This window comes from Rosa chinensis, chromosome 4, assembly GCF_002994745.2.
Source record: "Rosa chinensis cultivar Old Blush chromosome 4, RchiOBHm-V2, whole genome shotgun sequence".
NCBI classification, from domain to species: domain Eukaryota; kingdom Viridiplantae; phylum Streptophyta; class Magnoliopsida; order Rosales; family Rosaceae; genus Rosa; species Rosa chinensis.
This window is the reverse complement of record NC_037091.1, coordinates 38,588,319-38,660,407: the sequence shown is the minus strand read 5'-3', so window position 1 is coordinate 38,660,407 and position 72,089 is coordinate 38,588,319. Positions and strand designations below refer to the sequence as shown.

The 72,089-nt window shown below is 39.9% G+C and overlaps 4 protein-coding genes and 1 long non-coding RNA gene across 21 annotated transcripts; 2 read left to right on the top strand and 3 right to left on the bottom strand.

Annotated features, from left to right (window-relative positions):
• The first annotated feature begins 14,890 nt into the window (after nucleotides 1-14,890).
• Nucleotides 14,891-34,221, top strand: LOC121052844. The gene is made up of 3 exons (XM_040518743.1): nucleotides 14,891-14,931; nucleotides 33,089-33,567; nucleotides 34,094-34,221. The coding sequence occupies exons 2-3, from the start codon at nucleotides 33,096-33,098 to the stop codon at nucleotides 34,219-34,221; spliced, it is 600 nt and encodes a 199-aa protein (XP_040374677.1). The 5' UTR covers nucleotides 14,891-14,931; nucleotides 33,089-33,095.
• Nucleotides 34,222-38,712: 4,491 nt separating this feature from the next.
• LOC112196302 lies at nucleotides 38,713-43,447 on the bottom strand. Of its 15 annotated transcripts, none has more exons than XR_005810254.1 (8): nucleotides 43,152-43,447; nucleotides 42,418-42,476; nucleotides 41,996-42,115; nucleotides 41,464-41,505; nucleotides 40,785-40,857; nucleotides 39,528-40,674; nucleotides 39,340-39,412; nucleotides 38,713-39,081 (listed from the first exon to the last, which is right to left on the bottom strand). It is a non-coding gene; the product is annotated as an uncharacterized LOC112196302 (long non-coding RNA). The 15 variants fall into 15 exon arrangements; XR_005810255.1 differs by having other exon boundaries at nucleotides 38,713-39,045; XR_005810249.1 differs by having other exon boundaries at nucleotides 38,713-39,412; nucleotides 39,528-39,600; nucleotides 40,619-40,674.
• A 7,520-nt stretch (nucleotides 43,448-50,967) lies between these two features.
• Nucleotides 50,968-52,926, bottom strand: LOC112199248. The gene has a single exon (XM_024340289.1). It carries the CDS (start codon nucleotides 52,924-52,926, stop codon nucleotides 50,968-50,970), a length of 1,959 nt encoding a protein of 652 aa, XP_024196057.1.
• A 5,258-nt stretch (nucleotides 52,927-58,184) lies between these two features.
• On the top strand, nucleotides 58,185-58,931 carry LOC112199247 (dr1-associated corepressor homolog). The gene has a single exon (XM_024340287.1). The coding sequence runs from the start codon at nucleotides 58,185-58,187 to the stop codon at nucleotides 58,929-58,931; it is 747 nt and encodes a 248-aa protein (XP_024196055.1).
• A 3,615-nt stretch (nucleotides 58,932-62,546) lies between these two features.
• Nucleotides 62,547-68,637, bottom strand: LOC112195844 (putative disease resistance protein RGA3). 3 transcript variants are annotated; one of them, XM_040519124.1, is made up of 3 exons: nucleotides 67,312-68,634; nucleotides 64,716-66,650; nucleotides 62,547-64,439 (listed from the first exon to the last, which is right to left on the bottom strand). In XM_040519124.1, the coding sequence occupies exons 1-3, from the start codon at nucleotides 68,443-68,445 to the stop codon at nucleotides 63,291-63,293; spliced, it is 4,218 nt and encodes a 1,405-aa protein (XP_040375058.1). In that variant the 5' UTR covers nucleotides 68,446-68,634; the 3' UTR covers nucleotides 62,547-63,290. The 3 variants fall into 3 exon arrangements, with proteins under 3 accessions (XP_040375058.1, XP_024191830.1, XP_024191829.1); XM_024336062.2 differs by having other exon boundaries at nucleotides 62,547-66,650; nucleotides 67,312-67,694; nucleotides 68,146-68,280; XM_024336061.2 differs by having other exon boundaries at nucleotides 62,547-66,650; nucleotides 67,312-68,637.
• Between the last annotated feature and the right edge of the window lie 3,452 nt (nucleotides 68,638-72,089).

Below are 72,089 nucleotides of genomic sequence, written 5' to 3'. Positions count from 1 at the left end.
AGGCCATCTTTCCTCCGTGAACCAACCTTGTAGGTTCTGTTTTATCAAGACAAATCGGACAAGCATTGTAGCCTTTAACTATACTCCCTGAAAGGTTACCATATGCTGGAAAGTCATTGATTGTCCATAATAGTAAAGCCTTAAGAGTAAAAGTTTCATTCCTAATAGCATCATAAACTCCACTCACTCCTTCCCACAACAACTTCAGATCATCTATTAACGGTTCGAGGTAAACGTCAATGTCGTTTCCCGGTTGTTTAGGCCCTGATATCAATAAGGTAAGCATCATGTGTTTTCTTTTCATTACCAGCCATGGAGGCAGATTGTAGGTTACCAAAATTACGGGCCAACAACTGTACTTGCTGCTCAATGAACTGTGGGGATTGAATCCATCTGACGACAATGCAAGTCGTAGGTTTCGTGGTTCTTTACCAAAGGCTGGCCATTTTTCATCCACTAACTTCCAAGAAGCTGAATCTGCAGGATGACGAATTAAGCCATCCTTGTTTCTCTCTGCAGCATGCCAAATTAAATTCTTTGATGTTTCAATTGATTGAAACATTCTTTTGAATCTGGGAATAGGAGGAAAGTACCACAACACTTTTGCAGGCACTCCCTCTTTTTCTTGACCGTTTTTGCAAACTTTCCACCTAGAAAGACCACAAGTAGGACAGATAATGTCATCGGAAAACTGTTTTCTATAGAGAATACAGTCATTAGGGCAGGCATGTATTTTGGTGTAATCCATTCCTAATGCACTCAAAGTCTTCTTTGCTTCATAGACAGAAGCAGGTATCTCATTTCCTACGGGAAGATATTCAGAAAAGGCAATCAGCCAGTCCGAGTAAGCCGCGTCACTCATACCATGCTTTGCTTTCAAGTTGTAGAGCCTCACAAGCACATTCATCTTGGTGTGCCTAGTGCAACCAGGGAACAAGGGTTTGTTGGCATCATCAACAAACTTCCTGAACTCATTGCACTCACTTGAAAGCTGCTCATCCTCATCGCCTTCCAAGTCCACATCACTATCCAATTGTACTTCATAATCTGCCCCATGTTGCCCTGAACAGTGTCAGACTCACTAGACTCTGTTTCATCAATGCTTTCACTATCTGTATCTGATCCTGACTCTACTACAACCTCCCCATGTTCTGTCCATTTCTCATATCCCGTGTCAATCCCATTTACAAACAAATGATCCCTTATCACTTGAGCAGAAAAATCTTTCACATTTCCACACTTTGTGCAAGGACAACAAATACGATTAGGGTCTCTAGCATTTCCCAAAGCAAACTCACAAAACTCTGCCACCCCTAACTTATATTCGTAAGACCTCCTATCAGCATGCATCCATGACCTATTCATCTACATTAAAATAAAAACATAGACCAAAACTAAGTCATCTATCAACAAAACCCCAATAACATATCCTACATGCAATCATTAAGTTCCATAATCCTAACAAAAACAAAAAAAGCTGCTCAATTTGAAAAACAGAAATCAATCAAAACATACTTTAATCAGAACCCCTTTTAAAAAAAAGATTAATAATAATAAAACAGAAACCAATCAAAACATACTTATATTAGAGTCAAAGAGAAACACTTTATATCACAATATATCACAATCATGTTATCCTTAATTTTTTCAGTAATGGTATATCCCCACTCCCCCAACTGATCGATTATCCCATGCAAGCTTAACTCAACTCAACCCTATATATATATATATATATATATATATATATATAGTAATTGAACAGAGAACAGAGAATAATTTATGTATTGTAATTGCATATATTGGCACATATATGACAATGCATTTGATGTAGATTATTTTTAATCCAGACCACGATAATATTGAAAATCAAACCAACTACTTGATGCATAAAACCATCACAGCACAGAACATTAATGCCTTCCAGCTTCAACATATATAACAACTCATAATACCAGCAAATGCATTCCAGCTTCAACAAATGCATTCAACAAAACAAAGGCAAAGAGTAGCAGTCAAGCGACACTCACCAGTCAAGCTACCTCCTTACAACTCCAGCAATAGTAGCACAACCAACAATAACAACTCTCCAACAAGAAAACTCTTTCTAACAATAGTCAGCTCCTTTAATATGTACTCCTAAACACAAGCCCATAAAGGTAATTAGAATTTAATATAGGAAAATTTACCTATATGTACATATCCATCAGGACCATCACCAGATTCGTTCAATCCACAAAAGAAAAACAAATACCAAACCGACCAGTAATTAATTTTGGGAACAAGCGAGGTGCTTGGGACTAATTTTTTATTTCTTTGGGAGATATATATATATATATAGATGTGTCCCAGACCTGCCATACTTGTTTCCCACTGCATGAAAAGCACCAAAGCTATAACCTAAATTTATATTATTCCAAATTTGAGTTTATTAATTGGTGAATGAAACTGCTAAAAGCTTAAGAATTAAGGTTCTATAATTTTGGTGGAAAAACTTGCCTAGTAAAGGCAGAGATCTGTAATACTGAGCAGAAGTTTCTCTTATCAATTCCAAGTGACTATCAAACTTATAATGGCTAGAAAACCTGTTATCCCTAATAAGAGCTCTTCTCCAACATTCCATGAGACAACATGATGGTACATGTAGCATTGAAAACATATAAATCGGTAACATAAACCAAAGTCTATCATCAAACAAAACAGAAACCAAAGTCAAAAGCATATTTTGTTTATAAAGCTGCATCCATACCAAAGAATCCTTCACAAGTAAAGCTATGTTTTCTGCATTTCACAAATTATGGTTGCAAAACATAGAAGAAAGTCTTAACAGAGAAACTGAAAAGCAAAGTACATTTATAGAATACAATAAGACACTAAAACAGAATAGAAATGTAGGCCTTAGAAGAAAGAACAAATGAGTTCTTACATCATCTGCTTTTAATTTCAATCCTTAGATTTTTTGCTCAGCTACCCTTGCTTGGGCTTCCAGTTGGTCTTTTTCTTATTCTACAATATGATTTCCTCAACAACCTGCTAGGAAACAGAAACATTACACATGCAACAAGACAGAATATATAATTAACACAATTGACAATCTATAAAAGCAATGTGATCAAACATAGAATCCAAACTCCAATGCTCAAATGTTTATCTCTTTTACTTAAACACCCAATAACTGCCCACCCAACAAAAGTGTGAATACTCTCCCCAAAGTTCTAGTACAATCATCATGAGTTCCCAAGGAAATAGATTACCATTACAAAAGTACAACAATACATCAACTTAAACCCAAAATCATATTTTATAAATGCATCAGATTTCATGGCACATATATTCAGCGAATTATGCATTTAGTTGAAAGCAACTTTAATCAAAGAATAGCATATGTAGCATCACCAACAATGAACATAGAAGGGTTTCGGTTCTATTACATATGCATTGTTTATGAACCCAAATAAGAAGCAAAACCAAAATAGAGAAAGAAATTCTTCACCTCCTTTGCAAAAGCTCAGCTCGTCCAAGCACCAAAGAGCATTAATAGAACACTACAAAAATCACAAAGAGGGTCAATTTCTTATAACAATGTAACCTAGTTTCATCAAAAACAAAAACCCAAAAACCAACTTAATTACTATATCATTTATGGACTGATGAAATCACAAACGGTTTCAGTTCTTCTTCTCACCTTCCGAACAACTGACGAAATCTATTATCAAACCTAATAACTGAAAGGTATCCCAAGATATAAACTACAAATAACTGAAGAAGGTGAAAACCAACATAACAAATCGATTGCTTCGAGAAAGCCCTAAATCGAGTTGCTCAGAAATCCCCAAAATGAAGAACCCTAGCCTAATCAAAACCCCTTTCTCCTCCACCTTCTTCCCAATACAAACTGAGTTGAACTCTAATCAAACTAAAGACAATCGAACCCAAATCGAACCCAAACCTATGAGTACAATCGAACCGACATCGATGGATAGAATCGAACTATCCATACGCAAATTGAGGAGAGGTTGGATGATTCGGTGATGGTGTTTTGATGAGAGATTACGGTGGTGAGTTGAAATTGGTGACAGTTTACTGTGAGAGGTTGCGGGGCTATTGAGAGATCGTGAGTTTTTGGTTTTGGTTTTGCGGGACTATGAGTTTTTGGTTTTGCGGTAGAGATTGTGAGGTTTCTGTTTTGGTAGAAGTTATTTCTATGTCAGAAAATTGGTTTGTCTAAGTCAAAACCCAACACTCTTTTTATTTTTTATTAATGCATCACACAACAAACACATCCCATTATGTTGTCTGATTGTCTACAACTTAAATTTCAGCTTAGGTTCCAAGGAGGGAAACTTCCCGCCCAGCCGCGCTATGTACAATGATTTTGGTGGTACAATAAACAAGTTTCATTCAGACAACAGAAATAAGGTTTTACGTTGTAGGATCCTCAAATCATGACCTATAAGTTCTCCAAAATTGTACGTTTTGGGGTAGAAGGAGTAGCATTTGGGGCACATCCAGAATTGTAATTTTATCATACAACACAAGTCTAAAACTGTTGTATGATAAATTGCAACCTAGTATCACACAACTGGTATAACCATGATGTTGTGCAATGTAGTACATATTTGGACCCAAATTTGTGTCAACCTAGGCGGGAAATCTGCCACTCTTTTTTTAATCATTCACACAACAAAATATTCTTGCCAGTGTTGTGCAATCACCTTCTTAATGAAAACATCAAAATTTTTATGGCCTTATACAACGTATGTTTCGTAGTCATGTTGTGTGATTGACTTTCCATCATCACACAACACTTTTTTTTTTTTCGTTGTGTAAAAAGTGTTGTATATTAAGGTTATTGGCCTAGTGCCTCTATCATTTAACTTCAGAATTCCCCAGGTAAAAAAGAATTAAATGGTGAACAAATTTAAGAGGAATAGTTACCAGAAACAATGAATGAGACGACGAGTGTGATTGCGAAGAGAGGACGAAGAGCCGTGAAACCCCCAAATCGAGTAGCCCACACATCCCCAAATCGTCGTTGTAAACCTCAAGATCGAAGAACCCTAATCTAATCCAGTAGCCCAGAAGAACCCCATTTTCGTTCTCCTCATCTTCAACTTGAATCGAGTGTTTTGAGAAGATGGTGATGGCTAAGATGGGTTTTGTAAAGATGGTGATGGTGTTTTGTGAAGACAGATTTTGAGAAGAAGATGGCTAAGATGGTGTTTTGCAAAGATGGTGATGGTGTTTTGCGAAGACCGAGAAGATGAGTTTTGTTGGAGAAATGAGTTTTGAGAATAAGATGGGTTCAATTCTTCACGAGAAGAAGACGGGTTCTGCTTTGAGAAGAAGAAGATGAGTTTTGTTGTTTTTCTCAAAGACTATGTAAGTGTCGAAAACGGCTAAGTGGGAGATAATGTGCATTAAGTCTAGTTTTTTATTTTGTATAATCAATTCAGACAACGGATAAATAATTTTGGTTGTCTGATAGTCTACACTTGAAACTTCAACTTCTGAACCCAGCAAGCAAATCTCCCGCCTAGTGTAAATCACAAACTCATTTCTCCCGCCTAGTGCTAATCACAAACTCACAAACTCAATTCACACAACTAAAATAGGTCATTCCGTTGTAGGATCTTACAATCATGTACATGCATTGCACCTAAAACTTGGTTGTTTTGGCGCTAAAGACTCATTTTAGGAACATCTAATTTTCTTCCAAACTTGCACAACACAAACAAAAAAATGTGTTGTATGATATTTTGCTCATACAACATATACAACTATACTGTTGTACAAGGTGAGTCAAAATTTCGACCCAAATTTGAGCAAGGTGGGGGGGAAATTTTTTTTCATTCAGACAACAGACAAATCCTTATAACTGTTGTACAATAATCTTGCACCAAAAAAATTCTGATTGTAGACATCCTTATACAACTGAATCTCACTAAACCTATTGTTTGAAGCAGTTTCAATCAACACACAACGGCAAATTTTTTTTCTTTGTCTAAAAAGTGTAGTCTGATGTAGATTTTGGCATAGTGCGAAACCACATCCGAGACCTCCCAAAGTCTCCGGAATACTTCCACGATCGATATGTCCAAACCACAAATCGATCGAACGCTTGAATCCTCACAGATCGAATAAATCAAACGGTCCGAAACCGTAAAAATCATAACAAATTCATGCGAACTCCAAAAATTGCATATTATATATCAAAACGCTCGTATCAACATGTAGAAGATATATAATACCAAAAACAGTCCCTTACATGGCCAGAACGCCGCCACAGGGGGTGGCACACTGCCGCCGGCCAAAACTCAATATTTCACAAAACTTCCAACATCAAAATGTTCATCTCAGCATGCTTATCAATTTTCATAACTAGCACGAACTCATAAACTAAGTGTAAAGGGTCGAAATCTACCTCGCAAGCCGTGAATTAATGTTCAATCCGAGTTGGACCAAGTTTGACGTGAATCGATCCAAACAACCACCAAGGATCGACTAAGGAGGCTGTTGCGAGCTCCCCAAGACTAGTTTGAAGCTTCGTCGACGACGGAGATAGGAGAACCGATCGGGTCCGACTGCACTTGAAAATTGTCGCCTTGCAGCGCCGTCGTGGTTGAGAATATCTGCTAGAGGATACCACAGGGAGGAGCGCATGGAGAAGAGCTGATCTAGAAAGTTTCACCGCTGGAGCTAGCCGGAAAAGCCTGGTCGGGTCTGGTCAGCTGGGTTTCTTTGATACTGAAGGTATCAGTCGAGAAAGAAGAGAGAGAGAGAGGATTTTCCGGAAATGGTAAATGGGATTTATGAAATGATTTTCAGAATTTCTCTATTTATACCAAAATGAAAACTTATTCTGAAAGCCATAACTTCCTCATATGAACTCCGATTTACCCGTTCTGCATGCCCACGAACTCGTATCGACGTGCTCTACAAATTTCGTAAAGGAAATTTTCTGAGAATCTCAACGTATAAAAAAGTCAATCTTCACACGACCCCTAAACTGTGAAATTCAAATAATTATACGTACGAAAACCATTCCACTTCACATACAACTTACGAATAAAGCACAATAACAATAATTCTTATAACTGGTCCATTATTAATTACCAAAATTAAATAACGAAAATCTAGGTCATCACAGCATTAAAGGCTTAAAGCCCAGAAAAAGGGAAAAAAAAAGTATCTTTATTCAGCCAAAGTTAATGGAGGCATTAAAAAGGCTTAATGGATTTGTATTTGAACTTTGAATATGTTAAAATCTGGAAATATATAGAAAATAGGTATTTGGGCCCGAAAACCCGGAAGCCCGGCCCGAAATGAAACGGGTCGGTCCTTGATGGTTGCAAAACGGGCTTTGGGCCCGAACTGTTAAAAAGGGGCCGGTTCCGGGCCAAGCAAAGTTTTAATTGGACCCAGCCGTGCCCAGCCTTAATTTCTAAAGAAAAGAAAAAAGAGAAAATACAAAAATTAGAATTTTAGCTAAAAGTAGCCAAAAGAAAAAGGAAAAAAAAATGAAGGAAAAGGCCATTTAAGCCTATATCACATTATATTAATACTACTTTTATGCCTTTACATATGTATGGCAACAATCTCATAGATCTCGTCTCTGGTCCGAGCCGTCCAGTTTTGGTCATGTCATATCATATTCGTGTCTTGTTAAAATAATAAACTTGTCATAGTAGACAAACACAAATTTAAACTATCTAATAAATTAGGTTGAAAATGTAACTTATTTATTAAACAAGTGACTCGTGCTGAGCTGCCTAACTTGTCGATCAATAAACAGGTCATGAGTACATAACTCACTAGGTGGCCGTGGCACATCTAAGATTGTAAAGACACTTAAAATTACTTATTTTTAATGGCTTGTGTGTGCTATAGTTATATGCATGTAGCCCAATCTAAAGCTCTATAATCAGTTTTGGTGGGTTGACATACAAATAATCCGTTTGTTAAATGAGTTTTGTACTAAAAATGAGCTTCTGAATTCTTTTTGAGTAAAAGCATCATAGAGATTTTCATTAATATAAAGGTAAGGCCAGAATGACCATCATATATCCTTCCACAACTATTTTCACTTTTACTATTGTTTCGGTACTTTTAGTGGCCCTAAAAGTTGACTTTTTGTTCGGGTCAAAATTTGAGAAAATTTCCTTCATGAAAATTGTAGAGGACGTTAAACCGAGCGCGTGCATATGTGGTACGTAAAAATCGGAGTTTGTATTTGAAAGTTATAGCCTAAATACTAAAGTTACTGCTTACGGTAACTTTCTATATATATAGAAAGTTACAGGGTAAGTTTCCATTTCGGGAAACCTACCCCCGAGATTTTCTCTCTGCTTCCCTCTTCCCCCTCGTCGCTCACCATTCTTCTTTTTCCGATTTCTTCACCGTCCGGCGTCTGATTGACGTGATTCCAGTTGTCCTTGGACCGTCTCTTCCTCCTCTATACGATGGTATCCGTGGGTATCAGTGATTTGGCAGGAAAACCCCGAATTTATGCAATCATTGTCACTGTAGCAATTTGCTTCTCTGGTGAAATTCTCCAGTTTTCGGCTATCTCCGGCGGCGAAATTGTTCTATTAGGAGCCCTCGAGTCACTGATCATCTTCCCTCAAGACTTCTAGCTGAAATTTCCATGTTTGGAAGGTGAATTTGAAGGATTTCCAAATTGGTGGGTTTGGAGATTTCCGGGTTTGTGTTCATCGGCAAAATTGGAGCACTTCATGGTATTTTCTCACTTGGTCACAGTTATAAAAAAAATGCTTAGAATGTTGAGATGATTATGTGGTTGAAATTTGGTGGCCGGAGGAGGAGTTGGCCGCCGCATGAACAGTGTCACACGTGAACAGTGCGGTGCATGAACAATGGTGGCGTTTAAACAGTAATTTAAATTCTATTTTTTTTAGCTAGTTAAATCCTATAATTTTTGTAGAGGTTGAATATGTGAATTTGGTTCGAATTGGAGAAGTTTTTAATTGATTATGAATTTCTGGAAATTTAGGATTTCGATTATCGATTTACGAGAATCCGACCGTCGGATATCTCTCGGTTCTGACTTGGAACCTTTGAGATAACGAATCGGTATTAGTGGTAGAATGTGGGTTGAATCTGAGAAGAATTAGAGAGATGATTTATGAGGATTCGATTTTGAGAATTGTATTTAATTAGAATAGTTATTCACGGAATATATTTGTGTACAGGGCGACATACTGAGCTATTGCTCGACGAAGGAACTCGTACGCGTGAACGCCTAAATAGTATTGTGAGTGGACTTTTGTTTTAAATAATGATGCATGCATTTATTTTGAAATTATTGATTTATTTAATTATCATTTTATTTATTGAGCATGATATTTTGTCTTGGATTATAGTTTGACATTGATTTTTCATGAGTTTCGGATATGAACTTATTATGCTCGGAGTTGGATTTATGATTTATTTTTAAGAATATGAATTGATATTGTTTTACCTTGATTATGATTTGGCAAATTGATTTAGTGATTTAAATTATTGTTTTAATTTATCGAGAATAATAATTAGATTTGAATATTTATCATCATATTATTTGGACTTTCGAATCAAAATTTATTATGCTCGATTTGGAGAATATGATTATTATATGGTTTCCAGCGATTCGTTTTCCGAAAAAATTTCCTGGATTAAATATATTTTTAATTGTTGACTTTGGATTTCTAAAAGATTTTCGAGATGAGATACTTTTGAGGTGTGGGACACGTTGATGATACTTTCGGCTTACTGTGAGAAGTTGGGGAAGCTTTATGGATTTACTTGGTTTTCGGATTTCTTTTGCCATACTTTGGGTGATTATTTATCATGCTAGCATTGATATGTCCGCCTTTGTGGCGAGGTGATGGGATCACTGAAGCCCGTCAACCTTTGTGGCGCTGCTTACTGTCTTTGTGACAGTGATGCTGAAGCCCAGTATCCTAATCGCTACACTTAGTGGTGTGTGGGTATATAACGGGAGTATATGGGAGTACTTTAGCCTGGGAGGCTATCACTCGAGCCTGGGAGGCTTATTCGTATGGCTATCTTCTTCCCCTACTTTTATATTATTTTTGGGCTAGCGGGGTCTAGTCTAATGATACGATACACAGCAGGTTTGATTTACAGTTTCCAGTTTCCAGTCGCTTGATTTTAAGAAATAAAGTTTTATAAACGTTGCATGCATCGAAGTTTTATAAATTTAAATAAGTGGGAAAAGTATTTATGTTTGCTTCATTTAAATCATCTTATTTATTTATTTTTGTCCACTCACATTGACATGTTTTCAATACTTTTTCCCTGGGCCCTTCGGTTTCAAATGCCCAGTTTGCAGGCGAAGTTAGTTGAGGTCGGGCGTACATGGAGTTGAGGCATAGTCAACAGCATGGCTTCTGCGGTTTCCTTTGAATTAGGTTTTCCTTGTTTACCATTTTTATTAAAATTGCTCTGATTACCTGTGGGATTAATGTTATTAAGTTGAGATTTGTGTAATGTGAATTAGAAGATGTTGTGATTTGGGGAGCAGGGTGGTTCCAGGAGAATAAGGATGGGTAATTTAGAAGTGTAAATTTCATTTATCCAGGTTTTGGGTAGTCCATTTTAGGGGAAGTTCTGCCAAATTTTTGGAAAAATTTCTTCTAAGATGGACCCCGCAGGGCCACTTCAGATTTCAGGGTGAAATCCGGGGGCGGGTCCTGTCAACTACCATATGCAAATAGACAAGAAATTGTAGTGAAAAAAAACACCACAGCGATACATAAGATATGACCATTCATTCGACAAGTCATGCTCACTTATTCAAAGCAAGCCTATTCAACTATGACCAAGTAACCATAGTAATAGGCTAGCTGAAAATCTAAATGTAAATTGACTGACACATAGTAATAGCCTATTCAAAGAATGAAATTAACAATTTGGGTAGCAAGATTTGATATCAGAAGCCGAACCCCAAAAAAGGAGAGCACAAGGGACTAAAAATGAATTAATCAAAATCCACATAAATCCAGTAGCCTATTGGCAGTAGGAAATCAAGTGCATTCTAATAATGTATGCACCACCACAGTAGGGATGACCAAAATCCCTAGTGGGGCAGAGCTTCATTGGATACTCGCCCCTAATGGGGGGAGGATTTGGGGACAAATGGGGAATGGGGATGGGGGGATCCCCAATCCCCTCTATCTAAGATTGGGGATGGGGTGGGGATGATATTGTAATCTCCATCCCCATCCCCAAACCCGCCCCAATAATATATACATATACTTAATTTATACATTTTTTAATTATATATATATATTAATTTATTTATTTTATAATATAAATCACAAATATATACATTTATTACTTTACTTTAATGGTTACACTTTTACAATATAAAAGGCACCCTAACTTCACTACAACCCAATCGTTCATATTGTTCTCTCTAACCCTACCTGAATTATGAATTATAAATTTAATCATGTTTTAATTTTATTTGTTGTGGATTTTGATTTTAGAAAAGACAATATGAGAAAAAATTATTTTATTTATTAAATTCTTATTGGAGATTTGGGGCGGGTTTGGAGACCTAGTCCCCAGTGGGGATGGGGATGAGGAATCCCCAATATATTTTTTATTGGGGATTGGGGCGGGGATGGGGATGAAGAATGAACCCGAGGATGGGGATGGTATTGTGATCTCCATCCCCAACCGGCCCCATTGCCATCCCTACACAGAAACACATATATCGCTCAAATCTCTATAGATCCAAACCAACACCCCATCAACTAAGCGAGAGCCAGCAACTCAAACCCTGAGAGCACATCCGACCCCATCCCTATATATCCCTTATAAGTTTTGAATTGTATTATTGAATTATTATCGGTATGAACAATTCTAGTACGTTGAAAATCTAAGAGTGTGTTTGGATGAGGGAAAAAATGATGGAATTTAATTGAAAGTGAGGATTTCATAATTTCTAAAAACCAATTCCCTCATTTGGCATTATCAGATTGGAAATTTTAAATTTCTCTGTGGAAAAAAAAGAAGGAATTCGCTATTTAAATTCCTCACTTCAATTTCTACCAAAATAGGTGTCATTTACTAATTCCTTTGCAGTATTCAATTTTTATTTCTAAAACAACACTTTTTTCTATTTTATCTTTTTATTTGTTTTAAATTTTCTTAATTTATTACACATTTCAAATCCTAAATAGATGCAACCAAACAATAAAAATTGCAATTAATGAAATTTTAGATTGATGGAATTAAAGATTCCATCATTTATAAATTCTTACGGATTTTATAATTTTCTCTTCCAAACGTACCGTAAATGTAAATTGACTATCCTACCAAAAATTTTACAGCTCTAATCAAAACTCTGAATGCAAGTTGTCTTTTTTAAACCATTTAGGTAAATATACATTCTCCAATAAATCTGTTCCTTTTATTTCTCAAACTTTTTTTTAGGGAAAAATTTGGTAAGTGGTCCTGAACTATCGACCACTACGAATTTCAGTACAACAATTTTCAAAACATAAATTTTGGTACATGAAGTTTAAAAACCGATGCAATAAACATACACGACGTCAATGACGCCGTTAGTTTCATGCCAGCTGTTGTATTTTAAGGGATAATTTGGTCTCTTCAAATTTTTTACTCTGAGCACTCAGCCCTCTCTATTCTCTTACTGTGGGCACCCAGCTCTCAATCTCTCTTACTCTGGGCACAATCTCTGCGCTGTGCAAGCACCACCACCACCCTTGCATCATCATTTTCTCCAGCCCCTAACATAACTCAACCCACACCTTTAACCGTTGACCACTGCTCCACCTTCACAACCGACCTCGGACATGACCGCCGGCCAATCAGTCTCCAATCATCACCCATCACGTATACTTCGAATCCAAACACTACAATTCCGATCAAAACAACGCAAACAAATCAAAAAACCCATATAGTCATTCTTTTTAATAATTGATGATTTTACCGTATATACAGCTGGCTCCAATCCCTCTCCACGCAGAGTGCAAAAGCTACCGACTGAATCGATCCCATCACTGACAATAAAGCTGTGCTCAAGTAAGGGCATGGATATCTCTCACTCATTTTTGCCTGAAACTCCATCCAAGTTGTGCAAAACCGTTATTTCGAAAACGCACAGCAGAATTGACCTGGGATTCTTCAAAATTGGGTTCGGATTTCAATTGGGTTTCTTTGGATTTCTGGAGTTGGTTGATTTTGGATTGAATGGAGTTGGTTCATATGTATTCGAGTTGTGGTGATTTGATTTGTGCCCAGAAAGTGATTGATGAAATGCGTGAGATAGATTTGGTTTGGTGGAATCTTTGATATGTGAGTGTAGTAAGTGTAGTAGGTGTAAGGAGGTTTTGGGTCTTTTTGAGGGGATGAAAGTAACGGAGAATGTGAAGGTTGATGCGGTGACAATGGTGAAGGTTGTTTTAGCATGTATTCACTTGGGTCAATGGAAAATTTCTGATTCTATGGTGAAGTATGTGGAAGAAAATCATGTTGGTGTTGATGTTTACTTGGGAATAGAACGATAGATATGTATGGACGGCGTGGTCTCCAGCCTCTTGAACCCGTACTTCTCATCGTCAGTGGCGGCGAACACGGTGTAGAGGTCATCGGAGCCCATTGTTAGGGTTTGTTGTAGTCGGGTCGATGAGCGAGGTTTAGAGAGAGAGAGAGAGAGAGAGAGAGAGAGAGAGAGAGAGAGAGAGAGAGAGAGAGAGAGAGAGAGAGAGAGAGAGAGAGTGCCAAAGAGAGGAAGCCCGTTGATAAATGAAAAACCAATTTTGCCCTTCATTATGTGTGTAATGGCATGCAGACTGACGGAGTCATTAACGTCGTGTACGTATATTGGGTCGTGATTCATATTTGATGTACCAGAGTTTATGTTTTGGAACTTTCTGTACTGAAATTCGGAGTGGATCTTACTTCAGGTACTAACCGTGAATTTTTCCCTTTTTTTTATCACGGATAGTCCCACAAATATTTGTCGCATTCAATGACTGTGTGTGCCAGATATTATTGACCATAGGAGGAACATCCCTGTCCTTTTTCTGTGATTTCAATAATTTTGACAAGACTCCCTGATTCTACCGTTTTAATTAACTTTCTAATTACCAGTTAACTACTACATTTTACTACTCAAATTCACTTCGCCGAACAAAGAATGATAATCAAAGCCTTCGTCCCACAAAAAAACAGTACTACAAATTCTCATGTTTGAAACAGAGTCATCAAGAAGAACACCCGGTTGGCTTTGCTCTGCTTCCAATGCCTGAAGATTTCTCTCCACCTAGTAAGTTTCTTTCTTTACTCCTTCGATGCTTCCTTCCCAGAAAACCAAAAACACCCACATTTTCAGAGTTCCATTAATGCTCTGTTCTCTCTCTCTCTCTCTCTCTCTCTCTCAAACCCATTTGGGTTTCCTTCATTCTTATTAATTTATAGTTACAGAGCTTGATTGTGTCCCACTAGATCCTTGATTCTCACCAGAGCCAGACCTGACATGAGGCCGGTGAGTCGGCCTTCTCAGACCCAGTGTCTCATCAAGCCTAATTTTTTTCTGGGGTATTTAAAAAAAATTATTAATTAAATAAATTGTAAGTTTTTCACTAAACAATAAGATTGGATTAGTTGGCAAGTTACATTCCTTTCTTTTATGTTACTCGTGGCCTAATTTGAATCCTTTTTCTGTTGTATATTTAATTTTTATTCAATATATTTTTTTTTTGTAAATATTCTTTCTGCTTTTTTCTTTCTTTTTTATAATATAGGCCCATTTTATTTTTCGCCTCAAGCCTCAAAATATCAAGTCCGAGCCTGATTCTCACTACTACTTGCTTCAAGAAAAAAGGGGACCATTTAGATAGAGAGGACTATAGAATTGAAACCATTAGTGAGACCCACATGGTAAAAAACCCTAGAATCTTTAATCTCATTCTTTGTCTGCTCTCAGTTTTCACTTTTCTCTGTACTTCATTCTTCTTTAATCAATCCCTGCATTTTTCATTTTCCAATGTTATGTTTGTGTTTACTGTAATTCTTTTGGTAGATTTTGTTTTTTGATTTTCTAAAGGAATAGTTTTCATTTATGGGTGTTCTTAATTTTTTTAGTTTTTATTTTAGCTGAGTGGTGATTATTGCTTGTGTATATTGTGCTGGGATTTTTTTTTTATTGGATTGACTTTTATAAAGTGTGATATGTTTATTGTTTTTTCAGACCATTGAGATGGGTGAGTCATTTTTTTTTTTTTTTCGTTTTTCTCATTACAATATGTGATGGGTGCATTGGAGTAATTTGATTATTACCACGTTGAATTTTTAATATATGTTTCTGCAAAATGGATAAGCTTACAGCCTTTACACTAGCAGATAAGTAAAGGAAAAGTAGAAAGGTGTTGATTCTGTTTGGTACCCTTGAGTTTAAGAACTACATCAGGGTACAAACTACCAAGTTGATTAGATTGTTTTACTTGCGTAGTTGTATTATATGCTCTTAAGAACCTGTGCCTTTGTTTCTAGTGACAAATTTGTCCAATTTTATTTCCACTGCCACTTATTTACTTCTTTCTTTTTAGGGTTTTTTACTTCAACAGTGTCTGAACTCTTCGAGGACTTTTAAAATGATACCTGAACTTTCAAAGTTGTCAATGTGATACCTGGACTCAAGTTTTCTTATCAACGGCATACCTGCGTCCAAATTTCGTTACGGCTCCGTTAAATATGAGCACGTGACGCTCATGTGACTGGAGTTTGAAGGATAAAATTGTCATTTGACTCTAACTTATTATTAAAAATAAAATAAAAAGAAAATTTGAAAATTTTCTCAGCCTCTCCTCCAACAAAAAAATAAAAATAAAAAAATCTAAATGCAGACTCGCCTCCTCCTCGACTACACGAAGAAGATGACGACGAATCCTCAAGCTCTCAGCCCCACCTCCTCCATCACCGCCACCACCCAAACCCTAGATGACTACTCCTCCTCCAACTACACCACCATATCCCCGGAATCAACCTAAACCCGATGATTGGATATTATTTTCGGCGAGGCTGCTCATCCTTTTGGTATCGAACTCCTGAAACAACCGGCCACAATTAGCGTCAATGGCTCATCATTCTAACTGCAACCTCCGCCCTCCTCCTCCTCGCTCTCATGGCCCTAACCATAACCAACTCCAAGTACTCCTCCTCCGCCGGCCCCGACTTCCCCTATGACCACCGCCGATTCCCTAATCCCGACCAGTATTTCGTCAACAGCGACGACGAGAACTACAGTCTAGGGCTCCGGAGACTCCCGAGATTCGCTACCTGATTACCGATTCTAAAGGTGACGGCCCTCAGCTGACGCGGCTGCTTCAGGCGGCGTACCACTCGAGAAATTACTACTTGCTCCACCTCTATCTGGAAGCTTCCGACGCCGAGAGGCTCGAGCGCGCCAAGTACGTCAAGTCGGAGAGTGTGATGAACGCGTTTCGGAAGGCGATGGTGGTTGGAACCGCTGATTTGGTGACCGAATTCTGATTTCTGGAGAAGCTCAAAGCCGGAAGAGTCATCCGGATTCAAAGATTGGGAATCGGAAATCGGGGATTTTGGGAACGAGTTTGATTTTGATTTCAAATTTGATCGAATCGGTAGAAACCGTCCAAGATGGATTCCGAGTTCTGGACCTCCCGCCTCGCCGTCGCGAAACTTCAGTACACATTGCAGCACCATCACCAGAACCTGCATCTCCGATTAAATTAGTTAGGTTCCCTTAGATCAGCTGGAGATCAAACTTAGGCTTCTTGGGTTTGAGGCCAGGTTCTCACCAGAACCTGCAGGGTGAGGTCTTGATGATTCAGATTAGGAGGAAGAAGAAGTCGAAAATGAAGAAGAAGAAAGAAAGGCAAAAAAAATGTCATAAAAAAAAAGAAAGGCAAAAAAAAAAAAAGCTTTTGAGGGTAAATTAGTATTTTTATCCTCATTAAGTGACTCACGTGCGTCACACGTGCAAAATTTAACGGAGCCGTAACGAAATTTGGACGCAGGTATGCCGTTGATAAGAAAACTTGAGTCCAGGTATCACATTGACAACTTTGAAAGTTCAGGTATCATTTTAAAAGTCCTCGAAGAGTTCAGACACTGTTGAAGTAAAAAACCCTTCTTTTTATTTAGATGTTTATGGTAGTAATCTCGTGATTATCATTCGCAAAAGACCTATTTATGGAAATTAGTGAGACGACTATTGCTGTGTAATTTTTGAATTTTATGTTTTCCACTACTAAATGCTCTTGCCACTACCACAATGCCCAGAAGTGTTCATTCGGAAGGTGGAACAATTAGCAATTAGTAATTGAGAGTTATTCAGGGCTCTTGGGGGGGGGGGGGGCGATATGATTTTGTCAATATGCAAGTACTAACATGGTAAACTCCATATATATAGACGAACATGAATGTGACTTAAAAGACAGAAATAAAAGAAAACAAAGGTGATGTCCGTGTCTTTGGTTGCTCAATGTAGTATGAGAAAGCTCATGTTAAACTTTAACCATGCTTTACAATTCTGGATATCACAGGGTTTTTTCTGAAAAGGACAGTCATACGACTTGTTTGAGCCCAAAAGTAATTTTGGCAAGATCCTTTAGTGAATTTAGCACAGCGGGCCGATACATGAGGCCAAAAAATAAGCCTGCTTGGGTTTGGGTTATAGCTTCGCCCATTCCGTAATCCATAGGGAAAACGAAACCTTATTGGAGTCAAGTAGCAGAGATTGAATAGGAAACTTCAATCAATAATCCTTCTATAGCAAGGAACAGTCGAAGCTCTAGTTATAAATACTAGGTTTTAAGGACAAGAAAAGCTCTCAAATCAATCAATCCCAGCGATTACAAAGCCTCCCCGGAGCAAATCTTCAACCTCGTTGAAACCCGGTGACCGCGCGCCAGTCCTAGTCTCTACAAGAGCCGATTGTCAGCATCACCAGATCAACCCGACGACTGTGCTTCCAGCCCTAGTCTCCCCGCGAGCCGACTGCCAGTACTACTGCCACCGATACAACCAGCGAAGCAAGGGTAACGCCCTTGCAACCCAGCGAAGCTAAAGTCACGCTTTAGCAAAACCCGTGCTTTCTCCAAACTTCCCAGTGATTGCTCTGCTCAGCTTTCAACGTTGAGTATCGATTCGGTGACGCGAAGAGATCACAACCAAAGTCCTTATCCGTAAGGCAAGAAGTCCTTTCTCGGAAGGCTAGAGAAGAACCTTGTGGCAAGGTTGGTGCTCTCCTCGTCCACAACGCTTGAAGAAGAAGTCAGGTCAAGGGACTTCCCCGACAACTGCACCCCACGGTGCTGGCACGCCCTCACACATGCTCAAAAGAGACAGTTTGCACGCCAACTGGTTTTGGAGCCAAACATTTTGTCACGCCCAGTGGGACTTACTATAGTGTCTCTTCGTGAACGTAGCCATTGGGAAGTCGAGCGAAAACCCCTACCAAAAGGTTTACGGTAACTGCTCAAGACATAAGACCTCCAGCTACAGACCGCATCCTCGCGCGGACTGTCGTGGTCTTTCTGAAGAACAAGTGACTCAAAGATTTTCTCACCATTCGCCACCATCCGGTATGCCAACTGAACGGGAAGAGAATCACCCGACCGCTACTGAGGGCCAGAGTGTCATTACTAATCCGGCCAGCGAGCCGGTTATCACTACAGCTGTCCCCAGTACAGTGGAAAGTGGAGGAAGAGAGGCTTTCGTCGCGAAGCCTATTCCAGAAGGAGCGACCTCCGAGGTGAGGTTCGCGATCATCATGGAGAATATTGAAAATCATCGCAAGAAGATAGACGCTGATTTCGAAAGGGAAACCGCGAAGACAGACCGACTCATACGCGAACTAGACCAGCGCATTACCCGACATGCTGAAGATATTAAGTAACAAATCGCACAATCAGAAAGTGCGGTAAGGGCTCATGCCACGGGTATCGCTAGTGAGCAGAATCAGTGCCAAAAAGAGATCATGGAGGCCATCACGAACCAAACCAAGCAGACTGCGTCAGATATGGCGAGTCTTCGCAAGGATGGCGCTAACCTCGCAATCGAGGTGGCCATGTAGCGAGCTGAGTTGAACCAGGCAAGAGAAGTGTTGAACAAGGCTTTAGGGGACCCTAATGCTATCCTCGGTTCAATTGGCCAGCCATCTGGCTCTGGCAAGTACGTGCCGCCTAATCAGCGAGAGAAGGTTAGTAGCAATACCGCTACACCGGCTGCAACTGTTGTCGCTACGCCACAGAAAGGCAAAGAGCAAGCTCTGGTTATCGGTGGCAGCAAAGAGAAGGCCACCTTGGCAGATGGACAGACCACCAGGCAGAAGCATCAGGCATTGAAAGTTGGTGGAACCACATCCGGCTTTACCACATTCGTTCAATATGACAGCGACGGGGCAGAAAACGTATACCAAGAACTTCCAGGAAGCTATTATGGTATTGATCAGGCTGGTAACCCAATTAAGATAACAGCCTTGACAAAGGAGATGCCCATACCAGCAGTAACTCTTCAGCAACCAGCTACAACCCACGTTGTACATGCAGGAGAAGGGACAGTGGCTCTGAACCAGGCGATACCCTTGCAGACTGCTCGCCATACTGTGGCAACACCCCCTCCTCTGCCTCCGGGCCCAGAGTATGTAAGATGTGAAGAGGTAGAGGAGATGATCAGGCTGGCTAATCCTAGGACCCAGGTGGATGAGGTCTATGAGGGACCTTTCCCGCCGCACGTAATGCTCGCACCCTTTCCCAAGGGTTATAAAAATATCATATTTTCTACTTTTTCAGGGGAAGACACCGAGAATGCGGCTACCCATCTGGCCAGATTCAGGGTACAATGCGGCCAGTATCAGAATGATGATATCCTCAAATGCAGGATCTTTGGCACTTCTCTCTCGGGAGCTGCCTTTAGGTGGTTTTCCAAACTTAGGCCAGGGACCGTGGCGGATTGGCCCGCAATGGAAAAGCTTTTCCGAGAAACCTTTGGAGCCATTGAACCTGAAGTTGACTTGGCTTCTCTCACTCAAATGGCCCAGCAGCCTATAGAGTCCGTTGTGGACCTATCTTCAGCTCTTCCAAATTCAGAAAGCCAAGCTGAATGTCATCCTGCCCGAGAAAGAGTTAGTCAAACTGGCGGTCAAGGGTTTGGAACCTCGTCAGCAGAAGAAGCAACATGGAAGCATGATCCAGTCAATGGGAGAGCTCATCACAGAGGTAGGCAGCTTTGAACATCTCCTCAGAGAAACAGATGCAAGGAAGAATGCGTCCAAAGGGACATATGTGCCAGGAAAACATCGCACCGTAGCGACCCTGAGCTACCAGCCGGCTACCTATGACCCCTACTACCATCATCACATTGAAGAAGTGGTTCAAGATGACGATGAGGAAGAGGAGAATGATATCGCTGCTTATGAACTAACCGGGAGGAAGAATCCAGCCCTGAAGCAGCTGAAAATTTCCAAAGAGCCTGTCAAGCTCAAATCGATGGCCTTCACCAAACCTGAGTTCGCGACATATACCTATGATGCCAATAAGGAACATGAGATTTTGGATGAGATGATCGCCGCAAAGATGGTGAAGACCGACTTTGGACCTTTTCCTCGACCAGATTAGCTGAAAGGGAAGAAGTACTGCAAATTCTACAACCTGTGGAATCACAATACCGCGGACTGTGTGAAGCTCAAAGACCAGATTCAGGTATGGCTTAATAATGACAGTTTGCAGGTGGAAGCCCCAGTAACGGCGGCAGCATTCGTAGACTTGAACCCTTTTCCCGACACCAGGGTCAATATGGTTGATGTGAACAGGACCAAGCAGAACCAAAGGAAACCAATCTTGGATTTGAGTACCAAGGGGAGAGAAGGAAAGTCCGTTGAGGATGAGACCCCTGCACAGCAGAAAGCTAAAACAGTTGGAAAAGCCTCACCCGTGGTCCTATGCTCGCGATGCAAAGAAGAGTGTGGCATCTAAGTGTCACATGAAGAGGTCGAGCAGACATTTCGTTTTGGCTCTCTCCCGCCCATTAAGTGGGCCTCACCATCGCGGAACTATCAACCTTCTAGCCCAAGAGAAAAAGAGAAAATGGAGTCGCCACCATCCCCAAAGGACTCTAACTTATTCAAGAAACTGAAAGCGGCCGCGGTCGATCAGAAACAAAAGGAGAAGGCCACGAACGAGCGCAAGAATATTCTGACCAAGCCTACATCCCACCTGCTCCAGCTGCCACCATCAAGGAAGGAAAGTGGTACACTAGGGAAAAGGGGAAGGCAGTGGAAATAAGCTCTTCCAGGAAAAGGAAACTGCAGCGCAGGTTTGGGGAAGCCAAGCGCGCGCTAGAGGCACTTGACCAGGGCCTGATCAAGCCTTCACAATTGGTCAAATCACCTGAGCAGTATCAGAAGGAAATGGAGGCGCTGGCCGCTAAGCCATTAGTGGCTCCCCGCAGCCTCCAGAAAAAAGTAACAGGGGCATCTAAGCCCAGTGTTTTTTGCAGGATCACCGAAGGGAGAGCACCTCTGCCAACTCGAAAGGAGGATTCACCGACTCGGCGACCACATGTCAGGCGCAAGCTATTTCGCGAAGAACCAGAAGCTAAATCTTCGGTTTTTGAGAGACTGGGAGGGGGGGGCAAGGATAAGACTACCGATACTTTACAATGGAGACCAAAAAGAGTCCAGAGTGTAGTGATCGCCCCCTAGAGGTAAGCGCGGCAACGGAACCGAAGTCAGACTCGCCCAAGTAGGCACTTGTGATACAAGAGCACGAGCAGTGTGAGGTAAAAGGCCTTACAGAGGAGTCGTTAGTAGATCGTTTGGTTAAGCAATTCAACACTGACGTCCCTGTCAACGAACCCAAGCTTAATCTGGAAGATGACATAGAGGAGACGGATATGACTGATATGTCTTGCAACATGGTTTACGTACTCCCCGCGTGGTATGCACTGCCGGTCGCCGCTCAAGACTGCGTTGAAGCTGAAGAAAGTAGTTTGCAGCCATTGCAGATCACTTTGGCAGTCACGACACCTGTGGAATAAGCTGTCCTTCTTGAAACGGGGGATGCTCACAGCACATAATTCTTCATGAGTTTCACCAAGCCAACACCTGCTATGGTCCAACACATGAGACCTCTATATATAACAGCAGAAGTTGGCGGCATCAAAGTTAGCTAGATCATGGTTGATACCGGAGCTGCTGTTAAAGTCATCACTACCAGGACCATGCACTTGCTCGGAATCAAGAAGGAGAAAATCCAGTCTACGTCCCTCACGCTCAAAAATTTTGCGGGGACTGTAACAAAAACCCTGGGACTACTTTTCTTGCGCATCAAGGTTGGCCTTGCTGAGGGAGTTTATGCTTTCTTTGTGACCGATTGCTATGCGGCCTACAGTGATATTCTGGGCCGAGACTGGATCCATCGGAGTTATTGTGTTCCGTCAACTCTCCATCAGGAACTAGGTATGTGGAACAGGAAGACAGATAAGGCGGAGGTGATTAAAGCAGATCCTCGTCCATTCCCCGTTTCCGCGAATTACGTAGATGCCAGGTACTATCTGGAGCCTATCACTCCATTACAGGTCAGTGGCATCGATGACAAAGGTCGCTCTACAGGGGTGACGGCCTCTGAATTGGCACAGTGGGGGCTGACACTCGCAAAAGAAGGTTTGTAAAGGCCTGGCCACACTGTGCCCAAACCCTTAAACGATTAATGGATTACAACCTTCCAGAGGAAGGGATAGAGGCCTTCCACTCGCTGTACGAAAGACTATCATCGTACTTAGTGGAAAAAGAGGCCTACGATCAGGTCGCGACCTTAGAGGTCGTCAATGAAGAGCTCTCTGATCAAGAACAGGAGGATTTGGTCGATATTGAGCTCACCCCGGCAGCGCTGGATGATACACCTCCTAAGGTCAGAGACCCTACCGCGAAGATCAATCTTGGAACAGCTGATGAACCTATGGAAGTGGCTGTCAGCGCTTATTTGGAGCCTAGTGAGAAACAGAGGCTCGTTGACTTATTGTTAGAGTTCAAAGACTGTTTCACGGAGAAGTATGAGGACATGCCTGGCCTGTCACCGGACTTGGTTTTCCATCAACTGCCAACACTCCCTGACAAGAGGCCTATGAAACAAGAGCCGCGAAGAATGAACTCAGAAACCCAAGTCCTCGTCAAGGAGGAAGTCGAAAAAATGCATAAATCGGGCATTATTAGGGTAGCCAAGTACAATCAGTGGCTATCTAATATAGTGCCTGTTCGCAAGAAGAATGGCAAGATGAGGGTCTGTGTAGACTACAGAGACCTTAATATCGCTACACCTAAAGACGTCTACCCCATGCCTGTCGCGGATATGTTAGTAGACGTCGTAGCAGGACATGAATTATTGTCCTTCATGGACAGCACCGCAGGGTATCACCAGATTCCAGTCACAGAAGAAGACAGACATAAAACCGCGTTCCGTTGTCATGGCTTCGCGGGTGTTTTTGAATATGTGGTTATGCCTTTTGGACTGAAAAATGCCGGAGCAACGTATCAGAGAGCCATGAACCTGATCTTCCACGACATACTGGGGAAGATTTTAGAGGTCTACATCGATGACGTTGTTGTGAAGTCTCAGAAGAAAGGTGACCACATCACTGATCTCATAAAGGTATTCGAGCGCATGCGGCAACACAAGCTCAGGATGAATCCCGCTAAATGCGTTTTTGGAGTTCAAGCAGGAGATTTTCTGGGATTCATCGTCCATCAGAGAGGGATTGAGGTCCCTGAAGACAAGGCAAGCCCAGTTATCAACGCAACCGCTCCGCGAACAAAAAAGGAATTGCAGCGCTTGCTGGCCTGCTCACCCAGGATGATGAGGAAGGCGTCGAGCACGCTATTTTCTACCTCAGTAGGACACTTACAGATTGCGAAACCAGGTATACTCCAATGGAAAAGCTGTGTCTTACATTGTACTTCTCAGCATGCAACTTGCAGCACTACATGTTATCTTTTACTATTTGCATCATCGCTCAGACCGACCTGGTCAAGTACATGCTATCGTGACCTATTCTGAGAGGCCGCATTGGCAAGTGGGTATTGGCCCTGTCCGAGTTCTCGCTCCAATACGTTCCCCAGAAAGCAGTAAAAGGACAGGCCATCACAGACTTTCTGGCGCATCACCCTATCTTGGATATCCCCACGGTAAGGGAGTTAGAGATAGCGACCGTAACTACCACTCGACCAGATTTGGCACGCATTCCAGAGTACGCCATCTGGTATCAAGCCACAGTTTCCTTACAGCCCTGGATATTTTTTTTTGATGGCTCAAGAACTGAAACATTAGCAGGGGCAGGAATTGTTCTGGAGAACCCAGCGGGCGACCGTTTCTCTTATTCATTCCAATTAGAGTTTAAATGTACCAACAACCAAGCAGAGTATGCGGCCCTTATTATCGGCCTAGAAGTCTTACTGGAACTGGGGGTGAGAGATGTTACGGCGACTCTTTGCTAGTGATCAATCAGCTTCAAGAAAATACAGATGTGCAAGCTGTTTGCTCGTCCCCTATTTGAATTGTGCCATTAAGTTGCTGGATCAGTTTGATGACGTGAGGTTGGAGTACATCCCTCACGAGCGCAACTTCGGGCCAATGAACTCGCTTAGCTGGCTACAGGCATTACATTGAAGTATGGGGTTCGCGAACGCATTCTGAAAGTCGAGCGCCGCACACTGCCTTCAAGGCTCGCGCGGCCTGACCCTCCTGATGATCCAGTCGTCGCTGTCCTAGAGCCTATTGACGTCGATTGGCGCATTCCATTGATCGATTACCTCAAACAACCAGACCAGACAGCTGACAGGAAGACTCATTTTCTTGCCTTAAATTACTTCCTCAGGGGTGACGAGCTGCGACGGCGTGGGGAGGATGGCATAGACTTCCGATGTGTGTATGGCCACGAAGTAAAAAGACTAATGCACGAAGCACACACAGGAATATGAGGCGCCCATCAAGCGGGACCCAAGATGCGGTGGCTCATCAGAAGACATGGGTATTATTGGCCCAACATCTTGAAGGACTGTATCGCTTTCGCTAAAGGATGCCAAGACTGTCAGGCACACGATCCGGTCCAGCACATTCCCAATATTCCCATGCAACCTATCATTAAACCTTGGCCTGCACGACGCTGGGCACTGGATTTGATTGGGATGATTCACCCCCACTCTTCTCTCCATCACAAGTTTATCATCGTGGCTACTGATTTCTTCACCAAATGGGTTGAAGCTGAGCCTTTAAAAGTGGCTTCAGGTGCCACCATTTGTCAATTCATTTTTCATAACATCATCTGCTGGTTTGGTATCCCTGAAGTGCTCGTTTCAGACAGGGGGGCAGCATTCATGGACGGTGAGGTCGAGCAACTAGTGAATGACTTGGGCATCCAGTTCATCCACAGCACTCCATATTATGCTCAGTCCAACGGTCAAGCGGATGCCAGTAACAAGATTATTATTACCCTGCTAAAGAAGATGCTGGTTGAAAACCCTCGACAATAGCATGACACGTTGTATAAGACACTATGGGCTTACTGCACCTCCAAGAGGAATCCCACTGCTACAACACCCTATGCACTAGTGTTTGGACATGATACAGTTTTACCCCTAGAAATCAACGTTCAGTCCTTACGCGTCCAAGATCAGCATCACTTAATCGGTGACGATTATGTCCAGGCGATGTGGCAAGAACACGAAGACTTAAGTGAGCAGCGCTTAGCGGCTTTGGATAATTTAGTGATGGAAAAACAGCGTATCGCCCGCGCCTACGATAAGAGGACGCGTGGTTGGAGTTACAAAGAGGGAGACCTGGTTTGGAAAGCTGTTTTGCCTTTTGGAGAAAAATTGACATGTCGCGGCAAGTGGACTCCACGATGGGAAGGACCCTTTGTCGTTCACCGCATTTTGGGATGCGGAGCTTTTCACCTCAAGGATTTGGATGGCGAAATCCATCGCAATCCCATCAAAGGGCGATTCCTGAAGAAATATTACCCTAGTGTTTGGGAGTTCGAAGATCCACCAGATCAACCTTCGTCCCAGCCTGGGGGGCAACCATAGTTTTCATCGGCTCGCATCATCTCTATATTCAGGCCTTATTTTGTGGCCTTAGTCTCATGTGTTTGCTTCGCCTACGAACACTAGGGGGGCAACACTCTATACATGAGGCTTTATTTTGAGGCCTTATTTTTGATTAATTTCCAACTTTTGTTGTAATTTTTCCTTGACAATGCGTGTTAAGAATATACATAATGACCTGTACATGAGGCCTTATTTTATAACAATATTTTTCGATATACTCAAAATCATTTATTCATAGAGTGGCTTTGCAGCCAAAAGCAGTACAAATTGAACCTATTACATTTGCAATTATAGGGCCAATTGTGGCTTAAAGAATCATAAGGATTGCAGATCTTCTAAGAGTTTTTGGATCTTGTGGCGACCAAGGGGGCTGTGGCGAGACCACTCGTGCTCTTCCTCTCTTCACCCACATCCTTCCTCCGATCTGAGTAGCAGCTGCTCTCATTTGTACCGGAGGAAGAGGGAAAGAAATAATCCATCGCAACCCTTCCAGTGGATTATCCTCCAGGATGGAGATGGTCTTCAGAGGGAGCGCAACCCACAACCACGTCTACCTCCAGGGGAAAAACGGAAGCCTCGTAGTTAGACCCCGGAGGTAGGCCGCGGAAGAAGAACAGTGGGCCTCGAAGTGGCCTTCCGCCCTTCTCCCTCCTGCTCCACGCAAGCAGTCTGAGAAGAGGGATCCCTCAGAATCTGGTTCTGCCGCGTTAGGAGCGCCACATGTTCTTCGGTCTAACTGAAACCGGTAGATTCCATCCGGATTTCCAGAGACCGTAGACATGCCACTGGACCTGAGATTAGGCCATAAGACCTACCCAGGTTGTGAGATTAAGCCATAAGGCCTAGGAATTTGGGGCTAAGGTTGAGATCGTGAGAAGAAGATTTCAGAAACTGAAGGAAGAGAAGTAAGGCTTGCGAAACTATCTCTGGGAAGGCCATATTTGCTTGTGTTTATCACTTCTCCAAAGTACAGGTATTTATAGGGCCAATCTCAGCGGCCTCAGCCGTGCGATGGGCAGTTGAAATATTTTTGACGCCATCAATAAGAGTATCAATGGAATTGAATGCAAGGATCTCGAAAATGAAGGTACTTGAAAACGCGTGGGAAGCGGGGCAGTCTTCAAGGAGATAACCGCTCCATTTCGAGATTATCTTTTCAAACCAACTTCAATAGCAATAAAGGTAAACATTGAGCTGCTTCAAAAGTTGAGCATATATTTGGGCCAAGCAAAGTGGGCTAAATATTTAAATTAGTTGAATAATAATAGTGTTCATACAAAATGGGCCTAATAATAGAGGCCTAAAGTTTTCGGCCAACATGGGTTAAACGAAGTAGATGTTCATCCAAGCGAAAACTGGCATCGGCAGCGGCTCGCTCTGCATGTTGGACCACCTCGCGAGCTTGAGCCAGGTTCTGAGATAAGATTTCAAAGGCCGCTAGGGGTTGCTCCAGCAAGGGTTCCTCATGTTCGAGGCGGGCCGTCACAGCGGTCAATTGAGCTTGAAGATCTTGGATTTGGGACCGGAGATGATTTTGCGTGATTCGTAAGTCTCTAACAAGGGTCGCACTATCCCCCAGGAAGTCGCGTGAGGAGTCCATTTGTTGAGCAAGGCCCCGATAATGGGCTTGGGCTTGCCTGGCTTGCGCAGTCGCGGCCGCTCTTTCATTAATCCACCGGGGGAGATTTTGTAACAGTTCGTCTATCTTAGTGAACTCGTTCTCAGTAATGGCTCGCTCGCGATGAAGAACCCTCAAGTATTCCAGACCCTTGACGGATGCGCCAGGCAGCAAGATATCGGGACTTAAAAGTCGTTGGAGTTCGTCCCTGTCTTCGTCTATAACTCCGAGATGAGTCACCTCAAGTACACGAGCTAGCCTTTCCAGTCTGGAAGGAGGCACAGGCAGTGGATTTGGAGCAACAACAGGAGCCTCTTGGGGCTCCACAACGGGAACCGCTTCTAACACCGGTTCGACGTTCACCTCTCCTTCTTCTTCAGGACCAGCAAGGGCAGGCTCTTGGTTGACCACATCTTTACCAGCCGGAACAGCGGTAGTAGCGCCAAGTCCTTCCACAGCGCCAGCTACTTCCCCGACAGGACCAAGAGTCTGGTGTTAAGGAGAAATCATTAGAATGCCCAAAGAACAAGACAGGAATCAGGACATCATGCTTGTTAAATAGAAACGTACCTCAGTGGCCGGAGGCTCGCGAAGGGTCGCTAGTGGCGCGGGTTCTTGGGATGCCCCGCCAGGAATTGGGTCAGGCGCTATCTGTGCCAGGACAGGTGTGGCGTTTGGTTCCTCACAAGGTGTATCTGAAGGAGGCATTCTCTCTTCCACTTCAGGTGAGCTGTCATCTACGACTTGTACCAGGATCAGGGCCAGTTGTGTATTGCTCGCGGTGCTGACAGGAGGTGGTGAATTATTCGAACCAGTGGGCGCTTGGGCCTGTGAAGCAGATGTGTCTTCACTGACGGCTGAAGAGCCTTCCCCATCTTGTGTTGAGGATCTACGACGAACCTATAAGCGAGGATTGTTATGTGGTCGCGTGGCATAAAAAGAAAATTCCAATGTGCATTCTCAGTTTCTTACCAGTCGGTCAGCGATTGGTTCATCTTCTGCCCACGGATCAGTTCGAGGGTCAGAGCGACTGCGCTTGCGAGCCAAGATAGCAGCGATCTGCCTGATTCACAGGAAATGATTAGACTCGACTTGATAAAAAACACTGTTTGTTTAATAAATAAAAAAAGTTCTCACCGTTTGTGGGTCATCCTCGTCGGAAGAGGAACCTTCTACTTCAGGCTCCATTATCACTGTCTTTTGCTTCCCGAACTATCCAGTGGCTGGGGAAGCATTAACCGCACAGCTGCCAGAAGGTGGCACATTTCCCTAGTATAGCAAAGTTTGAGTTAAAAGGAAGAGCGCAAGAAGGAATAAAATATGAACTAAGATACTTACATCTTGAGGGGGCTCGCGAATTACGATACCAGCCCGGACTTGGCCTTGGGCTCTTGCCGGTTACGGAGCCGGCTCAGGAGGAGGTGGAGGTTGTGCAGCGTTTTTAGGGAAGCGATCAAGTAGCTCAATATCAGCAGCATATATAGGGACATCTCAGTTCCCCAAAGATGGTAGCGAAGAGTTCATCATCTCGCTGGCTCCAGCAATTAACGGAAACTTCTGCCCACCATTCCTCATATTCTTCCTCAGTCCCATCCACAGCGTCGATGTCCTTAGCCCAATCGGGAAGGTCAACCAATGCGAGCATGCTTTGTGCCGGCGCAGGCCCAAAAGGGGGCCCAAGTCTACGCCAGGAGGTGTTGTAGTTCTAGGCATCATACAGCGAGAATGGCACTAATTGGACGAGGCCGAATTGGCGAGCGAAATGGTTAGGGGCGTAAAGCTCAAAACTAAGTTCGTCGGCAGCGATTCTGATGTCAGAACAGGAGATCGCTCGGCGAAAAGCCAAGCGCGCGCGATCGCTGTAGCGTGGAGCGCCAGGGAGAAATCCATTTTCAAGCGGAGCCGGGAATATCCTGCCCAGTACTAAGTCGAAGTAGGGCATCTCATGCAGAAGGTACAGGTATGTAAAGCACTCAGAGTAAGGAGGAGATGAGTACTTTTCTTCGCGGCTGAGCCATTGACCCAAGAGTTGGTCAGCCGGTGGAAGCAGCGAGATGTCATCGCGACACAAATATGGGAAATAGGTTTGGATCCAGAAGTCAAGAATCCAAAAAAGGCCAGAAATGCTAGTCTCGAAGGGATGCATAGTGGCCTGGCAGAGAGTCCGGTAGAGGGCACCCAATACAGGTTGCCCAAGCCCGACACTGCGACCGTTATAGAGGACGGTTGCCAGCAGAGTCCAAGCACCAGTGGGTTTACAGGAGGAAGTACAGAAGATGAATTTACACAGCCAATATTCTAAGAAAGCAATTCCGCCGGTCGCATTGTGCTCCCAGCTATAATAAGACCGCCACCGCGGATAGGAGCCGCTGTGGGCGCTGCGACCATGTTGGGCCATGGTTGAGGTAAAGGTGGCAGAGTCGAATTGGCCATGCAGATAAGGTTCGCCATCAATGGGCAGGCCGGTGATGGTGAGAATATCCAGTAAAGTGATACCCATTTGGCCAAATCGAAAACCAAAAGTGTTTGTGGCGGTGTTCCAGAAATACAAAAAGGCAGCGAGCGGTGAACGATTGCCACCACGCGGAAGCCGAAAACAGAGATTAATAGTATGAGTGATACCTGCCGCGTTCCAGCGAGCTAGATCTCGTGTGCGCTCTTCGCGATACCAGGAAAGCTCCGCCGCGCTGATAGAGGATGGCCAGTGCCCTATCTTTGCTCGATGATTCTGGGCACCCCAACTGGTGAAATTTCCAGGAGTCCTTCAGAGGACCGGGATGGGTCGACGAACAGGCAGGCCATAGAAGGCGATTGCGTCTGCCAGAATAGAGTCTCGCGGCACGGGGCCCAGTTCGACATGGTGATTTGGGAGCCGAATGAGTAGGGGTCTTTGAATATTGGTATGGAGGTGAATGCGGGCACCGATGTTGGTTCCCCAGGCGCGGGGGGCCTGTTCATTCGGTTCCTCTTCTTGGTCGATGACTATATTCTTTGAAGGAGCCATTTCTGGGTCTCGGTGCAGAAGGTTTTGGCAGTAAGAGGGTTTCTGGGTTTTAGGAAACTAAAAGAGTTTCTGAGGTGACAGGTCTGAAGTGGCTGCAGGTTTAAATAAGAAATTTTGTGAGGGAAACGATATGACAGAAAGGCGTTTTCGTAAGCGAAAGGACGCATCCTCATTAATGATATCGCTTTAATTAATCGGCGTGTCGTTTTAGTCCCCTTCAAGCAGTTACATCTTCGCGGGCCTGCTTTTGGGGCCTGGGGGGCAATGTTTGAGCCCAAAAGTAATTTTGGCAAGATCCTTTAGTGGATTTAGCACAGCGGGCCGATACCTGCGGCCCAAAAATAAGCCTGCTTGGGTTTGGGTTACAGTTTCGCCCATTCCGTAATCCATAGGGAAAACGAAACCTTATTTGAGTCAAGTAGCAGAGATTGAATAGGAAACTTCAATCAATAATCCTTCTATAGCAAGGAACAGTCGAAGCCCTAGTTATAAATACTAGGTTTTAAGGACAAGAAAAGCTCTCGAATCAATCAATCCCAGCGATTACAAAGCCTCCCCGGAGCAAATCTTCAACCTCGTTGAAACCCGGTGACCGCGCGCCAGTCCTAGTCTCTACAAGAGCCGATTGTCAGCATCACCAAATCAACCCGGCGACCGTGCTTCCAGTCCTAGTCTCCCCGCGAGCCGACTGCCTGTACTACTGCCACCGATACAACCAGCGAAGCAAGGGTAACGCCCTTGCAACCCAGCGAAGCTAAAGTCACGCTTTAGCAAAACCTGTGCTTTCTCCAAACTTCCCAGTGATTGCTCTGCTCAGCCTTCAACGTTGAGTATCGATTCGGTGATGCGAAGAGATCACAACCAAAGTCCTTATCCGTAAGGCAAGAAGTCCTTTCTCGGAAGGCTAGAGAAGAACCTTGTGGCGAGGTTGGTGCTCTCCTCGTCCACAACGCTTGAAGAAGAAGTCAGGTCAAGGGACTCCCCCGATGACTGCACCCCACGGTGCTGGCACGCCCGCACACACGCTCAAAAGAGACAGTTTGCACGCCAACTGATTTTGGAGCCAAACACGACTACCTTGTTACACACGAGACTAATTGTTAGACTGAATTTAGCTGCAAGTTGCGCTACGTCACTTCCTAATACCCCCCAGGTTTTAATTTTCAAATAGTATGGTTGGTAGCATGTGTTGGAGATGCATGGCCGATAATACATATTAAGCAAGTCAAGTATAGGTTATACACAGTTGGAAGTTTCAATAGATGTAAATTTTTGTAGTTTCTAAAAGAATGAAAACTTTGAAATTAAATGGCTCTTCTTGTGGAAATTTCAAGTCAAATTGGCAGAATATCAGTGTGCATACTGTCCTTCTCAGAAAAAACCCTGTGATATCCATTATATCTTCCAGGTTTTCTTTCCTTAATGTGTATCATACATGTGCTGGATTTACTGATCGAGGCATTGCTTTTAAAGAAGTGATTATAACATGCTCTAAATGCAGAATAGCTCATGAAGATCTCTCTCTCTCTCTCTCTCTCTCTCTCTCTCTCTCTCTCTCTCAGCATGCTTTTTTTTGGCTTTGTCTGTCTGTTCCAACCACTGTTTGGTCCTTGTAATCGTCGTTAGTCAGTCAAAATCAAGATTGATCATATTTTTTGCTTGCTCTTTCATTCGAAACACAATGCGAAGTTATGCATAAAAATGCATAGAAGTACATTGAATGCAAAAGAGTTGTCCAAAATCTCCAGACATAAATTTAGCAGGTAACTATCATAAAGAAGCAGCTATAAGAAAGCAATCTTTTAAGTGACAGCGCCTTCCAATCTGCATTGGTAAAAAAAAAATTACTATTTCATAAAACTCAGTTGGAAAAAAAAAAAAAAAAGACAAAGTTTACCATATATGAACTTATCTTATAAGAAATCATTCTAAAAGTTGTTTCTGCTAGCTCGTTGAAATATACAGAATCTGCTTGCCAAATGAATCTTCTTTCGTGACTCATGCGTATGTAATCTGTTTCAGAATTTGAACTTTGGCAGTCTGATGTTCCTTGCCAACTTCAGTTGCTCACTTATTCATAAACACATTGACATATCCAAAAAGTTTAAATAAAGAAAATAGCTAAGCTGGAAGGCTAAATTCAGAGTTGTAGTTGTTGGTATCCTTTTAATTTAATGCTCCATAAAGTAACCGAGTTATGTTTTTTTTTTTCCTAAGATACCTGTTTTATCTTCATAATCATCTTACTGTAATTCTTTCTGCTCGCTGTAACTATTTTCTGCACTATATATCCTGACCGTAACATGTTAGTATTCATTCTTCTAATTTTCAGTTATTGCATGCGGGTTAATCCCTCCTTGGTTGAGGACTGGGATCCGGACAATTGGGTCTGCGAATCATGTGAACAGGGCAATGAGATGCTTTCTCCAAACTCTAGTATTAAGGAAGATACATTAGAGTCATCAACCGGTAGAGGCCACAATGATGGCATGCATTCAGCAGGTCCCAGCAGAAATTGTAATGGTTCAGGGTGGCAAGCTCACTCCAAGAGGCAAAAGCTTATTGTGAATGGAAAAGTTAAGTTCATTACAAATGAAGAAGTCAGGAGGCTATCTTTGGCAGACCCGCCTCACAAGACTCCTGTTGGGTACAAAACTGTTACTCCAAAGTTTCCTGTTTCCGGGGTTGAAGCAAATCCTAGCTTTATACGTTCAGAAATTGCGATGCCTCGTAGACATGGTAGGCCCCCCAAGATGCAAAGCATCTCAAAGATTAATCAGCAAGCATGTCAAAATTTAAAACATTCACAAGGTGATAGATCTTTTTAACTCTTGCCTTAATAATATGTATATAATTTTGCATAGTATGCCTAAAGAGAAAAGGGGATAGAGGTGTTCATATCACTCAAACTGTTAAATTTTGGGTTGTGTTTTCCCTTGAATTGCTAAAGATGACCCTATAGGACATGGAAACTAACACAACCCACAGTACTATTCACATTGTTTTCTCACGGTTCAGCATTTTGTCTCATAGAAGGCGGCTACCTTTTAACTTTTTTGAAAGGAGCTACCTTTTAATTTTGATGGTATAAGATGGTCCTTAAATATGCTTGACAAACTCATCCGCATTACCTTTTAATCTTAGAGGTATAAGATCCACATAATATGAGTAGCAGTTAGTTACATAGACTTTGTTACTGATAGTTTTGAGACTATTTGTTATACGTACCTAGTCCCCCTCGGTCAAAATGTATAGATAATCGAATAGTATTAGCTGGTCTTTATAGAATCTGAGATGTTATGTGTTCAAAGCTTATGATCTCTGATCTCACATACAGCTGATGCCTTCATTCCTGCAACAGATGATGAAACTTGTGAGAAGGAGACTGCTTCAAAAAAGAAGTCATCCACAGTTACAACATTGAGGAACTTTTCACCTATGTCCAGTCCAGGCAAGAGTTTATAACTTTACGATATTTAATAAATCTACATAATTGCTGTGCTTAAATGAAAGGTTTGATCTAGTCAATTGAACTGTGGTAAATGGGACTATATATGGTTTGCAGCAAGGTATTATAGTATTGATCTTTTTATTATCATTTCAGAAAAAAGGCTCCTGGAACACCCACAAAAGGGCACATTATAAAAGAAGAACCAATTGATGCATCACTACTTTCTCAGGGAGTTGAAACTTCTAGCAGGGTGACAGAAGAGGAACACACCAAATTCTCATGCACACCATCAACTTCAAGGCATTCACCATTTAATAATAGTTATGGTAAAATATGTTTTCTTATTATTTTCTACATTTTACTGACTTGTATCAAGTTTTTGTTATTCATTAGTACACTAACTATTAGAGTATAGAATGTTGGAGAGGAAAGATCCCACATTAGAAGAGTAACAAATAAAATATAACTTATAAGTGGGTGGATCTCACCCAATTGTACCGAGGCCTTTTGTGATTAAAACCCAACACCTAATAGGTGATTAAGTTGGGACAGTATCGGTACAATGGTGGGCCACGGGCCACGCTTGTCGCTGTTTAACATGGTATCAGAGCGGGTCTCTCTCCAATTGCGTCTCCAATCGTCATGGGCCCGAATTTGGGTTCATTATATTGCCATTGGAAAATTCCGATTGGATTGTTACCAAGTGTCCGGTGTGGGCCTTGGATTGTTATATTGGCCAAGTCTCCAATATGAGACTTGTGTCCCAATTTCCAATGTGGGAATTGGATTGTTAATTAATTAACAAATTACATATAAGTTATTGACAAAAGATAACTTAACAAATACATCCTTTAAAGATTGAATTAAACATATAAGGACTAAATCTTACAAATAAGGACAATGTGCTCTCCACTTGCCACATGTCATGAGTTAATTTACCTTTTTACCCTTAACTACTTCTTTTGACTTCTAATCCATTTATAATGATTAAATATTACAAATAAGGACAATCTGCTTTTCACTTGCCACATGTCATGAGAAAAAAATAAATTTTTATCCTTAACTACTTTTTTTTTACTTTTAATTCCTTTATGTTACTTTTTTTTTTTAAATAATCCATTTATATTACTTTTTTTTTAGAATAATATTTTTTATGTAACTTTTTTTTCGTAAGATAGCTTTATTGATATTTTAAACTCTCCAAAATGTCTTCAAAACTAGTTTTAGATACGAATATTTACCCCATATATCAAAACTTCAATCAAATTTTCTAAATTTTAATTTGCGCAAAATATCTATTGAAATTTCCACAATTTTGAAGTACCAAAATTTTCTAAACTTCGTCTCACTAGTACGTTTCCCAACACAAATCCCCTCTTCCGGTAATGCACTCGTCATTGCGTAATCCTACTACTACATTCGCTGCACTCATACTCGTCCAGTTCTGCTACTGTACTTGTACTCGTGTTTTGCTACTGCACTCGTCATCGCCTAATCCTGCTACTACACTAGTCAAATCCTGCTACTGCACTTGTCATCACCTAATCCTGCTACTGCACTCGTTGCACTCATACTCGTCCAGTTCTGCTACTGTCCTCGTACTCGTGTTCTGCTACTGTACTCGTCATCGCCTAATCCTGCTACTGCACTTGTCCAATCCTGCTACTGTACTCGCTGCACTCATACTTAATCCAGTTCTGCTACTGCACTTGTACTATTGTTCTGCTACTGCACTCATCATCACCTAATCTTGCTACTGCACTCATCCAATCCTGCTACTGCACTCACACTCAGTCCAGTTCTGCTATTCAACTTGTACTTATGTTCTGCTACTGCACTCGTACTCGTCCAGTTCTGCTACTGCACTCAATGGAAATCATATAATTCAGTCTCTAGTTATAATTGGCCCCAAAATACACAGTATTCCACCAAAGCTTGAACTTAAAACAAGGCTTAAGAAGCACCTGATGCCTTGGTATATGACATGATGGAGCCAAGAGATTTCATACAACTCTGATTATAAAGATGGTTAATGTAAAGTTACCATACATATGATGGAACTTCTAGTACTGAATTAACCTTTGTCTAAACATTCCAGATAATTTTTTACGTATTTAGTATGTACTGCAATGTCTAAGTAACTATTGGTTTCACCACGATAGCTGCAAATTCAGACAGTGCTTCCTACTAATATGAGCCAAACTTACAAAAGCAGAAGAAAAACATAATGAAATGAATCTGTACGATTATTTATCCAACTTTCCCAACATTTCCTAACCACCACCATGTTAGGAATGTCAAACAAAAATTAGCATACAACAAATATCGTCACTTTATACAATAAGAGACGGAATAAGCTATACCCAACAAGCAAAAACCAAAACAAAATCGAATTGTGCAAGAAGCATTGCAATTCCATGAACAGAGAGTAAAAAAAAGATGAAAACTTTACCTGTTTGAGAATATGGGTCTGCTGCTTGAGAGGTCTGAAGCCTCCTCTGACGCTGATGAAGTAAAGATCTCTACTTTCACTTCTTCTATGGAGGTTCACAGAGTTCTGAGGCTGACCTAGTTGAAAAGCAAGGTAGAGACCAAAGCAGAGACACACTTGTGCCACAATAGTGGGAACCCATAAACGTTTCTTCTCCAATTTTTCACATACACGGAGAGAGAGAGCGATTGAGATCTAACCTCTCTCTCTCTCTCTGCTCAATGATGGCTCCTCCACTTATAGATCTGAATGAATCAACACCTGAAATAGAAATATCCCGATCCGAAGCAGTTGGCGGATCCCCTTGATTTTCGACCGGGAGGCGCTCGAAGGTCGGAACGACGTCAGATTTGAAGCAGAGGTCGAAGTCGGAGAGCATGATGTGGTCGTCCTCGCGGAGGAGGACGTTCTCAGGTCTGAGGTCGCGGTAGACGATCTGGAGCGCGTGGAGGTTTGGGTATTGGATATTGGTCAGTGGCAATGCACGTAAATTGTGATGAAACTCAAGCATTTTAGTCATTTTCTATTAAAATTCGAAGCAGGCCTGATTCATTTGGTTTTTGGGCCTGAGCTTGTGTCCTTATTTGTATAAAACAAATTGAATGTGAGTTTTCTGTGTTTATATCTTTGGTCAGGTGCTACTGTGTAATTTTCTATTAATTTTATCCATTTTTAAGAGGGTAAATAGCTAAATGGTACTTCAAGCAGTCAAGCAGCAAACTAGCACCCGTAATTTTTTCACACTTTAGTCCCTTCTGTGTATTTTAAGTTCAAGTAGCAAACCAACACAGCTGAGTGGGTTAAAGAAGCAATGATCATGGTATGTTCAAAACTAATGTTTAGACAAACTCTGGACGAATGAAGATGCAATTACGTAGCTATCTTATAATCTAATCTTGGAAAGAGAGAGAATTTACTTTGCTTTTTCTTTTTCTATGGCATCCACTTGATTCCAACTCACTTTAAGCACCATATTCCATGAAAGTAAACGGCATTGCCCCAATTGCAGCCAAAGCTCACAAGCACTCGATCTCCCAGTTTTGTGTCCATGCAATGTTTTATTTTTTTCTCATCCAAGAAGCTAAAATAAGCTTTGGGTACAGAAAATCAGTGAATGGAACAGAGCTCTGAACAGAGTAATGAAATAGAGGCAGAGAAATTTGCAGAGTAAATCAGTTTTTCACTTTTTTACTAGTGAACTTGACTGCAGTCTTTAATAGCTCCTTATTGATCAAGGCAGTCTTAATATCTCCTTATTGATCAAGGGAAGTAAAATTCACATTTCCCATTTTACAATCCACAATCTATTTTTTCTTGTTTAGTAACTTAAATTTTGTCTTGTTATGAGAATTTTAACAGAAGAATAAAATAAAAGGTGGGTTACAAATTAGGGAGCACGTGTAGATTTCACTAGAAATAATTGCCTGCGCTTTGCTGCAGGAGTTTTGCTGTTGCAGAGGATGTTGTAGAGGAGTTATGCATATTTAGTCTGAAACTTGTGGAAGTTGAAACTTTAATTGATGAAATGAGATATTAAATTTTAAGAATAGAGTAGCAAATAAATAACTGGTATTTTATCAACTTGATTTGTTGGTATTTTATCAACTAATTGCAGTGTAGAAGTGCAGGTTCCGCTAATTGAGACGTATTATTCCGCTTTACTTGGTTGCATGAGATATACTCACGGTGATTCAAATGCAGTAGACCCAATTTGAGCATAAATAGAATTTTGTGGTGTGTAAAGGAACTAACTTTAACATCTCCAGTCAAAAAAACTTAAAAATTCATCATTACAGAATACTGAAAATCAGTTCATGAATCAAAAACATATGCCATTATCAAAAACACATACCAGTATGATCACTTCTATATTTCTGAACTTTACAGAAAACAAATAGATATCTACTTTGAGATTGGTAAGAAATTAAGGAAAAGAAAAGAAAACCGATGTTTTTTAGGAGAAATTTCTATATAGTATATACAGAGACTACCAAAAATATGCAGGGATATAAAATTGTAAGGAGAACTAAAAGCTATCAGATATCGATTTCATTAATGACAAACATTTTACATGTTTACTGCAACATATTTTACAACATTCATATTAATAATCTGTCACTGCCTCTTCCTTTGCAGGAAATAACAAAAACAATTTTCAAAAGTGCTGCATTTCTCAAAGAAAGAGATTTCAGACACAACAATGATAGAAGATCTCTCCTATAACAAACAACATGTGAGAAAAGATCTCAAAGTTCCCAAGTTCAGCACCTTTGTGTGACTAAAAACTTTACAACATGAGTACTGAAGGAGGCTGCTATACATCTACTCATAGCTGATCGAGTTATCACTATTTCACCCAAAGAAGAAAAAGAAAGATGTTCAACTGCAGTCATCATCCAAAGTTAAAAAATCTTGCAGATGGAGAATTTGAGAAATGCTATGAAAACATAATATTAGCTAATGCACACCTCCACATCAAATCAAGAAGAAGTATCTATTTACATCATGAACATCACATTAAACAACACTAAACTACGTGGATATATGCATTTAGCATTTACCAGGCATAAATAGTGATGCAGATATTGAAATTGAAAAGTGTAAAATGATGTCCAAGACTGTAAATACTTTATCGTCTGACCTTTGAGTGCCACAGTGTTGGAGGATAATACAAATAAATCAATGATCAAAATCACAAGAAGCCATTCCCAGACCTGTGGAAGGAGTGCTTGAATTAGATTAGACGTGGAGTCTAACCAAGTATACTTAAGGAGAGCATATAGAAAAAAAAAAATTAGAAAAAGAAACCATCCGATTTGCAAATCATACTAGATTCGTAAGAGAACCATGACTTTTTAGAAGCAATTCGTTTTGTATCTTTGGCATACTGATATTGCTTAACCTGTACAGAAACAGTATAAAGAATACATAACCTTTAATTGTCAAGGCAGCAAGACAGCTTTTATATGAATCTGAAGGATGCTGAATTTTCATTTTCTGTCAAAAGCTTATGCATTATATGTTGTTGCAAACGAATTATTTTTCTAAGCTTAACATCAGATGAAAAACAAAACTGCTTGAAGTTTAAAGCACTTTGGTACAGTAAGAAGTAGTAGTACATTTGTTAGCTAGTAGTGCCTGTGTGTTGATAAACTAACTTTTCTGTAATGGAAATTTGTTTGTAAGAATGATGTAACAACATACTTGGAGCAGCTTTATCAGTATAAACTAAACAAAAGAATATGGATCTGCATGCTACAACTATCCAATAAGCAACATGAATGACATTATCAAAATGCAGAACAATAATCTTGGGAATGTTCTTTTCAAAGATGAATTCCTATTGAATTCATACAGATCTAAAGGATTGTCTCTATGGCAGATAGTGATTTTGAAATAAAAAGCAGCATTGATATATAAGGCATACAGATTCACAAAACAATAAAGATTAAGGAGTTGACAATTGTCAAAATTTAAACGATCTTCTAACCCTGTATTTAACAGAAATGAAATACTAAAACAAACATCCATAAGCAAAACAACAATCTTGCTGTAGATACCTCAGTGAATTAATTGAAAATCGAAGAGCTTCAAAATGAGCAAGAATTCAAAATGGAAGGAATAGTAACAACAGATCTAAAATTGAAGCTGGAAACAGAGAGAGACAAAATAGAAAGAAAGTTGAAAACTGAAAGCAGTAGCAAAACATTTTGGATACTGGAACTATTGAAAACTTAAAAGTTGGCTTATTAATTGAGATCAAATTGTATGTATTTAAAATTAATAGATAAATAAAAAACAACAATGATAAAGGAAAAAGACGATAAATGTGGCTGAGTGTTTGTTGTGCTTGAAAGTATCAAATTGAAATGGTTTCATCAGATAAACAGAGAACTAATTGGAAAATATCAGATTGTTACCTTCAAAGTATTGCAGTCGATTACTCAGATGCCAAGTCATGGAAGAAACAAAGTTGCTACAATATGAAAACATTAAATTAATGCCTCAATTCTGGCAGATCAATAAATCCATATAAAGTGACCAATGTAAACTAAATTGAAGAACAAATAGGAATCGAAAACGAACCAAATTGAGGGGTGACTTTCTGCAATTTCGGCAGCTTGGCTTCTTTATTAGAAAACCACGTGTTCTGATCACCCTGTTAAATACAATTCAAATGGACATTACATAAACATATACTAAATCAACAAAATTCAGAACTTGGGAGTAGATCGGAGCAGAAAACTGAATAAAAGTAATGATGTGCGGAAGTTGAAAAAATAACCGTAGAAAGACGGTTTGTTTCAAAATCAAGCCTTTTCTATTTGCTTTTGGTATAAGTTTGTTTTCTTAGATTATCAACTAAATCTCAGTTTGGGAGCTGTACAAAACTGAAAGTGTAAATTATGATAGAAATTAAAATTGTTGAAGTAAACAAAGAAGTTTGAAAAGAAATTCAATCAAAATTCAGCTAGAAGTGTTATTCATCTACAGCTAGAGTAATATTCTATGTTCAGAAACTGGAAACTCTTTGATTCAAATCAAAAAATCGATCAGTTGGTTAACATCACAGACTTGAATGAACTTTTTGGCAAATAGACACATAGAAGATTATGTTGACCAAGCCCTCACTGTACCACCCTCAAAATTTGGTATGTAAGTTACGCAGTGGGTGCGCATTGTACCACCCTCAACATAGAACTTTTTGACCAAGCCTGGCCCTCATTTAACAAAACAAATATACATATAGAAGATTACTTCTTACCTTAATGTGGTCAACTTGATTCTTGTTGAAGAATCTAAAAGCCTGTTTTAGATAGAAAAACAACAAAAGCAAGGTTGTCATAAGTTCATGATAAACAGAGAACAAAATGTTCCGGAATTAAAAACATATTTGGGCTTTATTTTAGGTCATTAGAATTTCTACCATTTATCCGAATATTGTCAAAAATTTGAAGGCATAGCATAAAACAAAACAACAGGTAACAAATCATACTGGTTGCTAGGTTTACAATGTCATTGTGGCAGAATTAATATCACCTGTGAGCCAGGAGTGACATTAACTCCTTTACCAAATTCGAGTGACTATCTAAGTTTAAATTAAAGATCTTGATGAAACCAATCATGAGCCAAAACCAATAATACAAATTCCAAATTCGATTCCAGAATTCCATTAAGAATCTAACATAATAAAACCATTTACTTTACATGCAATAGGATACGTGGTTGCCATACATATTGGCATTTAAATCCTTAAAGATTGGTTCCAGTTTAGGAAGACCCTTTAATAAACTTACCAGCTTTTTGTGGCAGATGAATCCAATTGCCACCAGTTCCATGAGTCCCAAGACTTAGCTTTATCTTCCTCAGGAGACCACTGTCCTTTTTTGACATTAGCTTTGTCACAACATGGAGCTCTTGCCATGGTCAATAGTATAGAAATGAGATGTGATCATCCTAAACTCTTTATAATGAACAAATTGATTATGAAATTACTACAAATTTGACAAAAGTATGGAACCTAAGAATAATAAAAATGCAAAAGAACTTCTATAAGTAGTCTAAAAGTACAAAACCCAGAAGGCATGTTAGCAACTAATCCAACCTTATAAGTAGTCTAAGAATAATAAAATGCAAAAGAACTTCCATTCGCAACTCAAACTCGTAAACCAATTGAGCAGCCACACAATTCGTAATGCAGATGTTGAGAATCACTTACCACACTTTCCTCAGCCTCTTTTGGCTGAGATTCTACTCCAAACTCGTTTCTGTCATTGCCTGAAAAAAACAAAATCAAGAAAAGCCTTTCAATAACATATACAAATCAATAAAATCTCAATCAATATTAAAATTAAAACCAATTTCCTACTACTTGATATCGTTTACTTTTAGTTAACTATCAAATGTTTTGTATTATCAGGGTATATTGTTGATGTGTCCTAAAAAATTAGTTCCACTTCATGTACCAAATGCGTTGTCAATGCTGCATGAAGAAGTCAGAGAATAAGATCGAATTTAATTCTTGTCATTAGTCACCATTATGTGAGAGAACATTAACAGCAGAAACAGATTTCTTGTCATTGATCACCATCATTTGATTTGTTAATAGTCAGATATGTATTAACAAATCTGCAGGAACACACCTTCTCGAAAGTAACTAACCAGAAGTCTTGAAAAAAAACAAAACAGTAATGTCTCCCGAAGAACTCACCAGAGTCAAATCAGAAAAACACCACTCCAATAATATCTCAACTGAAAAGCCTTAAGCAGATGTTGAGGATAAAGGAAAGCTTGAAAATATAAGCTTCACCCATTTTGAGCTATGTCTAATCAGTTTCCATTCTTAGTATCACAATTCAATCACACACATTATTTTTTCTCCAAAAGTTTGATCTGTGCAGACGTAAATAATCAGAAAATTGAACTAAAGTAATTAAATTGAGCTAATCTTACATGCAATAAGCAGTGAGGGGCTTCGCAAGCTCAGTGGCCACAATACAGTCCGTCCTCTGTTACTTCACTCAAATCCCAGGTATGTGCAGAACTAATGACTAAAATCAAGACAAAGACAAAAAAAAAAAAAGGACATCAAGCCGATAGGTGTGTATGGTAATCGATCACTACCCGAGGAAGGTTGGAAGGACTGCACATCTTCTCCGATTTCTATTGGGCTATTCTGGGCACGGCGGAAACAAACTCTCCTTTTCTCTCCCTCCTCCGCTGCACTCTTCTCTCTCCGCGCAAAAAATCCAAAAAGAGGGAGGATTCTAGAACGACTGAATGGCAGGGCCGTAGTTAACAAAAAATAGAGGGCAAAAGAGTCATTTCATATACCACAGATGAACAGTAAAATGAATAGTGCAGGAGCTTTAGTATATAGTAAATTCTTTATATTTTTTCACAAACCCATTAGAATTATATATATGTTTTACAACAAATGTATGCTTGTAGTTTTTAATTTATGAGGTTTGGTTTTATGTCCCATCCGTTATATGTTTTGATTGAAAATATTAAATTCGTGAGGATGAGCCTCCCACTGGGTTCCAAACCTCAAAAAAAAAAGAAAAAAAAAAAAATTGTGCACTTCTAATTAGCCTAGATAACAATTGAATCCTGGATCCGCTCCTGGTTAAGATGACATATAGTGCTGCTCAAGTCCAAGTCTCAGTTTGTTATAATTAGTCAGCCAATTAGTTAATTAGTGCTAATTACACTACTACACAAAGTGAATCAGACAACAGTCAAAAGCCTGTTGTCTGAATGAAAATGGAGATGTTGTAAACTGGCGTGTTGTCTGATCTCCCCCATCAGACAACATTCTTTTTTAATTGTCTCTCTGGTCATTCACACAACATGTGTACCTAAATATGTGTTGTCTAAATTTACCAAATTTCGATTCATGACGGTAGTCTGTTGTCGGGTATGAACTCAGACAACAGCCTATTGTCGGGGTGTTGAGTGAAATTCACCAAGCACAACAATCTTTCCAAGCCTTTGTTGTCTGCTATATATTTTCAACGACAATATTGTATGAGACCTGATGTGTGAAGTAAACATCACACAAGCATTTTTGATTACCAAATGTTGTGTGAAATGTATTACAAATATCAATTTGCTCGATATGGTGTTGTCTCGGGTGAACCTCAGACTACATCTTCAATTACCGTGTGTTGTCTGAATATCTCTAAGATAACAATTATCTAGATTCCAATGTTGTCTAAAATTCAATTAATATAACAAAATTAATTAAGCATGTGTTGTATCGGATGAATTTCAGACAACACATTTTTTCTTCTTCTTGTTGTCTGAATTAACAGTTATATAACAAGTTTGATGATACTGATGTTGTCTAAATGTAATTTAAGATAACATTAATGTTGATGAATTTGTTGTCTTGAATGAACCTCAGACCACAATATTCCTTCCTTCTTCTTGTCGGTGTTCCTTTAAGACAACAAATTGCTGGATGCCATTGTTGTCTACACTAGCTTAAGATGACAAGTTGGTAGATGCAAATGTTGTCTGAATATCTTTGAGATGACAAGTTAATAGATGCCTATGTTGTCTGAATGGCTTAAGATGACAAGTTGGTATATAAAGGTGTTGTCTGAATTCTCCTCAGACAATAAGCTTTATTTGGACCTTTCTTTTGTGTTGTGTGATAGTTTGCACTACAACAGTTACATTCATATATATGTTGTTGGACTTGAGTTTGTACAATTGATCTGGAAATAGGCAGATATGAAATTCAAAGTTGTCATTTACTTCATCATTCTCATACATCATTCTCGCAAATCTTACATTATCAATTCAAAGTACAAGCATCAACTCATGTCCAACCAAATCCATAGAACAAAGTTTCAACTGAACTAAAAAGAAGATATAGCTCCATAAGTACCAAGCGCAATGCTTACATATATGTCTTCACCATAAACTTTGCCCACTCATTTCTGACCACATCAATATCTTCCTGGGTATATGTTGTTTTGCCTCTTCTCTCCCACTGAAATAAATTAGTTTGTAGTTAGTAATGGACAAATTTGCAAAAAGAATCTATAGCTGTACGTCATTGAGCATTATGTATTCTGGACAACCTTGACAAAGTTTTGTAATCTGAGCACATATGCCACTTAGTAATTGACATCAAAATTTCAATAACCATAATCCAAGCAACCAACAGCAAATGCAGTTATTATATATATGACATCTTCACTAAAACACATTCAAAACAACAACAACCAAAATTTAAGGGATTTTGGACTTTCCTGACATATCCAAGCAATCGACATTAACCAAAAAATTACATATACATGTCATTGTTCAACAAAAGACATGTAAAACAACAGCAACCAAAATTTCAAGCATTCTGGACAACCTTGACATAATCCAAGCAACCAACACCAACCAAAAGTCATATTCACCCAAACACATGAAACACAATAGCAACCAAAATTTCAGTAACTATATTCCAAGCAACCTCAACTAGTATTACCTTGGTGAAAAAATCTAAGCTCTTATCTTCCACTATTTCCTTCATATATCTCATTACATAATATCCACAGTCTTTGTCCGTCTTTTGCTCAGGAATACCCTAAAAAAAGTATATTAAATACCAACAATGGGCAAAACTCATTCGGGAATAACCAACTTCTCGAACAAAAATTATAAAAACTGTTTCAAAAAAAGGTTTCATAATCATACCGCACAGTTTTTCCAAGTAGTTGTCTTTCTGCCCTGCCTCTTGAGTTGAGCATTATGTATTTTGATGCCACTTTAAAATTAGCAGAAAATTTGTGTTAATATGCAGCTGAAACATCAGTTTAAATTAAGTCCATTACTACTAAAAACATCCACTTACTTATCAACAATATTCTTCCACTCTCCTGTGCAGAGTCTCCTCTTTAATGGATCCATGAAGTAGACAATGTCTTCTTCAGGACTGAGTACAGTTAGCATCCAATGACATCTTCAAAGCAGAAAAAAAAAAATTCACATTTCAAGACAATGGACATCAAATCACAATATATTCAGGACCATATCAATTTCAGAAAGCATGTATCCAATGCATGGAGATTACATACCCAGAGTTATATGGCACCAAAATAATCTGACCACGCTTTGCTCGTTTTAGCCTATCGGCGATAGCACGGGAACGCTCAATTGGACTGCCACACCCAATGGCACCAACATCTGTATTGTCCATAAATCCAACCATATCTACCATTTTTGTTTTTTTCAACACACAATATAGGTAGCTACAAATGAAAGAACGCAACATTAAACCATAAGTTTTATGACACGTATATGTAAATTCCAACTAATGCGAGTAGGTTACCGAATATAGATGCCTATGCAGCTGCCCGATACTTCCTTCATGGTAACAAAGTTATTAATATCATGTTTGCAAATAAAAGTTTTGGAAGGATGTCCGAAAATCTTTTCATCGAACTCGCAGATAATTGTTTGAGCATTTCTCATTCTTTCTTTGGCCCAATTGCATACCGCAATAAGAGATGCAGGAGTAGTTGGTGGCAGTGATGCAGTGTCTATATCTTCCTCTTCATCATCATCTTCAACTGCAATTTTTCTCTTCTTCAATCCTTTACTCTTTGCTGCCGTCTGCTTGTGTAACAGAAAATGGTACAAATCAGTAGGGACAAGTCATCAAAGCAAGAATTAACTTTAAGGTACATTTAAATGAAGTTATAAGTACTATTTGTTACCTTAGACTCGCATTGAAAAATTATAAGGTTTTCAGGCCAGGCCACATAAGTCCCGATAGCATCTCGAACAGTCACTATTTCATCTTTGATCGGAAATGGAAGCTTAGCTTCATCCACTAGAGAAGTGACAATTGACACACGCCTATTTCCCTTGAGCAATGGAACACCATGGATAAGCTGGCTATTGTTTTCACCATTGACTTCTGTAATTGTTGCAATTGCTACAACATTATCGATTGAACCTGTAGCCAATCGGCACTCTTTCTCAATTGTTTCTACCTAAAAATGATAAAGTGTTATAATGAGACACTATATAAGATAGTTGATCAAATAATGTAACATGGCAGCATAACACATCATCTAACTAAACGATGTAATGGTTTAATGTAGAACACATTTACAATTACCTGAATTGAACCCTTCTGGATTTCCAGATCAACAACCACCTCACTATTTTTGACATCTTTCGCAGTAGCATTCAACTTCACTCCACTAATGGGATTCACATCTTTTACTGGCTCCTGAAGAGGAAGTTTTAATTCCAAAAATTCTGTTGATGGCTCCTGAAGATGTTCTAAATCCAAAGACTTCTTAACAGTGGCAGAAATCAGTTTTTCACTTCCCACAACGGCCTTCTCTTGCAAATTTGAACAACTTCCTTGTCCAGAACCCACTTGCTTGTCAATGGTGGAAACTTTGGGGGACTCAGTTTGCAAAGCACTCGCACCAAGCTTCTCTACTAACCTCCTAAATCTCTCCTCCCAAATTGCTCGTTCTTCTGCTAATATCTTCTCCCTCTCTTGTTCCATTATCTTCTGAACACTTAACCTAACAGTTTGTTCAACACTTTGCTTTCGACGTTTTGGGAGGTTAAAATATGTAGATTTCCTCACACTACCTCCCACTCCTCTTACTACTCCAGTATTTTCAGGATTTCGTAATGCTAAGGTTAATACATCATCTGCACCCGAAGTGCTTAACTCTCCCTCAACCTCCTTTTTCTTCAAAGCAGCCTGAAAATACATGTGTTTGGGGGTGAGATATATACGAAAGTATTGATGGTGTAACATTACATTCAAAGGGCTGATCTCAAACCAAATTGAAACGACTTACAATTTTTTTGGCCTTCTCCTCTACCAAAGGATTTTTAAACCCACCATTCTTGTCCTGACGTGCCTTAATCCACATCGTTGCACGATCAAGTTCAGAGTCACTCATACATCCAGACTATATAAATTGATCAAGTCAATATTTATACCATTGTATAATAAATCAGTATGTACAAACCATGAAACATGCAACTGATTACTAACCAGTTCTTCCTCCAATCCAGCGTATCCTTTACGTGACATCCGATGAGGATACTTATTTAAGGCCCTTTTTTTTTTTTTTCTGTTTCTCATGCAGTTCCTACATAACAAGGTCACTCATTACATGCTTAACTTGTAAACACTCAATCAATATGTACAAAATAGTAACTGCCAAATAGTTCTTACTTACCAGGAATGTGTCAGACAACCTATCCTTTACAAAAATCTCCCAATCCCGTTGATTAATGAAAAGATAGTCCTCTGGACGAGACTCGATCATTTCAGGGTTATCCCTATAAGGGAGAATGTAGCGGGTAGTCAAATGACTCTTGAATTCTCTCCATTTCCGTCCTGCTGAGATTAAAACCATTCTTTTGTGTTCTGGACGCAACAGAAACGCCAACTATATACATGAAAATAGCAACCAACAACGCATAAGTAACTGAACAAGTAAGCATCAATCATATGCAACACATAAGAAATACCAAAAGATCAAAAATTAGGAAATATGGATCATACCTTTACGCCTTCCCAGATTTTGTTTTTATGTTCCATTAAAACATCGTTCCATGTAGGATTCGAGATTGCAACCTTCTTGCGAGCTAACACCCCAATATATGACTGCATTTCTTTACCAGCTTTCCCTATTGGTTCTCCTTTATCGTTAAAGCTAACTGTCATCTTCTTTCCAATAATTTTTCTCCTCACAATGCGACACATAGTTACACACCCTCGTTTAAGCAACTTCAGTCCTTCTTTTCTGACAGCTTTTGAACCCTTCGAATGACGTCGTCGCTTCAACGACAAGGCCTTTGATGCACCGTGTACTGAAGCCTTACTGGTTCCCTTTGATCTCTTGGTAGTACACCTTGTCCCCAACTGAATTTCTCTCATTCTCTTAGCCATTGCTAGTGCTTGAGATGAAGGTCTTCGCGTTGAAGGTGCCATAATCTGAAAACACAAAACCAAATACAGTCAGCTTTTCATTTATAATAATTAAGTGTTGCGATACAAAAATAAACACAAAAGCAAATACAATCAAGTTCATAATATTTATAACGTCTAATAAGTAAATGAGAATTCAACCATTTTGCATTATCAGAAATCATAAAAAAATGATCATTACACATGCTAAAAGTGCCTCAACATTAACTGCCTATACTACAAATGGGTTTAGGGGAGATTTATCATTTATCAACCCATATCCCTTCATTCCCTTCTCGCAAGTAGCGATTCTCATCATCACCAACTGCATTGTCATACGACTCAATTGCTGGCATTCTTGCTACAAAGGGCTGTTGCTCAAGTTCCAAATTGTCAAGCTCTTCTTCTTCATCCCCATCGTGGGCATAATCTCTATCAGAACATTGAATAACTACTGACCAATCATCATCAAGAGGGTCAGATGCATACCATACTTGTTTCACATCCTTACCTAAAACAAATGGATCGGCCACATGACCTATCCTATTCAAGTTTACCAACGTAAACCCAAACTCATCTACTATAATGCCCTTGGCATTTTCAACCCAATCACACTTAAACACAGGGATTCTAAACTGTTGATAGTCCATCTCCCAAATTGATGTAATCACCCCATAAAATTGCATATCATCCAGTTTGGGGTTTTTGTCCTTCGCACTAGATACTTGTAAAGCACGGGCATTTAGGAAAACACCACTATTTTGCACTTTCCTAACATCATCACGTTCCTTGGTATTGAAATGAACCCCATTGACCATGTAACTACAAAATGTAGGTACATCCGGATTCGGTCCATCTGCAATCCACCTCAAAGTTTCAGAGATTCCATGATTAGGAATGCCCAATTCTTCAAGAACCTATGAAAACATATAAACATATTAATGCACAGCCACCAAAACATATTAACATCATCACGTTCCTAGGTATTAAAATTGATACTTTTGTTAACGACACGTACCCTCTCCTTTATCCAGCTAACAAAAGTTAAATTTTGCTTATTGGTCAGCCAATTTTCATTTTTTTTGAACCTTGGATAGGTATGCTTCAAAATCTCCATATGTTCTCTGCAAAATTATAAATGTGATCAAAACTAACATTTTTAACTGCGAAAAGCTGTACAAATGTAAACAATAGATTGAAAGTGTAATTTATACTTACTCGAAGTATGGTCTTGCTTCCTCTGTATTCTGTAACACACATAGATGTGCTAGCTCCAACTCCCTTCCATAGACAGATACAATAGTAGCACCAGATAAGGGTTTGCTGCAACTTACATCAAATATGCCTACTGATGGGATGCCAACTGTATCTTCAGAAAGTGCACGTTCTGAGCAAAATTCCACGGCTTCTTCAGCAATATAGGACTCAGCAATGCAACCCTCTGGATGGTTTCGATTTCTAACATAGCCTTTGAGGGTTTTCATGTACCGTTCAAAAGGGTACATCCACCTAAAGAATACTGGTCCACAAAGCTCAACTTCTCTGACAAGATGAACTGTGAGATGAATCATGATGTCGAAAAACGAAGGTGGAAAATACTTTTCAAGCTCACAAACTGTCAGAACGAGGTCTTCTTGCATTTTTTTTAGCTCTCTAACATCTATCACTTTACTGCATATAGCCTTAAAGAACAAACAAAACCGAATGATTGCATACCAGACTGGCTTCTCTAAACTTGAACGTATAGCAATAGGAAGTAGCTGTTGCATGACCATATGACAATCATGTGATTTGAGCCCTACCAGCCTTAGGTCATCCAAGGAAACAAGATTCCTTATATTTGAGGAAATTCCGTAAGGACCTTTCATGCTGAAAAAAGACATGCACATTGCTCTTTTCTCTTCTACCAGCAGATTCCAAGTTGCCAAAGGCAGCTTGTCTTTTTTTTTTCCCAGGTTCTGGTGCCAAACCAGTCCTTATGCCCATATCTACCATATCCAACCTAGCAGCGACTCCATCCTTTGTTTTTCCAGGAATGTTGAATAATGTACCGATAATGCTATCGCATACATTCTTCTCAATGTGCATGACATCGAGATTATGTCGAACCGGAAGAAATTTCCAATACTGAAGATCAAAGAATATGGACTTCTTCTTCCAACAAGGTCTGCTTTCATCTTCTAGACCCTTATATGTTGGAGAAGGGTTCTTTTTACCGAATGGTCGGTTCATCCCCTCAACCCTTTGCAAGACCTCTTCTCCACTTAAAGGTTCAGGGGCAGTTTCATATTCTGGTAGGTTATTGAACTCCTTAGTCTGCCTTCTATAAGGATGATGGCGCGGTAACCATCTCCGGTGAACAATATGGCTCATCTTTTGTCCATGAGACAACCGATGAGGTTTTGTGTTCTCACAACATATAGGACAGCCATTGTATCCCTTAGTGACACTGCCCGACAAGTTCCCATAAGCAGGAAAGTCATTAATTGTCCAAAAGAGAACAGCTTTCAGTTTGAAGTATTCTCCTCTAAATGCATCATAGACTCCATCTATCCCATCCCACAAAGCTTTTAAATCATCAACTAAGGGCTGCAAGTACACATCAATGTCATTTCCGGGTTGTTTAGGTCCTGAAATCAGCATAGTTAGCATCATGAACTTCCTTTTCATGCACAGCCATGGTGGGAGGTTATACGTAACTAGTATAACTGGCCAGCAAGAATATCTACTGCTCAAAGAGCTGTGGGGATTGAAACCATCGGATGAAAGTGCAAGTCTGAGGTTCCTAGGGTCATTGCCAAAGTCTGGCCATTTTTGGTCCACTAACTTCCAAGTGGGGGAATCTGCCGGATGACGCATAAACTCATCCTTCCTCCTCTCATACTCATGCCAAGTTAGGCTTTTGGAAGTTTTTGTGGACTGAAACATGCGGTTGAACCTTGGGATTGGGGGAAAGTACCACAATACCTTCCCAGGTACCCCTTGCTTCACAGTACTATCTTTCCCTAATTTCCACCTTGACTCCCCACATGTAGGACAACTAGTTGCATCAGCATGCTGTCCTCTATACAAAATGCAGTCATTAGGACATGCATGTATCTTTTTGTAGTCCATTCCTAATGAAACCAAAGTCTTTTTGGCCTCATAATGTGAACTTGGTATCTCATTACCTTCAGGAAGAAACATGGCGATCATGATCAACATGTCAGAATAGCACACATTAGACATGCCATGTTTTGCTTTAAGGTTATAGGTCTGTATAAGTGCATTTAATTTTATGTGCTTCGTACAACCAGGGTACAAAGCTTTATCTCCATCCTCAACTAGCTTCATGAAGTCATTTGATTCTACTGAAAACTGCTCATCCTCACCATTATCAACAAACTGCTCTTCCTCACCATTATCGATAAACTGCTCATCCTCACCAGCCCTATTTTCTCCCTGATCTTCCAGCCCTATATTATCTGCCCCATCTCCATCTTCTACCATATCAACAGTAGCTTCAGATATCCCTTCAATGGCATTCATCGTTGCCCTAGAAGGTTCTCCGTGCCATACCCAATCTTTGTAACTCTCATCTATACCATTCCAATATAGATGATCTTTTATCATCCTAGCTGATAAAAACCCATCTGTACCCCCACATTTAGCGCAGGGACAGCAGATATGATCTATATCGCTTGCATTCTCTACAGCAAACTTAAGGAATTCCTGAACACCTAGCTTATATGTATGTGATCTCCTATCAGCATGCATCCAAGACTTATCCATCTTAAAAAGAAAACAAACTTAAGTTTAGACAACTTAAAAAAGCATTCTCTAATGTATCAACACAATATATACACAAGTACTTATCCATATTAAAAATTAAAAAAAAAACTTCACATCTGCCAACTTCAAAAAGCATTATCTGATATATGTATCAACATAATGCAGCTACTTTAAAAGACGAAGAAAACCAAAAAACAGAAGAAGCCAATTCAATTCAAATGTTTCCGTATTCCACCAAAACATAAAACGTCGCATATTACAAGACTGCTACATATTCTGTTTTAATTTCCTAACCGGCCATTACTATATTTATAGACTAAGGATAATTAAGCCATATTATAAAGCATATATATACATTACATAACTGACAACCACAAGCAGCAAACCACAGTCATGAGGCCTTTTATACATTCATGTCCAAAGAAGAAAATAAGTGATATACCTTAAGGATAGCAAGCTTAATTTAGTCCAACCAACACCAGCTGACCTTCTTCAACCCTTTGAACTTTAGGCAAATCTACCTAACATGGTAACAAATTTCAAGATCAATATCATAACCACATCTTTGCTCCAGCGCAACAAATTAATGCTAGTAATCACACAATTCACTTACTACAAAGTATTAAGCAACCATTGAATTCACTATATATCTCTATTTTGATAAAGTATCATGTTTATATTAGTTGTATTTTTTTAAGTTAGATAACAAGGAGAGGTCCTTCGGTATACAAGTTATTATTTCAGAGCATGTTCACAACTCAACAAAACGTGTGGCAAATAGTCTTGACAAGATGAAGGACAAGCATAGCAAAAAATACAAAGGGAAGCCCGAGCTATTAGACGATAAGACAAACCAAGCATGATACTCTCTTCACACTACAAGGTCTACAAGTGGCAGTTTCCCATTTCAAACCTATACAGCAGGTTAATACCCAACACAACCCATATCCAATTCTAAGTTTCTATCCTCCTCTCCCTAAGTCAATGCACACACACAATCTGAATAATGAAACATAACTAACCAGCTTCATCCTGAACTAAATCGAGTTGGCAATACATAATTACAAATATGAGTTGAAAAGAAGCAAAGCCGATGACAACTTAAGAGCAACAACCAGAAGCTTTTGATCCTAGTTAAAACAACAGAAATTGAAATGAATCGCATATTAGAAAACAAGGCAGCTGAACACAGTTTCAGTAATCAAGCTTGGTTCCACTTACATGAAGTCATGCAAAGATGGACTCTTGACTTAATTGCATCCCACTTGACCTTAGTTGACCTTTCCTTTTTTATGTTTACTGTTATCCCAAAGATGAGGCTAATCATATACACCATAGTCTAAAATCGCATTCAATGACTCTTAAACATTTCTCTAACTACACTCCTAAGTTTTCACAAGTGATCACCACCTAGTTGACAACACCAAAACCCTTAAAAGAACTGCTCAGAAGCTAAAAGTGTAGCCAAGTGATATAAATTTTTGATCTATTACGCACTACCAATAGCTTCTGATGATAAAAGATCAGGAATTTGTTGATCAGAAAACTGCAGTATTAGGATAACTGAAAATTATCCATCCAAAAATGTCAGTTCAAGTAAACTGTAGCTTTATTATCCATGTGAGCAATTCATAGGGCTAAAAACTCTAGTTGATAATGAAATGACGATTTATACATCTCTCTAGCATGTGGAACTGAAGCTTTTTGAAGAACAAGAATATGTTTGCTATCACTTTGCCACCATCTTTATCTGCTGACTAAAGAAACAACTTTTTTTTTAAAAAAAAATTTAAGAAACATCTCAACCAGCTTGTTAAAATGAAGTCTTTGGTACACAAAGAATTCAGGCATGAGCAATATAAGGAAATTTTAGCATTGTCCTCTACAAGATGCTGGATCAGCTATTTACTAGTGCCATCCTTGGAGTACACGAGGAACAGAAAATAGAAATTTATAGATACAATACCATTAGCCACAAGATCTTAGCTTCTGATAGGGACGTGTCATCTTGTCAATCTCCTAGAAGTCCAATGATGGATAGCAGCAGACCCTTCTAAAATCTCTAATATCTACCGGAAGCCTAACAGCTATAACTGCAGTCAGGTCAGGTATACCAATGGTTCAATCCTTCTATAATGATTCTATACTTTTAGGTGTGTCTGATGATAACTTTGACATACCTAAACTACCAAAAATGCAATACCTTTTTTCTTGCTGGTGCAGTGCAGCAATGGATGTAAAAATGCTCAACTAAAATGGAAATTCAGGAGAGGAGCAACACAGATTTGCTGCCTCTGTATGGGGGAGGAGACACAGGAGACTAATTCAATTCCTTCCCAACAACCCTTTGCAGCTGTATATAAGGCAACAAAGAAGATGTCCCTTCCAAGTGAGTTTGAACAACAAAAACAACATAACTCAAATTGGGTTCCACCCCTATAGCTCTTAACCAAGATCAGAGGCAAGTATGAGGACATGAAACAAATCTTGAACTCCAGCCTCCAAATCCCCAGCTGCTCTAGACTTTCACAACCTTCGTACTCAATAAAACCAGATATTTGAAATGCCAATTGCAGGGTGAACCTTTGATAATCGTTTCCCAAGATTAGAGAACCAATCTTATCCAATCTTATTGAACACATGATTCATGCTAATGGAATGGGAAATGTCTCAAGATTAGGGACTCACCTACATTCTGGGGTCTTGGTCTAGTAAAAGCAGTTAGAAACAAACATCACTATGAGCATTTACAAAGACAGTAACCAAACAAAATCAGAACAAGAAGATGAAGACAGACCAGAGGAGAAGAAGAGAGACAAGTCGGCTATCCTTCTTTACCCTTGGACCTCCCAAACACCACCCAATTCACGTTATAACTAGAACAAGCAATGACATCAACATCTCAAAATCTCAAACTCAAATAAAACCCAAACCTAATCATACCCAACAAACCCAGATTGAAAATTTCCAAACCCTAATAAAACAAAGGCCTAATTAAAGAGGGATATAGTACCTGTAGACTAATCGACCAGAGTTGATGCGGCCGTAAGCTTCGGCGACTTCGAGCTCAGGCAGCGGAGAGAGTAAACCACTTGGGTAGTGACTAAGCTTCGGCGACTTCAAGCTCAGGCAGCGGAGAGAGTAAACCACCTGGGTAGCGACTAAGCTTCGGCGACTTCGAGCTCGACCAGGTAGCGACTTCGAGCGGAGAGAGAGTGAGAGTGAGAGGCGGAGAGAGAGTGAGGCGAGAGCGAGAGAGAGTGAGGTCTGGTTTCGATAGGCTGCTGAGATGGTGAGATGGTGAGAGCAAAAAGGAGGGAGAATGACCTAATTTCTTTCAAGAAACGGAGGGAAGTTTTTGGCTTCGATACGACCAAGGAAGGAGATCTGCTAGCTCAAAAGGATTTGACCGATTTGTGTTTTGGGCTTTTGGCTACAAAAAATAAATATAAATTAAACTTTTTGGTTTTTTCTGATTTCTCAGACAACACATGCCCATAACTGTTGTCTTATAGTTATCAATTTCACCAAACTCCAATTGATTACAATGTGTTGGCTGAGTTTGAGAAGAAACGACAAGTATAACTAATGTGTCGTCTGACTAACTCAGACGACACCAAAATGTCGTATGTCGTCTGATACATGTCGTGTGATTCACTTTGTGTAGTAGTGTTAGTTAGCTAGTCTGTTAATTAGCATGGTTAGTTACATTGTGCCTTACAGCTGTATACCACATGGTGCTCTCTACTAAGTGTAGCTAGTACTATATATATCTCATTGTAACCTATAACAGTTTGGCTTGGCTCATTTTTCACGTGAATATATTTGCATTTCTAGCTTTTCTCTCAGCTTCTATAGTCTTCTTTCATGGCATCAGAGCCCAGGTTCGATCGGGATTGAGATTTCAAGCTCAGCGTTCTTGCTCTCTTCTTGCTTCTTCAACCTCATTACTGTAAGAGTTGAATTATCATACAAATTGCTTTCAATTTCAGATAAAAGTTGTTGATACATATCAAAGTTTTAGATCTTGCTCAAAGATGTGGACTTATAGGTTGATTCTTAGTCTCGAAGCTTCATATCTGTAATCGCAGTACTCGTTTACTATAAATCCAATTTTTCTTGCTATTTGTGAAGATTTTGAAGAATCTTGTGAGAATTTTTTGTGCAAAAGAATAGATTGATGCATAAATCTGAGAAGTATTGGATAGTAGTTGTTCATGTGAAGATTATCTTGTTGATTCATAGCTAGTGTGAAGAGATTCAAGATTGTGTGTTCGAACAAATTAGATTGAAACCCTAATTTTGAGGATTTCTGAGGATTTTTGGATACCAACTGGTTCCTTGAGGATTATCCTGTTATTTTCAAGCTACTGTAAAGATATTAAGCTCGTTTTCCGTATGAACCTTTAGATCAACAAACCTCATCACTCGTGTGAAGCAAATTTAGTACTTGAATCATGGCTGCTTCCAGCTCTGCTACATCTAGCTCATCATGCTCTGTTCACTCTCACTCACATACTACTGTGTATTTGCCTAATATCCTACTTGATGAAACAAACTATCCTACTTGGCTGTTCCGAATGGAATCATTCTTGAGAGGCCAGAACCTATTTCGTTATGTGGATAGGACCTGTGCTTGTCCTTCACAGTTCGTTCTTACTACTGATGGTGTGACTAGCGCTGTCTCTCTTGACTACATCAACTGGAAAACTCAGGATCAAAGTATCATCAATATGATTGGACAAACTCTGAGTCCTATTGCAATGACATATGTTGTGGGAAGCAAGTCTGCTAGGCAACTTTGGGACAACCTGAGAGAGAAGTTTGCTGCATCCAATAAGCAGAATATTCTACAGCTAAAGTCAAACCTTCAAAACCTAAGAAAGGGAAATGATGATATTGAATCATATCTGGACAAAATCAAAGTGGCTAGAGATGCCCTTGAAACAGTTGGTGTCTCTGTTGATGATGAAGATGTTGTAGTAACTGTTCTTAGAGGATTACCTGCTGAATTTGCAGCCATCAAAACTGTAATAAGAGCTCAATATTGCAGTGCATCTTTGGCCACACTCAAGACACTACTCAAAGTTGCAGAAGTTGATATTGAGATGGAGTCCCAAAACTCTTTACCACTCACTGCAATGGTAGCCAAGAACAGTTCATCCACCACAAGTGATAGCTTTTCTACCATATCTCAACCCTTTGCAATGCAACCTTAACTTCATCAGAATATGTCAGTTGCACCATCTACCTCTACCATGGTTCAACATCAACCTCAATCTCAGATGCAAACTATGCTGCATGCTCCAGTCTCACCTCCTGGTTTTAACACATTGCCAGTTTCTGCTCAAACCACCTACTTATCCATACCTGCCATTCCATATGGTTTTTCACCAATCAATGCCTATACTATTACTGAACCTATACTCCCTATCACTGGATTCTATGCTGGAAGGGGCAATCCCAGATTCAATAATGGTCAAGGAGGTAGAATGAACAACTTTGGTGTCAAGAATGGAGGTTTTGGTTTAAACAACTCAAGTTTCAATAACTCAGGGTTCAACAATGGTGGCAACTTTAATGCTGCAGCTGGAGGATTTGGTTTTATCAACAACAATACTAATCAGGGATTTAACAATGGAGGAGGCAAAACTAATGGTAATCCAGTTGCATGTCAACTTTGTGGAAAGAATGGACATGGTGCCAGGACCTGCAGAACACTCTCTAACTATCCAGGATTCAACAATGGTCAGAACTTCAATAATAATGGGGGCTGTCAATTCTGTGGCAAGATGAATCATACTGTAGATAGATGTTATTACATAATTGGTTTTCCAAATCAACAGCAACATCAGAATGAAGATAAAGAGGTCACTGCCATGCTTGCTGCAACCACCAATACACCTCAATTCTGGCTTGCTGATACTAGTGCAACTAACCACATGACAAGCAATGCTCAAATGCTCCACAACACTGTGCCCTATACTGCTTCTGATTCTGTGTAGATTGGTAATGGATCTCAGCTCAAAATAACTCATTCTGGTAACACCATGCTGGGATCACTAAAGCTGACTAATGTTTTGTTAATACCTGAGCTTGCTGCACACTTACTATCTATCTATCAACTGTGTAAACAAAATAATTGCCTAATGTGGTTTGATGAGTTTATGTGTGTGATTCGGGACAAAGTGTTGGGCAAAATACTTTACAAAGGGTTGAGTAAGGTTGTACCCTACACCTTTTGATCTGCCACTTCAATTGTCAGCTTCTTCAACACCCCTAACAAACAAGGTAAAGCCATCTGCATCTTCTTCAGACTGCTTACCTGCCACCTATACTGCTTATGTTGGAAAGCTTGTGAAGCACTCCTTGTGACATCAGAGGTTTGGTCACCCTTCCAATGAAGTTGTTAGACACATGCTGAATAAGTGTAATCTCTCTAGTACAGTAGGTTCTGAATCCACAATTTGTGAACCATGTCTTTTAGGCAAGTTTCAGAAATTACCATTCTCTAGTTCACAGTCTAGATGCTCAGTTCCATTTGATCTTGTACACTCTTATGTATGGGGGCCTTCTCCCTATGTGTCAATTGATGGATTCAGATACCTTGTTTTGTTCATAGATGATTGTACCAGATTTACATGGATGTTTCCCATGAAAAATAAAAATGAAGTGTTCTCTTACTTCAAATCTCTGTGTGCACTTGTCTTTACACAATTTACTGCAAAGATTAAATGCCTTAGAAGTGATGGAGGAGGAGAATATATGAGCACTCAATTCAGGACTTTTTTAGCAGACAATGGAATCATTCATCATGTATCTTGCCCTTATACCCCAGAACAAAATGGTGTTTCAGAAAGGAAAAATAGACATGTGAGGGAAACTGCAGTAACTCTACTTCAAGCTGCCTCTCTACCATCACAATTCTGGTATCATGCATGTGCAAGTTCTACATATTTGATAAACAGGATGCCTACTGCTGTTCTCAATATGTCTTCTCCTTTTGAAAGGTTGTATCAAACTCAGCCTGCACTTGAACTACTCAGGGTCTTTGGTTGTGCTTGCTACCCTCTACTTACTCCTTACAAATCAAATAAACTCCAACCAAAAACAATGAGATGCATCTTTCTGGGATTTGCTGCCTGCTAAAAGGGATATATCTGCTATAGTCCTGCTACCAAAAGATATATCATCTCAAGACATGTGTTTTTTGAGGAGACCTGCTTTCCTTATAGAGTTATACATAGCAAGCCTACACAACCTATATCATCTGTCTTATCCTCACCTGCTCCACAAGCTACTGTCACTAGCTCTTATCTTACTCAATCTAATACTCACTGTTCCTTGCCAACATACCACGTCCATAACTCAGGTCAGTCCTCTTTTTCTGCACCACACACAGCTGACAATGTATCAGATAGCTCCAGTTTACCTGATGATATAAATAGCAGTGGATCCAGCTCAAGTAATTCTGAGGACACTCAGTTATGCAATTTTGTTGATCATGAACCAGTCATTCATACTACTGAACCTAATTCTGAGCTCTATCCAGCTTTTAGTCCTCATGCTCACACTGAAATACATTTTGACGAAAATGATGGTAAATTAAATGTTAACTCTCAAGCTGGCATGGTTCTACATCAATTGTAGTAGCATGCTCTCCTTCTAGGCCTCTTTGTCAGGTGTCTAATGCAAATATTTTACATCCTGTGACTGGTCTTACTACAACTGATAATGAACATCCTATGTTAACAAGAAGCAAGAGAGGAGTTGTCAAAAAGAAGTGTTTTCTGTCCATTATGTCATCATCAAGCACTGATCCAGTTGATCTTGAACCATGCTCTTACAAGGAAGCATTACAAGTTCCAGTATGGAAACAAGCCATGCAGGAGGAATATGATGCCTTAATGAAGCAACAAACTTGGACTCTCGTTCCACTTCCTCCAGGGAAAAATCTAGTTTCATGTAAATGGTTGTTCAAAGTAAAGAGAAATGCAGTTGGTTCTATTGCTAGGCACAAGGCAAGGCTTGTTGCCAGAGGCTTTAGCCAAGAATATGGCATCGATTATGAAGAGACTTTCTCCCCTGTAGTTAGGCACACCACTGTTCGACTTATTCTTGCCTATGCTGCACATTTTGGTTGGCAACTTCATCAGATGGATGTAAAAATGCTTTTCTGCATGGCATACTAAATGAAGAAGTGTACATGTCTCAACCTGGTGGTTTTGAACATCCATCTGCATCTTCCTTATTGTGTAAGCTGAACAAATCACTCTATGGCTTAAAACAGGCACCAAGGGCCTGGAATGACAGATTTACCAATTATCTTCCATCCATTGGCTTCTCTTCCTCTTTTGCAGACCCTAGTCTATTTGTGAAAACCACTGGAACCTCAAAGGTATATCTTCTGCTCTATGTTGATGATATCATTATTACAGGTAATAGTGAGATACTCATTGCAGAAGTTAAGTCTGCTCTTCAACTTGAGTTTGATATGACAGACCTTGGCAAATTACATTTCTTTCTTGGTCTCGAGGTCAAGTATTTGACAGATGGTGGAATATTTGTTTGTCAACATAAATATGCAACTGATTTGGTGCATAAGGCAGGTCTTGATAACTGTCACACTCATCTCACTCCTTGAAAACCACTTGATCATCATGATGCTACTCACTTCCGAAGTATAGTGGGCTGTCTACAATATCTCACCTTTACAAGGCCTGGCATTGCTTATAGTGTTAATTCTGTTTGTCAACTCATGCACAATCCAACTGATGATCATTTGATTGCTGCAAAGAGAATACTAAGATATGTTAAAGGCAGCATTGATCATGGCCTGCTTTTCAGGAGGGGTATAGATGCTCATGTTAACAAGGTAGTTCAATTGCAAACATATTGTGATGCAGATTGAGCAGGAGATCCAAATGATTGGAAGTCAACAACCAGGTTTGTTATACTACTTGATTCTGCACCCATTTCTTGGTGTAGCAAGAAGCAAACTGCTGTATCCGGGTCCTCAACTGAGGCTGAATACCGCAGCATGGCTGATACAACTTCTGAGAGACAGTGGCTGCTACATTTGATTAAGGATTTACACATTGAGCTTCAAGAAGTTCCTACCTTGCACTGTGACAACATTTCAGCACTTGCCTTGGCTACAAACCCAGTCTATCATTCAAAACTCAAGCATATTGAGTTTGATGTACACTTCACAAGAATTCAAGTCAAAGCAGGCACTATCAAATTGCGTTTTGTTACTTCAAAGGAGCAGCTTGCTGATCTTTTCACTAAAGGCCTTTGCTCACCTCAACATCAACGCTTCTGTGCCAGCTTAATGCTTGTAGCCAAGCATGAAGCTGAGGAGGGATGTTAAGATGACATATAGTGCTGCTCCAGTCCAAGTCTCAGTTTGTTATAATTAGTCAGCCAATTAGTTAATTAGTGCTAATTAGTTAGCTAGTCTATTAATTAGCATGTTTAGTTACGTTGTGCCTTACAGCTGTATGCCACATGGTGCTCTCTACTAAGTGTAGTTAGTACTATATATATCTCATTGTAACATGTAATAGTTTGGCTTGGCTCATTTTTCACGTGAATATATTTGCATTTCTAGCTTTTTCTCTCAGCTTCTATAGTCTTCTTTCAGTATGTAATACTCAAATTCATACATAGACCCAGGTCCACTACTTAAGAAGAGCGCACAGGGGTGGTGATAGAAGTATGAGATTTTGGGTCTAGTAATTAAGATAGAAGAACAGAAAGAAAGAGAGAGAGAAAGAACAGAAGTGAAAAGATAAAGTACAGACAGAAGAAACAAGGTTGGGAAGAGACAAAATAAAAGTTAAAAATAAGAGAGAAAAATCATGTGAGTTTGTTGTAGACCATTGGATCTCATAAAAGTCATGTGTCATCACCTCACTCAAAGCTTAGGTAGCTTAGGTAGATTGTTGGGTTAGAGAGGATCCGGATCCGATATCATTAATTCCTGAAGAGAGGTGCAGTTTTCAATCCCGCACGGTAGGACCGTTAACCCACCACTGGCACCACACTTCAAAATATCCAATTTGTGGAAGGAAGTGAAACTGTCGAAATCTGGAAGAGATGATAGACCATTGCAATCCTTTATATGCAACTCCTTAAGACATGGATTCAAATCCGTAGAAAATGAAATGGATGCTAGCTTGGGGCATTTTCTTACACTCAATTCCTGAAGCGAGGGACAGTATTCGATGATAGCCAAGCAAGATAATTCATCGCAGCTGTAAACTTGCAATTTGAGGAGAGATGGGAGGACACGTGTAAACGAAATGGTCTCTAGACTTGAGCAACCGGATATCATTAATTCCTGAAGCGAGGGACAGTTTTCAATCCCGCACGGTAGGGCTGTTAACCCACCACACTCTTAGAATATCCAAATTGCGGAGAGATGCAAGGCCTTGTGAGATTGGAATGGATGTTAGATTTCTACATCGCCGTATCTTCAATTCCTGTAGAGAGGTGCAGTGATCGAGTATGCCAATACTAGATAGTCCATCACACTTCCAAACATCCAATTTGCGGAGAGAGGCAAGGCCCTGTGAGATTGGAATGGATGTTAGATTTCTACATCCCCATATCTTCAATTCCTGAAGAGAGGTGCAGTGATCGAGTAGGCCAATACTAGATAATCCATCACAATCTACTATCTCCAATTCGCGGAGGGATGCAAGGCCTTGTGAGATTGGAATGGATGTTAGATTTCCACATCCGCTTATCTCCAATTCTTGTAGAGAGGTGCAGTGATCGAGTATGCCAATACTAGATAGTCTATCACAATTCCAAATATCCAATTTGCGGAGAGATGCAAGGCCTTGTGAGATTGGAATGGATGTTAGATTTCTACATCGCCGAATCTTCAATTCCTGTAGAGAGGTGCAATGATCGAGTATGCCAATACTAGATAGTCCATCACACTTCCAAATATCCAATTTGCGGAGAGAGGCAAGGCCCTGTGAGATTGGAATGGATGTTAGATTTCTACCTCCCCATATCTTCAATTCCTGTAGAGAGGTGCAATGATCGAGTAGGCCAATACTAGATAATCCATCACAATCTACTATCTCCAATTCGCGGAGGGATGCAAGGCCTTGTGAGATTGGAATGGATGTTAGATTTCCACATCCGCTTATCTCCAATTCTTGTCGAGAGGTGCAGTGATCGAGTATGCCAATACTAGATAGTCCATCACAATTCCAAATATCCAATTTGCGGAGAGATGCAAGGCCTTGTGAGATTGGAATGGATGTTAAATTTCTACATCGCCGTATCTTCAATTCCTGTAGAGAGGTGCAGTGATCGAGTATGCCAATACTAGATAGTCCATCACACTTCCAAATATCCAATTTGCGGAGAGAGGCAAGGCCCTGTGAGATTGGAATGGATGTTAGATTTCTACATCCCCATATCTTCGATTCCTGTAGAGAGGTGCAATGATCGAGTAGGCCAATACTAGATAATCCATCACAATCTACTATCTCCAATTCGCGGAGGGATGCAAGGCCTTGTGAGATTGGAATGGATGTTAGATTTCCACATCTGCTTATCTCCAATTCTTGTCGAGAGGTGCAGTGATCGAGTATCCCAATACTAGATAGTGCATCACAATTCCAAATATCCAATTTGTGGAGAGATGCAAGGCCTTGTGAGATTGGAATGGATGTTAGATTTCCACATCCGCTTATCTCCAATTCTTGTAGAGAGGTGCAATGATCGAGTAGGCCAATACTAGATAATCCATCACAATCTTCTATCTCCAATTCGCGGAGGGATGCCATGTCATGGTCAATCGGAATGAACTCTAGTGTAGGACAACCATCTATCGTCAACTTCTCGAGGAGAGGGAGCGTGTCTAGACCCTCGGCTAGATGCTCCAGTTTTTTACAATTCCGAATCTTCAGCTCCCTAAGATTTGCGCAGCAGCCAAATACATTTGGAGCAATACGAATCATCTCATCACAATTCCAGATCTCCAAAGATGTGAGATTCTTGTTCTTCTTCAGCATCTCCGAGGACAGCGAAGTAAGCCCCTTGATGTTATCTATCTTGAGAGAAGTCAGAGTGCTCACTTCATTGCATATACTTGCCATCGGCTTCTCGCTGTCCATGCCCCATATCGACAACTCCTTGAGAGATGGGAAATGACTTGGAGCATTTCTCAATAAGGGACAACTCCCGAGAGTCAACTTCTCCAAGCAAGGGAACACCACTACTTTACTTGTTGACGATGTCATCGTTGTGGGTGCTTCCATCCATTCAGTTAGCTCACCGCACTGCCTAATGATTAATGTTTTCAGTGCTGGAAATAAGACCATTGTCTCCTTCTCTCGTGAAGCCGCACGAGGATTGTAACCATACAATTCACTTCCCAAGCGTTTTAGGTTATGCATTTCAGAAATCTCGACATGTCCAAGACCCGGTAGATGGCCTAGTATTGGGAGCCCTTCGCATCTACGACAGCCAAAAAGGCGGACCTTCTTCAAATTGTTGAGAGGCAGAGGGTTTCTCATCATCCATGAAGGAAATTTATCACCCATGAAGTTTTCAATCCTCAAGCTCTCCAACTTGGTATGTGGTTTGAGTCCTTCTAGCACATTCTCGTCATTAATGTTGCTCCTCGGCCTACTCTCCAAACCTTCTGGATTGCTTCTGCTTCTTGCCCATACATAACTTAGCTCCAGTACATTTTTCTTGTCCTCTAATTTTGCCTTCTTTGCTTCTTCTTCATCCCTTATATTTTCCAGATTACGAATGATTAATTCACCTTTCAATTGGTTCAAGCCAACCAATTCCTCAATTCCAAGACCCATCTCCTTACCCACATTAACATAAGACAATGTTCGGAGATTAGCTAATCCCCTGAATATTCCAGCTGGAAATTCCATAAGCTTCTCAAAATAAAGATGCCTCAAGTTGATCAAGTTTTGCATTTCCCGTGGAGCCTCTTTAAGATTATAAGTACCCTGCATTCTCAATGTTTGAAGGTTATAGAGCTTGCCAATTGACTTGGGAAGTGCTTTGATTCTTGAATATGAGACGTCTAGATATCTCAAGTGCTTTAACTTGCCAAATGAATTTGACAACTCTTGAATTTTTGGCCCTTGTAAACTTAAGACCCGCAATACTCTAACCTTGCAGAAAATGATATCTGGGACCTGATCATTTGAAAATAGTGAGTGCAATCTCCTCACAGTCACTTCTGACAAGTTTTCTAATGTTGAAGGAGGAATACGTGCAACATGTCGAACCTCGCATGTATCATTCAAATCTTGTGTCAAGCTCTCACTTTTGGATACTTCTTCTGCAAGATCATGCACAAGATCGTGCATCGTGTACTTGGTAATAGTGCTACCTTTAGTTACCTCTTGAAATAAGGAGTTTTTCAATAGCGTATCAAAATATTTTTTGCCTGTATCCTCCATTTCATCATGATTGTCAGTAGACAGCTGAAGCAATCCCTGAGCCATCCAAAGTTGGATCAAATTATCTCTTTCAACTTCGAAATCTTTCTTCAACATTGAGCAATATGCAAAACATTGCTTCAAAGGCAGTGACTTCAAGTTATTAAAACTCAACTTCAATACCGACATGATTCTATCCTCTTCTCCAGGTAAGTCCCATATTTCACTTTCTTGAATTTCCAACCATTCATCTCTACTAGTTTTAGAGCGCATTATGCTTCCCAAAACCTGCATCATATGAGATTACAGTTTAGATTTTGGATAACTTGTCATATGAGATTGGAATTCAAACTTTCAAAGTCTAATGTTAAACATACTCGTGAGTTGAAAATCATACTAACATATTTTCTATTTTTTTCTATTTGGAATTCTGTTTTTGTCCACAATATGTCCCTCTGCCTTGTATGTTGTTTCAGAAAAACAAGATTTTGTACTAAAAGCTAAGGCCTCGTGATAATATGTTGCAACTGCTTTCAATCTAGAGTACATAATTAGGATGCTCTCTTTTCTCATGGCTCCAGCACAAGGCACAATCTAATCGTTTTTTATCTACTAACATAATTTCGCTAAAAACAAAGTTTTTATATCAAAAACTCTATGAAGTGGATTCAATAAGAAAGTTAATTTCAACTGTTGGTGGATGGGTATTTTGAAAGATACTGTACTGGCTCTTAGAGAAGCGATGGATGAGGTTTCAATATGGTACGTGGCTACTGTTGGTGGATGGCCAACTTTGGGTTGTAGCTAGCTCTCAGAGCTCCCTTATATTCTATTTTGTAGGGGGGTGCATTCAAATTAAAATTACGTACAAAACCAAAAGATATTTTTGTTGTAAATGAAAAGAAAAAAGGGGAATCTTTGTTAATATAAAATAAATAAAACCGAGTACCTTTGCAGCTAAGGGTACTCCTCCACACTTTTCAGCAATCGCCCTCCCAATCCTTTCTCGATCTGCATCAATGACATCATTCACCTCTAAATTCAATGCTCTTTGCTTCAGAATGGACCAACATTCTTCATCTGATAGATATCTCAGTTCAGGTCTGGGGAGTATTTTAGCAATAGACGTTTCAGCAATAGATGCCACATCGGCCCTGCGGGTGGTGATGATAATGCTGCTTCCCGGAGAAGAATTCAGCTTTGACAAACAACTCTTCAAACTCTCCCATTTTGATTTATCCCCGCTCCATACATCATCTAGTATAAGAACATATTTTTTCTCTGTCAACTCATCTCGAAGAGAATTAATCAATGCATCTCGATTTTTCATTCCTGCAGCAGTATGCCTCGTTAGAGATTCTAACATCTGGCTTAAAATCACATCGACATCAAAAGTATTTGATACGCACACCCATATTTTCTTATGGAAGTGTGTATCTATGGCAGGTTCATTGTACACTGATTTAGCCACAGTCGTCTTTCCCAGTCCAGGCATTCCAACAACGGCCATAACCGAAAGATGCTGCTGATTGTTGGAGTTGGTCAAGCTCTCAACTATTTTTGACACAACATCCTCCCTTCCAACAACCTTTTCATCATTCTCAAAAACTGAATCCGTTTGATCTCGATCCGGCTGTTCCCCTCCAGGGCTTGGCTTTGCAACCAAGTTGATGGGAGCTGCATCATTCTTAAGCTCCACCAAAGCATCATTGATCTTCTTAATCTTACGCGCCATTTTGAGACGAAACAAAAGGGGATTAGAGGCAGAAAGGAAGTTGAGTACCTTTCTCTTCATGTGGTTTTGCAGTTCCACTTCGCGCCTGAGAACTTCATAGTTGAATTCATCCAACACTTCATCTGCCTCGTGAGCTATGCCTTTCAGTTTCTTGACCCACTTCTCTACTGCCTTGTCCTGATGATCCGCAGCGCCGCGTAAGAGATCTTGAATGCTGGATAAGGACTCTCCGAGCTTCTTCAGTTCGGCCTTGAACCCCCAAGAAAGAGTGAGTTCTCGAGAGGCAAGTAAAGACACCTTGGTCAGAATTCCCTCAGCAGCGAAAGTGAGCACAAATTCAGCTGCCATCTTCCTCCTCACGAACTCGGAACAAGCAGCAGTACTGTAGTGCTTCAATCAATTAGTAAAGAGAGAGATGGAATACAGTAGGCTTGCAGAGGTTTCCTCTCATAGAATTCATGGCTCTGTTTTGGACAGAGAGAACATAACTTTTGAGATTCTGATAATAATACAGAATAACATGGGGTAATGGCTTACAGCACATACCAAATTGATAGCGGTTTCAGAATGCCCCACGGTCCCACATAATACACGTTTTGAGACATTTCTTCTGTAGTGACGGCAAAGCAAAAAAAAAATTGTAAAAACCTTTCAAAAAGTCCTTTGAATGTATGATCACAATTTAATTTGCATTCTGATGATCTCATTTGCAGTTAATTGATTTTACGAACCAAATCATACGACCTTTCGCCTATGCCTTGGAGATATTTTCAAAATATAAATTTCTGATAGAAATTAATTAGAAAGTGTTACTTGATTTGTATATTTTGAGAAGTGAATTCTCAATTACTCAATATAATAAATTTGGGATTTGTGAATGATCACCATATTTTGAGGGGTAACTTTTGATGAAGTCATGGTTAAAGTCAAATTGAAAGTATGTCTTACCATTTGAACGCAAGGTTTTAAATATCAGTATCTTCATATCTATCCGTACTTTAAAAAAGGGAGATATAGGAAATATCGGGGATACAGGATAACAAAATGTCGTTTTTGAAAAAAGTCAATTTATTAGAAATTTAGAATTACATATAAATACATATGAATGTCAACTTCATTTACATCCAAAAAGAGACTCTAGACAATTGAAAAGCCGCTCCCTGGTCTACGAAAATGTAATAATCAAACTAAGACATATGACCCATATAGTGCAAATTGTAGTGATGAACATGATAGTTATAGATCTCTTTAGAGCTGCCGACTGTTTTCCCTATAAGGAGATAATAAGGATGAACCCAACTGGATGACTGATCATATACTTCTCCATATTGATTATATCCATAAGCATCATAACCAAATTGATTGTTGCCTTCATGAGATTCATTTGAGATTCCACTGCGCTCTGTGCCTAAACTGATAGAGTCAAAACTTAAGGCAATTGAAGAAACATCAGATGGGGTACTTTGATCATCAGTTGCACCTCTAGTCCTCCTCCCATAACGGATCTTCTCTTGAGCACCATGACCAACTGTTCTCACTCCGTGGTCTTCATCTTGGGTGGTATGATCAAAATTACCTTCACATGTAAATTGGAATCCTCCATCCACAGAAGATTGTCCATATTCACCTAGATTCACCTTGAGGGGATTTTTCCTCACTCAGATTTGCCTTTAGGAGATCTCTCTTCACACAAATTTTCATTTAGAGAATTACTGAGTTTTTTATTTTTATTTTTTTTTATTTTTATTTTTATATTTTTACCTCAAATTTTACAGATATTTCTTCACTTTATCAGGGATATATCGCAAATATCTAATATATCGGGGATATTTGATGATAGAAGATAAGATATTTACTCCTCAAGATATATCGGTTCATCGAAAAAATGAGATATCGGGGGATATATCAGAAATATCGCAGATATTTTAAACCTTGTTTGAACGGGTACATGTACTTCTATGTAAATGAGTTACTCTCTGCAAAATTAAAGAGAACAATAAGTAATTAAGTTCAACATTCTCTCACAAAATCTTTCATTTATATAAAAGCATCTAGGGACTAATAGTCTACAGAATTTTGGTTCCGAGAAACCTTGAGTACTTGTAAATCTTCTTTAGTGTCTTTGACAGTTTTCAGTAATGCAAAATATAGACTAACTAGCTTCATTTTTACCACAAAGCTTATTTGTAGATCTCATTTGCTTAACTAGGCTTCAATTTTTTTGTTTTGTGAGACCCCTACAATTTGCAGAAATCATGTGTCCTATAATCTAAAACAAAAAAAACCCAGTTACTTAGTGGCCAGTGTATGCGTAGGGGAGCAAACTCGGCCTCAGTTCATGCAACTAGAAAATCACATTTTATTGTCTTCAATTTCAGGGTCTTCTTGTGATCTTGTCTGTATCAAGCTGCTTACTCAGCCGGTCTACTTAATATACTTTTACATATTAATGTAAATGACAATTGCATTTTGCATTTGAAAAATCTCATCTGCTGTTAAGCCATTGTCTGAAGCAATTTGCTTATGCAGGTAAAATGAATTGGTCTTTTCTCCAAGGGACACATTCACTTAGTATAATTTGGGAAGAGCCTATAAATGAATGATTTTTGACCCAACAAAAAAATCCATAAAATACTAGCAATAGGAGTTACATACAAAGAGCTCACTCTAGTCATACCACTATAACTAAACAGCTCACAACTGTATCAGACTAGCTCTAACTTAATTCTGTTTCTTGTGAATAACACTCTCTGCGAAAACTTTGTATACCTTTGGAGGTAATCGGGTCAAACTGTGAAGAATTACTGGAACTGAATATATTCTTTGTATTGAATAATTGTATTTATAATACAACCAGGCTGCTGTATACCAAACGTAGTACAATTAGAACGCTAAGATTACAAACATCCATCAACAACTAAAAGATAATTATGCCAGCTAGCTTAGACTTATCAACACAATAGGACGTTATCACATCCACAACAGAGGATAAGGACAAGTTAGTTAACACCCCCCTGCAAACTGGGCGGCCTGTGGCAGACAAGTTTGGACAAGAGAAGCTGATGTCGTGGTTTGTGTAAAGCCTTAGTGAGCAGATCAGCGGGTCGATCAACAGAGGGTACAAAAAGAACAAGATGACTGCCCAATGCAACACGTTTGAGAACAAAATGGTAATCAAGCTCTATGTGACGAGTGCGGGCATGGAAGACAGGATTAGCAGCCATATAAGTTGCATTGAGGTTGTCGCAATGGAGAACAGTGGGAAAGACTAGCGGTTGTCCCAGTTCATAAAGAAGATAAGAAAGCCATGTAGTTTCAGCATAAGCGTGAGCAAGAGAACGATACTCTGATTCAGCGCTAGAGGGAGACACAGTTGGCTGCTTTTTAGAACACCAAGAAACAAGATTGGGACCCAAGTAAAGAAGATATCCCGTGGTAGAGCGCCGTGAGTCTGGACAGCCAGCCCAATCGGCATCGGAGAAAGCATGAATTGTAGGAGTACGGATAAAAGGCCGAAGTAGATTGCCATATTCCAAAGTACCTTTCAAGTATCGAAGAATCCGCTTAACAGCGACCATGTGAGGTTGCCGTGGAGCACTCATAAATTGAGCAACTTGATTAATAGCATAGGCGAGATCAGGTCGAGTGAGAGCAAGATACTGAAGACAGCCAACCAAACAACGGTACTCAGAAGGATTAGATAGAAGCTCACCTCCAATAGCAGATAACACAGCTTTGGTAGCAAGAGGTGTGGAGCAAGGCTGGCATTCAATCATGTTGCTGCGACGAAGAAGATCAATGGCATATTTTGTCTGCGAGATATGTAACCCATGAGAGGAAGAACGAACTTCTAAACCCAGAAAATAACTTAGGGCACCCAACTCTTTGATGTCAAATTCACGCCCCAAAGCTTGAATAAAAGAGCCAAGATGAGAAGAGCTACTACCAGTGACAACTATGTCGTCAACATACAGAAGCAATAAGATGGTATG

Coding starts and splice junctions, on each gene's coding strand:
- LOC121052844 (XM_040518743.1), top strand. CDS start 33,096: ATGCGGGTTAATCCCTCCTTGGTTGAGGACTGGGATCCGGACAATTGG. Junction 33,568..34,093: donor AAATTTAAAACATTCACAAG/GTGATAGATCTT, acceptor TCTCACATACAG/CTGATGCCTTCATTCCTGCA.
- LOC112199248 (XM_024340289.1), bottom strand. CDS start 52,926: ATGGATAAGTCTTGGATGCATGCTGATAGGAGATCACATACATATAAG.
- LOC112199247 (XM_024340287.1), top strand. CDS start 58,185: ATGGTTCAACATCAACCTCAATCTCAGATGCAAACTATGCTGCATGCT.
- LOC112195844 (XM_024336061.2), bottom strand. CDS start 68,445: ATGGCAGCTGAATTTGTGCTCACTTTCGCTGCTGAGGGAATTCTGACC. Junction 66,651..67,311: donor GAGTACCCTTAGCTGCAAAG/GTACTCGGTTTT, acceptor CATATGATGCAG/GTTTTGGGAAGCATAATGCG.